Genomic DNA, 71378 nt, shown 5'->3' on the forward strand with positions numbered 1-71378 from the left:
GATCACTGCCCTTTTTTGTTTTTCATCCCTGAAACTTATTTTTAGGCTGGGTTTTTTGATGTCCTCTTTGTGGAGACTGAAACCCCAGACCTGGCCTATGCCTCACACAGCAGCGATGGTGGTGATGCACATCTCCGTGGACACCCAGCACGGCCCCGCTGTGGGCCGCTCCCATGCAGAGGGCTGGTGTGTACCTGCACACGCACAGCGGGGAAACGGGGCTGGTTGTGCCGTGAGGAGGCAGGATCACGGTGTCCCGCTTGGAGGGGACCCACGGGGATCTTTCAGCCCGGCTCCGGGCTCCACAGGCCCACGCCGAATCAGGCCGTGTGTCCGAGAGCGTTGTCCAAGCGCTCCTTCAACTCCGCTGGCTACTTGCAGAGGGCGGTAGGAACTGGGTAGGTTCGCTAACGAGGAGGAGGTAGGTAGGAGACTGCTTCCCCAGACCTTACTGACGCAAGGTCTGAGGCGTTTTAAGCGGACGCCCCGCGGGAGCTGCAGGGGGGCTGTGGCACCCAGCCCGCGGCACCTCCCGCACCGCCGCCCCAGCGACGAGCAGGGCGGGCGCCGACCCCGGCCCCGCGGCTCCCTCGCCCCGGGCCCGGCCCCGCCGCCCCGGACTACAGCTCCCGGCAGCCGCCGCCGGCGGAAGCGCGGCCCCGTGGCAGCGCGGGGGATTCGGACGCGGCGCCGGGGACGGAGTCGGGCCCGGCCGGGCCGTGCCGCCATGGCGCTGTCGCTGCCCGAGGCGCCGTGGCCGGCGAGCCTGTCCCCGCTGAAGGTGCGTGAGGCAGCGGCGGGGGAAGGACGGGCGGAAGGGGGGAGATGGCGGCCGAGATGGCGGCGGGCGGGCCTCGGGCGGGCCCTGCGCGGCGGGGGGCCCGGCCCGGCCCTGCCCCGTGCTCGGTAGGACCCCCCCGGTCCCCCAGTGCCGCCCGGCCCGGGGCTGGCGGTGACCTCCGCGTCTCGTTGCAGGCGGTGGACGACTTGCTGCGCTGCGGGATTTGCTTCGACTACTTCAGCATCGCGATGATCATCCCGCAGTGCTCGCACAACTGTAAGTGTGGTATGGCCTGACAGTGCTCGCACGGCTGTAAGTGTGGTGTGGCCTGACAGTGCTCGCACGGCTGTAAGTGTGGTATGGCCTGACAGTGCTCGCATGGCTGTAAGTGTGGTGTGGCCTGACAGTGCTCGCACAACTGTAAGTGTGGTGTGGCCTGACAGTGCTCGCACGGCTGTAAGTGTGGTGTAGCCTGACAGTGCTCGCACGGCTGTAAGTGTGGTGTGGCCTGACAGTGCTCGCACGGCTGTAAGTGTGGTGTAGCCTGACAGTGCTCGCACAACTGTAAGTGTGGTGTGGCCTGACAGTGCTCGCACGGCTGTAAGTGTGGTGTAGCCTGACAGTGCTCGCACGGCTGTAAGTGTGGTGTGGCCTGACAGTGCTCGCACAACTGTAAGTGTGGTGTAGCCTGACAGTGCTCGCACGGCTGTAAGTGTGGTGTGGCCTGACAGTGCTCGCACGGCTGTAAGTGTGGTGTGGCCTGACAGTGCTCGCACGGCTGTAAGTGTGGTATGGCCTGACAGTGCTCGCACGGCTGTAAGTGTGGTGTGGCCTGACAGTGCTCGCACGGCTGTAAGTGTGGTGTGGCCTGACAGTGCTCGCACGGCTGTAAGTGTGGTGTGGCCTGACAGTGCTCGCACGGCTGTAAGTGTGGTATGGCCTGACAGTGCTCGCACGGCTGTAAGTGTGGTATGGCCTGACAGTGCTCGCACGGCTGTAAGCACGGCCCGAGCTCCGCGAGCCCTTCGGGCAGCTACTGGCTGTGGCGGCGTGCCCTCCACGGGGCTCGTCCCCTCCTTGTCGCCGTGCTGCTGCCTCCTGCCCCGCGGCGTGCCTTGTCCTGTGGAGGATCACTGCATACATCTGTGCTGGCTGAGCGGTGGCAGTTTGAATTTACCGGAGTTTTAATAAAAACCATCTATTGGCATGGCTTAGGAGTAGGAGACAAGCGAATGGGTCATTTGTGGCATGTCAGCGGATGGGCTGAGAGGTTGTCCTTCCTTCTGTCCTCTGCTCTGTGGAGTTCACAGTGAGTGTGTCTCGCTTAATGTGTGCCTTGCCGCCCCTTACGCGCAGAGCAGGGGTGGCTGTGACGGGCGTGTGTCCTCCTGGCGTTCTGACTCCGCTTAAGCCTGACTTGGTGCTCAGCTAGCAGCTTCGGTCAAACAGGTAGGGCCAGATAGGCATACGGAAACGTTGGGTGGTTTGTCCTTCATCTCTCCCAGGAGATACAGGACTGGAGAATGATCCTGTGGGCCTTATGGGCTGGCAAAATCCTCTTGCGCCTTATCCGGATGACAAAAAACTGTTGAAAAATATCCTCATTGAATTTTCTCTCCTTTAGCATTAAACAGACCAGTCATCATAGGGCTGTTTATTATTTATGGGCATGCAGTGCAGATGTTACTGATCCCGTACGTTCTTTACAAAACGTGTAGCTCTCCTACTTGCGGTTTGGCCAGCAAGGATGTTTCCCAGTGCGGTATTGTAGAGGGGCAATTTGGGACAAAAGCTGTGAAGAGGCCACCAACTTTTCTACATTGGTTATTGCTGCAGCCTTCTTCTGACAATACAAGCACTTCTTGTCTGCATTGATGCACTTAAACGCCACCTTTTCCTAAAGTCCTTCATATAAATAACTTTAATAAGATTGTGAGGGCAGAGCAGAACACAGAGCTGTGTGGCAGAGAGCATTAAGTGTTACGTGATAAAATTTCCCGTGCTGCTCTGCCTGCCTCAGGCTGATATCTGCTGGAACATGCTAGCAATGTGGTGTGCTGCAAGTCAGCTTAGGGAAAAGTACACTGCCTTTTCTCTCATTAAAATAAATACTTATAATTGATTTATTTGGAACAGTAGCACTTTCTCCTCCTTATATCAAGGAGGACAAGGTGGTCAGGCAGTGAAATTTACTTTAGCTTGACAAAGCCATAGTTGTTGGAAATGGGAAATTTAAGGTGGGGAGCAGTGGAAGTGCTCTACAGCAACTGGCGTTACATCCTGCCTGTGACACGGCTTGGTTCAAAGGCCTGTAATTCAAAAGAATGATGGAAGTGATTCCTCACTAGTCATTTGGGGGAGCAGTGCAACATGCTGCTGGGGACTGGCAAATGTGCCTCGTTATCCCGTAGCGGTGGCACCAGGCTAAGGTTGTCCTGTCCTGCTTTAATGAAACAAAAATGCACTTCTGCTCTTGACAGTGGGACTGAGAGTACATGTTGAAAGATGCTTGCATAAAGATCGCCATCTAGCAAACCTATCCATATTTTATTCTATGGAAAATGGTGCATTTTCAGTAGTGGTGTGTTGTGGAATATTCTGCATACACTGCATAAAAAATAAAATATACTAACAAGCATGTGTTGAATGGCACTTGAAAGAAGGTCTGTTTAAAAATGATGTGTTTCCTTTTTCTAGATTGTTCCCTTTGTATACGCAAGTTTTTGTCCTACAAAACTCAGTGTCCAACATGCTGTGTGGTAAGTGGTTTTTTTCCTTTTTTGTTGTTGTTTCTTTTTTGACCAATCTTGGGATCTTTTCCCTTTGGACTATGGTAAATAATTAATTGTGGTCATATATTACCACCTTTCCTTTGCGTGAGCAGCTATTTTGGCAAATTGTGGTGCTCTTATACCTGAAACTCTTCTATTTCAGAGATACTTTTCTGTCAGCATAGGCAGAAATACATGTAGCATCAAAACTCAGTTTTGGCTCAGAACTGAGTATAAAATCTGTCATGAAACATTTAGTATTGTCTCCTGATTTGTTAAAATAAGCTGGCATTTAAAATGTGAGTGCTGAAATTTAAGCACTTGCATTTTCCACGTTTGAGTGTCCTCACTTCCAGTTCCAAGGCACACTTAGAAGTGCCCACAGACGACCTAGTGATAGAATGCACTGACAGGACGGTGTGGCCTTTTGGGGAGGAGAGGACTATGTTTCACAGCCAGGAGAGGAGGCTGTGAAATGAAAAATATGAAAATTAGGTTAAATGTGAGAGGCACTAGTGACAGGTTTGGCCTGCTCTGCGGGTAGGTTATTACTACCAGCTGACTTGAAGGCCTTTTCTGATTAAGGAGCACAGAATACAATTTATTCTAGGCTTTAATCTAGCTTTTCATCTTAAGACAACTGGGTTTTATTGAATTCCTAAAAATGATAGGCTGCCTGAAAACAATGAATGGTGCTTCAAGAGTACTGGCAAAATAGAAGTAATTTTCTTCTGTGTTTCTAAAGCATGAAAAAGACTGGACTAGGCTGGAAAACAGATCTATCTGTAACTTTGTCAGTTCTTAAAACAAGTGCAGACTGATGTATTTTTCTGAGAGTACATTTTACCAACGCCTTCTTAAAAATCACAGGGATTGATGTGAGCAAGACTCATAAAATTTTTTTATGACAAAAGAAGAGATAAAACCAGAGAGATAAAAATCAGAAATCTTTTTAAAAGAATGAATCAAATGCATAAAGCCATCTTGTAATTCATATTTTTATTCCATTTTCACTACCAAGATTAGCGTTTTCCTTCATCCGGTTTCATTCCTTGTTGCTTAAGGTTCCTTTCACGTTCACGGGATCCTTGTTTTGTTTTCCAAAATGATTAGAACAGTACTACGATAAAGCACTGATGGAGGCTGGGCACACTGGATTTTGTTCTTTAACTTCATGCTTTATTTTTGTATATTGGCAATCATGTTCCAGACTTACAGTGCTCTGGCAGTTATTTTAGAAGTTTTTCAGGAAAAAATGCTTATGCTTTATGCATCTTTATTCACACAGCAATTTCGGTGGTTGGTGATTGAAGCATTGATCCACAAAACAAATTATTGGTCACTTGAACACTTTGTGGGTATTGCTGTTTTCACTGTATTTGATTGTTTTTTTCCCTTTTCTTTCATTCCTTTTTTTTTTTCTTAATAGGCAGTCTCGGAATCTGACCTGAAAAATAACCGGACGTTAGATGAACTAGTAAAGAGCTTTAATTCTGCAAGGTATTGTGTAATTTTATGAATGCTTTCACTGGTTTGGCAGTTTGAAGGGCAGATGTGGCTGAATTTGTTTGTATTAATTCATATTTTGTGCAATATTCAGTGTCTGCATTTGTACTAGAAACTCAAATTGTGTTAGCAAAGAACAGAAAAGATTCTAACATCTATATTCTAACAATAAAGGATTTGATGAAGACGGTTTATCTTCCAAGACTTGAATGCTACAAGACTGTGTTACTTGTATGAGACACAAAAGATCTGACCATATAATGTGTTTTGAAAACATGTATAATTAAATTGTATAGCGAAAAATCAAGCGAAGTGGTATAAAGTTATTATTTTAAGATTTGTTGTTAGATTTTTTTTTTGGTAGATCATCTTTACAATTTAGATTTAAGGGAGGTGACTGTATTTGGCAACTTTATTTATTTATTTAAAGTGTCATACAAAATGATTTAAAGATCTGTGTGATAATCTTTGTGACATACTAACTACTGAAATCCATTCATCCTGATAACCAGCTATACGCTTAAATTTTACTTCTGGCTTCCTTAGTTCCTTTGCTTAAGGCCAATGCCTTGTGAAATCTGTGGGAACTTTTTGTGGTGTTCTTTCTTTATTTTTTTTTTTAAATTAGGGTTGTAGCATTTGCCAGTAACACCCTTAAGATACATGCCTGAAAGTACTTGGTAGAAGAGTTGCAGCCTTGTAATGATGGTTCAGATACTTGTAGTGACCTGCCACTTGCCAGTGGAGGAAGTTTCCTGCCTCTCGTCACCAAGGCCGGAGTCCACGTGGATGAGCAGAATGAGGAGAAGTGTGAGGAGTGAGCAAAAAAAATTCCAGTGTGGGAGAAATGTCAGATGAGTGGTTGCATGTCTGGAAAATTCCTACGGTTTTTCAGCTGAAGGTTACGGTCCTCTCAGGTGATGTGTGGAGTCTGTGTAAGCTCATTTCACTTTTGTTTCAGGTTAGTTGCTTTGTTAGTTACAGTCTCTTCTGGCTTGTAGGAAGACAAGCAGAGGCTGGGAGTTACCTTATGTGGTGAAAATGATGGTAATAAAGATTTTCTTGTAAGATCCTTCCTAAATGTGCATGGGAAATTCTGAACAGAATGACTTTGTCCCGTGATAGTGGTCAGCTTGCGAGGGAATTCCCTTGGTGAAATCACTGGATAAGAAAAATGTACGTGTTGAGGGACAACACACGGGAATCTTCCTGGATTAGAGAAGTAGTGGAGTTTTGTGCTTTCACCTACTTTTCTGTTCGTTTAATTTACTTTTGATCTCCTCATCCCTTTAAAAGACATTGACAACAAAATAAGCATGACTTGGTAAATGCTTACCATGGTAGATACGATATTTCTTGTATGATCTCTGTTTCCTTTTGGTTAGGAGCAGCTCTGTGATTTGCTAAGCATTTTGCAGCTATCCCTATGGATATGGGAGACAAATACACTATCATCTATTTCTCTGAAATGAACCTGGAGCTTGAAATCAGTGGGATTCTTGGCTTCATAAGTGATATGAAGCATAATTCATGCCATGGCTTTGTTTCTTAGGAGAGTTGCTATGTGGTGAAGAACTAATCTTCTGTATGACCACTATTAGATTTAATAGATTTTATCTGAAGAATTGAAATTCTGCAGTTCCAGTATTTTAGCTTAAACTCTGTCTGTGGTGTTTGCTAATGATAAATGGATTACTATTTTTTTGGTAACATCTAATTTTGCAGGGAACGAGTAGTGCTGACTTGGATCCATTATGATAATGAATCTTAAACATTACATTTTTTTGACTGCTTTAATGGATCAGTATAAATCTTACCGGAGTAGTTTAATACCTGTTCCTTTTGTGACTTGGAGTTCAGTCAATTTCACAACATAATATCGGATCAATAAACCTAAAGCTGTGACGTCCTGTTCCTTATTGGAGTGTGAGGTGAGAGAGCTGGGGCTGGGTTCTTCTGGATCTCGCTAAGAAATGCCTAATGGCAAATGGCTTACTAAGGTAACTTCAAAAAGTTAAAAGAAAACTTAAAAGAAAAGAAGAGGAATATAGACAGTGAATAAATCTTACATCACTTCAGATGCTGGATGCCCTGTGTTTTTTCTTCCCTCAGCCTGATACTGCATTTACTCTGCGGGTGGTCCTGAGTTAGGAGAATACTCGACCAGACAGTGTTAAATGATGAGTATTGTTAAATCGCAGGGGCGTTGCTGGTTTCTGCCCTAGAGATGTTGGTACAAGATGAGTCTTCTGTCTCCCACCCTCTTCTTCCCCATCTTCCTCTTTGTTTCTCTTCAGCCCTCCCCAAAACAAATCCAGACTCCAGGGTCTGATTTTGAAGCGTGCGAAGCCCTCCAAGTCCACCCTGCCTTGACTTTGAGCCTCAGGCAATTTAGCATTTATGAAAATCAGGCTTTAAATCTTTTCAGCATTTCAGAAAATGCAAATGCATTTCTTAAGTCAAGCCTGTAGGGAAAGAAAATGTTAATGTTGCTAGTACTTAGCAAAGTAAAAGCTATGCTCCAAGGTCAGTGCGTGTGTGGGAATGGTAATCATTCTAAATAGACCTGAATGCTGATCCCATTTGTACTTATGCTCAACGTTTAGCTTGTGCACGAGTGTTTGCAGAATGAGAGCCCTCACGGTAATTTGTGCTCAGCTGTGCTCGGTGCGTGTTGTCTTAGGAGCCCTTCCCGTGCAAGCTCTGATACTTCCAAGTGCCAGGGAAGGTGTCTGTGGCGTTCCTGGTGGCCCGTTGGTGTTGTGTTCTGTGCGAGGGTAGAGGAGCTGTTCCGAACTGGCTTTAATAGGTCAGAACTGCCCGTGTTGTGTTCAGGAGCACATGGAGATACTGAGCAATGAATGTGTTAAGGGAGTGCATCGCTCTGATCAGTATAACCCGTAGGGTATTCTAGTGGGTGCAGAGCAACCTTTGCTTGGTTTTCTCTCTGCTTGTGCTGTGGTTTGTGGGCAGAATCTGTCTTTGGTCAGGATGGTGCTACTGGTGCAATCTTCCTTTAGGAACAGTGCTTTTGTGAGTCGCGATGAGACCAGTCGCTTCCCAAATACTAGGTGTAAAGATTGGGGGTTATTTTGAAATTAATTCCATTGTCCTTTATTAAAGAGATTATTCTGATAGAAATTGTCAGTTTCTATATCACATAATTAGAAAATTTAGAAATTAGAATTATACTTGCATGAGTAGAACGCTAGTCATTGCTGAAAGAACAATCTGTGCTTTTTTCCTACGTGGGGAAGAAAAATATGTTTTTACTTTCAAAGTTATAACTTAGTTTTTTTGTCAGGGTTACTTGCAGCTAGTGAGTCAGAGGAATAAACACATCTACTCTGAATGCTCTTAGAGTGCAGGTACTGTCGTTTCTGAAACACTGATGAATGTCCAGGAGTAATGCAGAAGGAATTTCAAGGGGAGGACAGCCCTAATGCTACTAAAGGACAATTTCTATGTGGGTTTTTCCTAGGCAGATTTGCAACCCGATCTCTTCCTCTAAATTTATTTGTCTGGAAGCATTGGATGCCCATCTACTTTCTCCGCTTTATAGCTTCTTTGGCAAGGGAGGAGTAAACTGCCCATAAAATGGGAACTGGGATCTTGATGGAAGAGGACACTGAAAAATTCTTTGTGGGTCTTGCAGACTTGCAGAATAAAATTTAGCAAGACTTTTGTATTGTTACTCTCTGCTAGGCATGCTTTAGTACGCATGCTAAAATGAGTATCCATTTACAGTTATGCCTAAATAACAGTAATTCCCTGCTCTAACCCACACCGTCCGTTAAAGAGGGTGGATGACAGAGAGGGATTTGTGTCGTGGTTACAACAGTGAATAGAAGGACACACTAACATCTCGTTGGTTTGTATTTCAGTCTTCAAAAGGTACTCATGCTCTTAACTGAGGCTTGTCAGTTGTGACACATTTAGTGATTTTTTTTGCCAGTAAAGTAAAATTGTATCTGCTAAAACCTTCCCGAGCTGATTGTCTGTGTTAAATTCATAAGGGCGTATAATGGATAATCTAGGTAGAAGTAATCAGTAAAAACTGCATGCAAAATGCAAAGCTTTCTAAAAACGGTGTTGTGTTGTCCTGACGTTTGCCAGCCCAATTGGTTTCTGGGTGAGCTGTATGATCTGGGGATGGCGGACAGTGGGCTTCTCTGTTAATCTCATGCATTCTCCTGAGTCTCCTGTGTTTTTCTCTGTAATGACAAATGAATCTCCAAACGTAGCTGTGCTGGCCAAAGTTATGTGAACAGCACCTGTCAGAATTCGTGTGAATAACAAGAAATTTGAGCAGTTCTGCTTTGGCGTTCAGGAAGGGGAGCGGTGGCTGGCGGGGTAAGGCCAGGCAGCCACCTGGGTGCTGGGTGTGCAGAGCCACTAGGTGTCATCCCGCGCCGAGGGACCGCCTCACAGCCAGCCCGCCTGCGACTTTTCCCTACCATTTTCAATTTAATGCTAGCATGGTCTGTGTTTTCCCACCAAAAAAGGCATAGAGAGACTTGGTGTGTTTCGGCAAATGAGTTATCATGTTCTTTTCTTAGCGTTCTTTCCATTGATGCTGTACCAAAATCGGATCCCTTCAGAAAATTTCGTTAGGTCTTTATCCTTCACGTCAAGGAATAATTCCGTAAGATTATTTATACAGCAGTGGTGTAATTAAAGCAACCTTTATTACCAACTTATTGCTAGGATAGGTTTTGGTTTTTGTGTTGTTTTTCTGTTTCCTCTCTCTGTTTTGTACCAGGCCATGTTGCATTGAGAGGGCTGTTACAGACACTGACGTTTGGTCAGAAGGTTTCTCAGTTCTGGCTGCCTCCATGCAAGCATTAACTAGCTGCACATGAAGCAAGACGGTCTTTTACTTGGGTAGCCCGTCCCGCAGCTTCAGAGCCGCTCTCCCCGAGTTCGGCAGCCTGTCCTCTCGCACAGGGCGAATCACCCAAACGCCGAGCCTTGCACGCTGGCTAACAGCGAGGGCCCCGTGGCCTTGCCTGCGGCTGCTGCCCGCTCCTGGTGGCAGGCAGCCCTCGCGCTTCCTCCAGCTCTGCCCTCAGGTGATCGTTCAGCCTGTGTTGGAATTGCTCAGCTACTCTGATTTCTTCAGCCTGACCCTGGTTTTCACCCAGGCAGCCTACCATTAAGGCAGCTAGTCAAACCCAACACGCAGTCTTCTGGGGCTGCAGTTTGTTACCTCCGAGTCGAAGAACACCGTGCTTCTACCTGCAGCGCGTGAGGTGCTTCATATGCCACTCGCTGCTGCCGATGGCCCCAGACAGCGATGCTCTGTCTGAACTTTCTGGCACTTTTGGAAGAAGTATGCCCCTGGTAAGCAGCAAGCATGACGCAGGAATGGGACGTGGCTGCGCCAAGGCTCGCTGTTCGTGTTCTCACTCAGCTAGCTCCCGAGTTTCCCGTGAAGCTAGCTGATCCTATGACAACAGTAGCTAGACCACTCTGTATTTGTGTCAGTTGGGGAATTAACCTCCCTAAAAGCTTCCAGTCCATATCTAGGCATGAGCAGACAGAACAACATAGTTTCGCTGCCATGCTTAATTGGGCTTGTTTGTACTGCAGAAAGTCAGCGTCTTGGGATGGCTGCGAATTGCTGCTGACAGATGTGGTCATTACATGCAGTAATCCAGGAAACTTCAACCCTAAGTCAGGCTTCTGAGTCCAGCTTGAATATAACCCCTGCAAAACATTGTGTGCTGAGCTGATTATTCTGTTCGTTTATCAAAAAACTATCTTAAACTGGTATAATTGGAGGGACATCCAGTGACTTAGTATCTTCTCAAAACATTCATGTATACAGAAAATTATTCATTAGGTATTTTCAGGCATGATAAATCTTTACCTTAAAAGACTTAAAAGTTTTCTAAGTAGTTACCTGAGGCTCAAACATCTTCAGCTATAAAATCTGAAAGCACAGCTGTACTTCAGACTTAGTATGGGTTTTGTGTCATCGCAAAAGTGCAGTGAAAAATAATTTTATGGTAGTGTACATTCTGTAGGTGCATCACTCACAGTCTTACTTTTTTTTTCTTTTTTAACAGAAATTGAATAGTAAGCTGAATTAGGTCAACTCTTATTTATTCTTTTTGAGTTAAGAAGTTTGCAGGCTGAGAATGTAGACTTGTGTGCCTTAGGGGCAATCCCTTCTGTTCTGCAAACATTGTGGGAACAGTGTGTTCTCAGTGGGCTGCAGTGCGCGGTTTGAGCTCCTTTCTCTTTAGCTCATTGCACTGGGTAAGCGTGGGGATGTCCTGAAATAGCTGATACCCGATCAGGTATCTCATGCCATATGTATGGTAGAACAGGAAGGTCATATATATGGGAAAGTCATATGGTTTGGGGACTTGAGGGGGGCACAGAAATGAAGCTCAGCTCCAACAGCTGTTGTCTTTCCAGAGGCTTTGACACCTCAGATGGAGTGAATTGTCAAAATCAAAGCTGTAAAGTCACGGCATTTCATCAGAGAGCATGTACAATTGCCTCTTTTTTTTTATTGTAGGACTTCTGCTGGTGCAGTGGGCTGGGGCTCGGCAGGTGGTGGTCGTGAGAATGGCAGCAAGGCAGGAAGGAAGCTAGTAATGACCTGGGCAGCTGTGCTTGTGCACAGCTTCGTGCTTTGTGTGCTTGGAGGGCTTGGCAAGTGCCTTGTGTGCAGGTTGCTGAGGGAGGATTGAGCAGCAAGTTAAAAGGGATTGGGTTAATGATTGCACATGTACTTTTGCTGGATCTTTTTGGGTGGATGACATGAACTTCTTTGTGACCCTCAGGATGTGGAGGACTTGTCAAAGTGTCGGTGGGTAAGCATGGTACACGTGGTTTGTCTACTGTTGCTGTGGGTTGGGAAAGCCTTCCCTTCACCTGTGATGATTCAGGAGTGAAAGTGAACCCTGAGGTATGTGGGCAGTCTAGACAGCTGCAGTGCTATGCAGTCTGCGTGCCAAGAATGCGGGCTCTGGCTTCATTTGGCTTAGATTGATCCGTGTGAAATGCGTGGCAAAATAAACACAACTCTGCAAAAAAAACCTGGGGGAAGTAGGAGTAAAACATGTCTTTGAGATTTTTTTTTCAATTGTTTGAGTAGGACAACAGACTTTGTAATTCTTTGCATTAGCTCAAAGCTAGGAGCACTGACGAGACAGGCAGAACAAGCCTTCTGCTCCTACCGTGTTCCTACCGATAAAACACGAGCGTATTTATTTGAAAAGAGTCTTCTGTTTAACTGGCATCTTTATGTTTGCTGGCCCTGAGGAAGGCAGGGAGTGAGGTGGAGGAAAGCCACACATACAAGAGCGGTCCGTGTGATGCTGGGGATGGAAGCAGGCTGCCTCTGAGGATGGTGGTGTTTTCCCTGTACTTTGAATGAGAAAAGAGTGGAGACTTTGTGCCCTTTGGCTGTTCAGCACTGAATGTGTAACATGGACTAGCTGAGGTTACCTGACGCTCAGTCTCAAGAGCTGACAAGCGTGTGGTTATCTTAGTGGGATTCTGTTGGGCTGAGTAGCTGTGCTGCTCGTAGAGAGCATGGAAATACTTCCTGGTAGGCCCTGTGGTTTCAGGAGCCACAGTTATCTGTGATCTTCAAGAAGGGGGAAAACTTAGTTCTTTATTGTAGTCCGTGTGATGTGTTGACACTCATTTTGTTACTTTTGCAAAATGTAATTTATTTTCTTTGAAAACAGGGAAAATATTTTTATATTCTGCTGAGCATGGCAATGCTGAACTATGATGCTCCTGGTTTGCGTGGGCGAGATGATTCCCAAGTGCTGCATGTTAGCAACTGGACAGTGAGGAAGGAATGGAGGAAAAACTCCAGCTGTTTTCCTTCTGTTTTCTTCTCAAAGAAAAAGCTAGCAATGCTGTTAGATGTAGCTAACTGCATGCTGTCTTTTGGATACTTCTAGGCAACAGCTGGTCCAGTTGGTCTTGGATACTCCACTGATTTCGTCTCCATTGGCCTGTAGCAGGCCTTCAGCTGGCAAAAGCCACGTTAGGACTCCTGCGTCTTGGCCAGTTTTAAAAGAAGAGGTGCCAGTGATTGACAGTTTCTTGAGAAAGGAAAATGTTTGCACCCTGACAAAGACAGATGGTCTGGCAGAAACAGATCGGAAGGTTTGCAAAACTGAGAAACATCATAACCTCTGTGGCAGCTCTGCAGAGGCTGGTGGCAAAGACAACAAAGTGGGATCACAAGAGAGTTCTGAATGCACCAAAAATCGTGAAAAACCTTCTACGTCAGTGGTAAAAGCAGTCAACAAAGGTGAGATGATTAATTTTTTGTTGTTGTTCTGCTCACTTCCCCAAGTCCGTAGCTGCAGCTGGCTGCGTGCATTGAAGTGCCATCAGTCTGTGGCATGCATCTCTTTTCTGCATTGCCCTGATTTGCACTTAAAGCACAGGCGTGCTCAGACGCTTCCTGCTTAGCTGGACTGATTCGTTCAGACTACTGCTACAAGCGTATTCTTGATGAGGAAGTTTGGGCTGATGTCAAGTAATTAAATTGAGTTTGACTCTTATAGATTCCTTTGTATTGTGTAACAACTCTTTTAAAGACAAACAGAAAAGTTGCACAACAGATTTATTGAGTAAAAAGTGAAGTCATTTTCTCTTTTCCTTCGATTTGATGAGCAGACAGACAACATTGATACTTGTTAATTCTCCTATATCCTCAGTAACCATAAGCAAGGTATTTTACATTTTGTTTGTTATTTGAGGGGTACACCCCCAATCAAAATGATCATGGTTTCAGTTTTGTTAATGTTCCTATTCATACATTCTTCAGAAGAAAGTAATCTAGTTTATTCTCCTGTAATTGTAGATTAATTTATTGAAGCATGTAAACGGCCATTTATACTAATCAACTGCAGTGAAATGACAGTATCTTCTTAATTTTGACGTCACAGCAGGCATCTTATTTAACTAAAAGTCTAAGAAAATCATAGGATATCCTGAGTTGGAAAGGACCAACTTGGAGTTGGTTGGAGTAAAATTTTGATACTCAATAGTTCATGTTTATATATTCTTCTGTTTAACAATTTATTTGACTGAAACTTGGGAGTTCATATTTATTCATTAGCTGGGTAGAATGTAATACCACCAGAAAAGGAGCCATATGAAAATGGTATCAGCCTAGCCAGAAGGTATGTTTTCTAGTTTTATGAATCAGACTTGCTCACATTAGTAATTTTAAACTAATATGAAATTTTCGCTCTCATTTATTCTTGAGCAACTGAGATTTTCACTTGCTGACCATTTTATGACCTTATTAAATGCTCAGGTATGCATTACATTGAAATTACTTCAACAAGTGCAAAGTAGTTGGTCATAGAATATAAATGAGTGATTCAAAATGAGGCAGTGCTGAAGTTCTTCTAGTAACTATTAATTGTTGTGTTAAGAATTGAAGTGTAAAATTCAAATACAATAGTTACGAGTAGTCTGTTATTTTGTTGTTTTGCTAACTGTCCCAGTTAATTGTTGTAAGTCAGGAATTGTAAAGCAGTGTTACCAGATAGCTCTGAATTCACACATTTCAGTGTTTTTGCTAGGTTGTATTTCGCTTCTTTTTAAAAATCCAGATTGATTTTCTTCATACTAATACAGAGGATAATGGTTAGAGAATCTGTCTCATGCTGTTCATTTAACGTTACCCTTTTGTTTTTTTACAGAATGTGCAGAATGCAATTGCAAAAGCCAAATATTTTAACTCTGTGTTTTGACTGTCATTACAGGTGGCCTTCACAAGTACTTCTTGCAAATCTGATGCAAGAAGAATTCTGACATGGGTGGGGTCAGTTACAGGGCAGTTGTGAGTGAGTGAAAGTCACAAAATTGAGTTATAGGCACTTTAAAAAGAAAGGCGGGGTGGACTAAGAAGCGTATTCAGATCACAGAATTCCTGTGAGGTTAACTAACTCATGTATTGATGTGAGTTTTGAGACCCACGGATTTGAAATATGGAAACATGATGTTAATAAGAATAAATTTTGGGCTATACTGCCTATCAAAATACAACAACCTCTTAAATATAGGAGTGAAATACTGCAAAAATGAAGGGGATTATCACAGAAATAAGCATATGCTTATATTGTCAGTGCTAGGTTAATGATTGGACTTGATGATCTTAGTGGTCTTTTCCAACCTAGATGATTCTGTGATTCTGTATTAGTCCTTAGGGTTCCTTGTAGTATGCATGTTGTTCTAGATTTTTACTACAGTTTTCATTCCCTTTGATTGTAGGGAGGAAGATGAGATGCATTCTGATATTACACAGAAAGGGGAATAAGTGCTCAGGAGTGAAAATGAGTGCTAAAAATGAAGGTTCTGGACAAATGTGCCAAAACTTTTTTTTTTTTTTAATACCATAACAGCAGAAACTTGGAATTCTGTGTTTGCATTTTATTCAATCAACAGTTTTTCTTATGAAAATACTTGATTTGTGTTGTAATATACATGCTAGTAAAACCATTCTCCCTTGCTTTCAGTGGAGTGTCCTGTTTGTGGGGTTGCTATTCCAGAGGAATATATAAACAAACATCTAGATAGCTGCTTGACCAGAGAAGAGAAGAAGGACCGCCTTAGAAGGTAAGAAACATCTCAGAACTTTTTGTGTGCGTGTAGCTATTGTTCTGCACTGCTGAAATAGGAAACATTAGTTGGTGGGTTGTAATAATATAGTGGATTGTGCTTGTTTCTTGATTACCTGTAACATATGCCAATCTAAAATCACTCTATGAAGATTATAGTGGTGATTTTGCTCTTTCAAGGAAGTACTGTGAATTAGCAACTGTGTTACTTTTTTAGTGGCAGGAAAATGCTCGGTAATGTTTTTAAGAATTTAACATGGGAAGTAAACCTAGTCTGTACATGATTGTCATCAAATTTCTGCTCACTAGCATTACAATTCTATTCAGGTAACCCTTGTTCCCATTTTTCACTTGGTAAGTAAATTAATTCCTGATTCAAATGGGCCAAACAAAAATTGCTTCACTAGCTGTCAAGTTAAAAAGTAAAAATTGTGCCTTACTCTGCTCACTGTGGTTCTCTTCCAATGACTCCAGTTAAGGTTGCTTCCTTTAAGATACTAATTTTCATAAGGTTTATGCATGCCTGTGACTTTATGCTTCCATCCTAGAATTTGTTATAGTCTCCATGTTCATGTCAGAAGTGTAGACTTCAGTCTTTCTTACTTAGTAGCATAAATTCAGGCCATTATGACTTCTAACTGATCAGACTTGACAACTGTGAGGGACTTTTACTCTGTGCAGTTTTACTGCTTGGTAGTGTTACCAAGTCCTCTGAACCTTAAATTAGGAAGTAATTTTATGTAGGCCCTAAACTTGCTCAGTGATGCTTAGATTGCAATCTATAAGCTGAAGGATTTTTAAGATGAACAAATGGTAAACTAACATGGAAATCTGATGTTACATTTTAATTTTCATTTGGGATTTTTAAATTTTTTTTTTTACCGTTTTCACTGTTCTTAAAGAATGAAAATAAAAGCCAGCTCTTTGGTGTCAATCCCATGTTCCTAACAGAATTTTAAATTTTGCTTGTTTTGTCTAGACCTCTTGCAATTTAGGAAAGTATCATGCAAGCTACTGATACTGAGGGATTGGATCTTGTGTATTGAGTGTGGCTTTGGCAATGTATTTATTTTATGGCAGTGTTGTTCAGGTTTCAGTAACAACACACCTCTAGTTCTTCTCTGAGGAATTACGGCTCTGTTTATTCTCAAATTAGGAGTACATGGCATACCATGTTAGCAGTTGAGCAGTATTTCATCAGAACTGAAAATTTAGTCCCCCAAACCTGGACAGGCATAATTATAACAGGTAAACGTGTGTTCAGAGCACACTGCATTTTTTTTTTTTCAAGAATGAAAAAAAGTTGTTAAGATTCAAAACTGTTATGAGCTGTTTTCACTTAGCTGTCTGCTTGCAAAGCTGTCAGCTGTATTCTGGGTCATGCTGCTGGTGAACCGCAGTACATACAGAACTTTTTAGGAGGTTTCAGAATCTTTAATGAAAAGATTATTTTTTTTTCTGTTTCCCAAAAGAATCTGCAGCTGTGCTGCAGATTCTGAGACTAAATGATATAAAATAATGACAATTTTTGCTTAGGACATTTTTTTAAACTTGAGATTTATTTGCAGAATGATGAGCTAAAAGTGCTGAATAAAGTTTTAACATCTCTTGCTTTCACAATAGAAAGCTGTTAACTTCTCTGTGATTCAGAGCTGTGCAGCTAAATTTTATTTTGCTTCAGGAAGAAAAATGTCTATAATGAAATGCTGTTCTTCTGTAATTAGAAATAAATTGGAATAAAGTATGATTTAAGTTGAAAGTGAGTGAGGTAGTAGATGGATTTCAGTGCCTTTGTTGGCTATTTTCACTGGGAGATGTGGAGAAGACTGAGATATTTTGTGCAGAAAAACTATTCTGCTCATTTTGGATAATAAAAGTTGTGGTAAGATGTGAATTTTTTGTGGCAGTTTCCTGTAATGAAGATGTTTCCCAGAGCTGTTCTAGGAACGTTGAGTTCTTCTAACATATGGCAGTGTGAAGGAGTAAATCTTTTTTTTAGACATTGTTCATCTGAGAGCACTGTTTATGTTTAATGTCATTTTCTATATTACTGACCTATCCTTCTGTTAGATGGGAACTACAAATTTGCATTCAGTTGCATGATTGTGTCTTTATTGAAGTCATTTTCATAGAAAGATGAAAAAATCTCATAATTCAAGTTTGGGGTTGCGGTTTTAATGCTTTTAAAACTTCCCCAACTAATTTGGGTAGGACATGGCCAGTGTTTGTCTGGAAACTCTTTATGTTTCAGCAGTCTGAATTCAGCACAGTTCCTTTGCAAACCAGACTGAACATCAGCTTGATCCTAATGAAGACGAGCAATACTGAGTTTGCTGGTGTGATTTGAAGCCCTTGCTGTCAATATTAAAAATGGAGCTGCAGTACTTGTTACTTGGGAAGTGGCGTTTGCACAGTTCCCTAAAGGCAATCAGACGAGACCTCTTGCTTTTTGTATGTTTGAAGTGTTCTTTTTGGTAGATGGAAAAGTGTTCTGTCTTCCTAGAGCTATTGCTGTTGCGTTAGTCATACGTTGTGTGGTGTGCCGTACGTCAGTCATGGCTGAAATCATTCCTTCAGATATTCCTTACCCAAAGTGGGTGAAATGCCCTGTAAAAATGCAAGTCAATATTTGTGTTCTTACTAGAAGTATCAATTAAAAAATGTTTGTTTCCTCTTCCTTTTGCAGTTCTACTCAGAAAAGGAAACCTATGCCTAAAGTTGTTTACAACTTGCTCTCTGATCGTGAGTTGAAGAAGAAACTAAAGGAACACGGACTGTCTGCCCATGGGACCCGGCAACAGCTCATTAAAAGACACCAGGAATTTGTGCACATGTATAATGCTCAATGTGATTCTCTAAATCCCAAATCTGGTAAGTTAGAAATTGTAGGAATGTTTTTATCATCACAAACTCTTTGTATGCATTTCTCTTTCTTTTAGTTCACGCGGTAGGAATAGGCTGGTTTAGGTATTTGGAATGATTATAAGATCCTGATTTTTTGAAATCGTGAATTTATTTGCCAGCTCTGGGCTTGGCATGCAGGAGTAAGCTTATGAGAAAGGCAACCTTGCAACCAACACTACTTGCTTTTTCATTTTGCTCCTCTAAACATTTTAAGAACTTGAATAAGAACTAACGAAAGATTAAATCTGTAAGTGACTTAGGTGCCAAGCACCACCACTTGGTTTGCACCTGAGCACATTTGAAAATAAATATTGGTGCTTTAAAAAATTGTTTTCCAGGACTTTGGGAAATCTCTGTGTTGAGAACCAGCACATACAATTAAGATTGCGTTCGATTTCAGCAAGTTTTAGATTTATATTTCATTTCAGCAAGACTTAGCAGGGATAGAGTCTTAGCAAGTTTATGTCTGCGAGAACAGCACTGATATCAGGATTTCAACGTCAGCGATTTATACGGATCTGGCAATGCAGCTAAATCTCCTCAGAGCCCCTTCCCGAGTGCCCCCAGGGGCAGGAGAAGACGAGCGGCTGCAGTAGGTGCTGGAGGTAGGCAGCCCCCGGCAGGCAGGCCGGCAGGAGCCAAGCAGCTCCGACGCCAGGGAGGAACAGAACGGTCTGCTCCTGCTCGGCGCTGCCGCGCGGCAGGACCCGGCTCGTGCTGCTGCCGCCATGCAGCCGGCGGCCACGGGAGGTGGGCGCTGCCTTGGCGGGAGCCTCCTGCCTCTGCTGGAGCTCAGCTCTGCCGTACGTGCGGCTCTGTCAGCCTCTTGATGTGCTGCGTGTTGCCCTTCAGGGGGTGATTCTTCACTTGATGCTCACGATGAAGCAGCAGGGAGCCCCTGTCTGTGTAGGTCATCCAAGCTAGCTAAATGAAGTTTCACGGTGCGTTACACTGTGCTTTAGCTAGGATCCTCTAAATAAGGCAAAGCTCGCATTGGGTTCTGCCTCCTTACCTATTTATAAAGGGTGAATTATTAAACTAGCATTTAGGATGCGGACATGCATTTTTGATGGTAGCAGTGAACCTAAGGTCACCGTAAAATACAAATACCTGAGCTTCTGAGGAAGCATAGGTGCCAAATTCCTGGATTTTGCTTAAACCAGTTTTGAACAGGTTTTACTCCTTCACAGCATAATAAGCTTCTTGTTCTCTGGCAACTTTACTCTCTAGTGGAAGTGTTTGTTTTAATAATCTGCGTAGCTACCTAGTAGCTATATGAAAATGATTAAGTGTAGAAATATGTTTGTAAAAGTAAATGTCAAAATAAACCATGCAGACAGTGTTGTGTGTGTTTATATGCTTTTGAGGTGTCTGACCTAATGGTTAGGGTAGGTTGTAATTCATGCTTAGACTGTGGGTTTTGGGTATAAGCTTGCAGACAGATTTTTGTTGCCTTGGAAGGTACTCCTCAGAAGTAAAAATAAGATAAGCAGTATATTTCATTATTTTTTGTTTAAGGACACATTATAAAATGGAAGCTTTTTATAAAAGACATGCCTGTATGCCACAGATAGCGTACAGTGTGGTAGAGAAAGATTCAAATATGATTTGAAAAGACTACGCTTTTCTGTCAGTTTGGTGCGGAGGAAACGTGAGCACGAGGGCCGAGGAGCTGCGGGAGGCAGCTGCCAGAAGCGCTGCCCGGCGCTCGGCATTGGCAAATGTCCCCCGAGTGCTGGTGTGAAACCTGTCGGCTTGTATGTGCTTGGGATCCGAGCCCGAGTTTCACTGTTGGAAAGCTAAGGCAGGTTTGTCTCCGTGATTGAAGTTAACAGTAGTTTCATTTAGTGCTGGGAACGCTCTGACATCTCTTGTTTTAACGATCTGTTTGTTGTGTTTTTGAACAGTTGCAGAGATTGCTAAAGAGCTGGAAAAGAATGAGAAGATTCGGGTTCAGCTTGAATTTAATAAAACTGGTGACAGTGTAAGCTAATTGTCCTTGTTCCCAAATGGGGGGATGGATAGGATAAATCGTGGTGTGGGCACTGAGCACGTTTACCTGTCACGTTATTGTGGCAGTTCCCAGATTCCCAGACTGCGTGTGGGTCTTTGCATATACCATCTTCTAATTACGACTTTCTCATATCGGTCTTTTGTCATGGCCAGTTCTTAGTATACTGCTGACGTCTCTATGTCCAAACCACTTAAGTAAGACCTTTTTTTTTTTTTTTTTTGATTACAATAAAGATTCTTGAGAAATGTTCCCCTTGGTCATATTGGAAGATTTTGACCCTCCATGGTAGTGCGGGGAATATTTTGCTTCTTAGAATTCTCTCGATTTATCTAACAAATTCCTCGTTTCCATATTAGCAATAGTGCCTGTTCTTTTCCCATGACATATGATACTTTTGTGACTTTTGGTGCACATTTATTGCACGGTATTAGGAAGTACTTTATGGCCCACACACGCTGGATGTTACACGGGGTAGTTTGGCTTAGGCTTGTTGTCTTTGTGAAAGCAAAGCAAGACAGCATATATATGTACTTTAAATATATATTACTTTCTGCGGATGAGGTAGTAAGAGTTAGTGGGTGGGGGAATGAATGGCTGAGCCTTTGTCCACTTAAGTCTGTAGTTTTAAAGTTTGCAGCTTTATCAGCTTTTTCTCTTTGTAAATAAACATTCATGTGATTTCTGTAGAGCTTGACCTTTACAAAGGATCAGACAGAGGAAGAAATAGACAAGATCCACACTGGATATCGTAAGTAATACGCAAGTTTCACTTCATTTTCCTCATTAAGTCATCTTTTTATTCCATCTGTGCTAAAACACACACACGGACACACACCTGTTTATTCCCCACATCCCTCAGTTTAATAGATGAAGGAAAAAGCTGAAAGCTCTCTTATTTGGGCTGAAATTTCCTCTTTGAAACACAGTCTCTTTTAAGAGAGAAAACTCACTGCCAGGATGGGGTAAAATTGAGGTGGAAGTCTCCCTGACCCACCTCCATTTATGCACTTTCTGCTTACCTTCTGGTCCTCCTACATGTTCGCTGGATATAAAGAACAGCAGAGTTTTCCTGTCTGCCTCCGTGGACGCACAGTGCATAGTTGTGTGGTTTCTCTGGGAACCCGTGGGCAGCTGTAAGGAGCAGAACTCTGGAAGGACTCCCTGAGACCCAAGCAGTGCTGGCCATGTGGGCGGCAGTGTCCTGTTGCTGCCCAGGCTGCTGAGGAGTTCTGTTTCAGTTTCCTGCTCGGTGTAAGAGTCCGTGTGATTCTTAAAACACGGGTTTTGAAATACAGAAAAGCAGTTGTGACTGCAGGGAAAGCTGATTGTGCTTTGCTTGAGAGATTTCACCCTTGTTTGTGCTGGGCTTTGTGTTTTGTCTCTCTGCGGAACCATGTAACCGACTAACCATCTTTATTTGTGGTTATTTCAGAAGCAAAGACTCTTGTGAGATTTAGATTGCAAGACTTGCATCCTGTTTTGGTAATTCATTGCTGAAATTGCTCACATAAACTGATTTTTACAGGTGATTTGTGCGTTTGTACATCAGGTTTTAAATAGCATTAATTCATTCTTAGCTCCCTGATGTTGCCGTATTATTCGCAGTTTCTTTCCTGCTGTTACCCGCTCCTTTCGCTTCACCTGCACTGTGCTTGTACTCTCAAACGTGGTAGTTAGCCATGGAACACTCAAACAATATTCAGTGAACATAAAGCTTCTCATCTTTTGGCCATGGAGGAGCAAAGCAAGGGAAGGACAACTTGTTCTGATTATACTTAAGGGTGTATTTAAATCTGCAATATGGTCACATTTCCTGTGTTTCCTTGTGTTGCTTCAGGCATATAAATTATTCCATAATGCAGCTAGATTTAGTCTTGTTGATTTTAGTTGGGTTTCTGCAAAGGCTAAATAAGGACCTAAATCTTCAGCAAACTTTTCCCTTGCTTTTTGCTGCTCTTCCTGAGAATATTTTCTTTCTAACTGTACAAACTGTTTGTGGTTTTGAATATGAAACATTCTCCACTAATTCCAAGTAACTGGTTAATAATTACTCTCTTGCTGTGCAGAAGTCTCTAGCACTGTAATGCAAAAAAAACAAACTCCAAACAAAAACCCCAACCCAGCCAACAACAAAAAACAGACAACTCCCCCTTCCCACCACAGCAAACAAACAAACAAACAAAACCCTACAAATTGATTAATTCCTCACCTAGGTATTTTTCCCTACGAACCTTTACTAGCTCTCTAAAGACCAAACCTGAAGTTCAGTGACTTGGTCGACCCCCAGAGCAGAGCAAATGCCATGCAACTGACTGTGAGTGCTCTGCTCATTCAGGTCGTATGGAACACGGTTTGGAAATTTATCATCATTAAGTGAATGAATTAGCCTCAGGAAGCTGAATTGAAAATCTAGAATTAAAAATTATAAATTCATAGGAAGATATGTTTTAAAAGTAGTAAAACATGGTGAACAAAGAGGTAAATTTTAGGTCGTGTCAGCAAATTATTTCACGTAAAAGCAATAGGGAAAACATTGGCTTGAAAAAGAAGTTGTGCATTAAAATTAGAGGACAGTTAGAGGTTAAAAGAACCTTCATCAAATGCTTTTTTTGGTGTTGTCTTTTTGTTTTTCCTGGACTTTAAAAAGCTTTATTAGGCAATAAAGGCTGTTTTTTCCCTTTTAATTTGCATCATGTATACCCTAAGTCCCTAATTCACAGCTGAATTGCTGAATTGATTTAACTCTGACATGAGTTCTGTGAATAAAAAAACAACAACAAAAACCTACATCCTTTATTTGTGTGTATTTCCGTACAAAACACACAGCAGAGTGGAACTATGAAACAGCCTTGCTGAAAAGCAAGGTAAAGCAGTTGGGATAAAACCCATTTTTTTTCTTAACTTCATTACAATTTTCCAGGCTATTGGCAAATTGCAAATTACCCCGTGTTGTGTGTGTTTTTTTTCTTTTTTTTCCTTCTTCTTTTCCTGTATATGAAGTGTTTTTGAAAGACCAATTAATATTTTGGCTTGATGAACCTGTGGTTGTTTTATATACTAGATGGAAACTGCTTGAGCAACCGCCAGAGTACGTGCCTGCAAGGTGCAATTAACTGCATTGTCCTGTGCAGCAGCTTCCTTCTGCTCCTTGGGAATTCACTAGCAGGCAATGGGATGTTTTCCCTTCAACCCAGTGTCAACTTCATTCTGCTCTTTTCATGGGCAGGCCTTTATTTAAAGAGATTTTTTTTAATGTATATATATATATATATATATATATACACACACACACACACACATATAAAATACAGATACATTCGTTCAGAAAAATTATTCTGCTGCTCTTTCTGTGTATAAGTCTTAATTTGCAATGTGATTCAGACACTTACTGATTTATGTCTTGTGTTATAAATATTTTTAATTACATCTGCGATGGTTTTGTTACTGAAATACCCATAGTTTTACAAAATGTGCGTGGTGTGTAGTTTCAGCACAGCTGCGATTTATGTTGTATCTGAACAGTGCCTCGGATTGCCAGGACATTTCTTTTTCACTTGAAAATCTTTGTAGTTACAGCATAGAACAAAGCAACAAAAAATAGTAATACTGGAAAAACTGAAGCACCAAAGGAATTACCAATAAATGTCCAGTGCTTCAGCTACAAGCATCCAGGACAAGAGCTTTTTATTAAAAGGAGTTGTTGACCTTATGTGGTGTCTTCAGCTACGCAGAAAGGGAGTAAGTTTGAAACAGTACATGGGAAAATCATTTAATTTTTTTTCTTGTGTGGGGCAGAACTTGATATCATCCTGCCGTAGTGTTTTTCCCCTCCTGTGGGTGCAGCAGGGGACGCTGCAGGTTAGACGCAGCGGTTATCCAGCGCAGCGCTGAGCGGGTGACGTCCTGTCCTCGAGGAGCTGCCCTGCCCCGTCCCTGTCTCCATCCCCATCCCATCACCGCCGGGAAGATGTGCCGGGCTGCAGGAGGCCGGGGGGCCCTCAGGGGAGCCAGGCCCTGCCAGAGGGTCAAGGCGTGCTCTGTCCTCGAGCTGCTTTACGTTGCCCAGCGCAGGGTGGACGGCAGAACAGCAGTCTCCTTGCGGGCTGCGCGTGCACTGTGAGCCCATTGCTGGGGTGCTGGGGGGAGTGGGGGGTGGTTACTCCTTGCCCCCAGAATCCTCAATGCCAATTCAATGAAGAACTGGAAAGTATTCCCTAGTAAGGCTGGGATTTTATAGTCAAAGCAGCTTTGACATCTCCGCGGCTGGTGGCCTGGCCCTACTTTGGAGAGGCAGCAGGGAGCGTGCAGGAGGGGTTGTGGGCAGCTCGCCTTCTCGTGCCTTGGAAGCAGTGGCTCTGCCACAAGGACGTTCACGATGTCCATCAGGCCCTTGTGCCTTTGCACAGGAAACATTTGCAATGCTTTCTCTATAGGCTAAAAGTTAGGCTAAAGGCTTTAGCTGAATTAATCTATTTTTCTCAAAAGGACAAATCTGTTTCTGAGAGTGAATTTTTTTGAAAGTCCTTCCAAATAAATTAATATTTGCTGTCTTCACTGTAATATATCGATATAAAACCGTGTATGGGCTGGTAGACTTTCATGCTACGCTGGCCATGGGTAGCTACAGACAGATACGCTGTTAGAGGAGAAATTGGTGTATTCTGTAAGAAAAATGATGTGTTGTCTTCGTGCCCGGTGAGTATGAGGTAATCACAACATCTGTCTGAGGAGACCACGTATTTTCCCAGCCTCTGAGTAATCTAGATAGGAAACAACACCGCTTTGACTAAACAGCAGAGGATTACTTAAAACATGCTGAATGACTGAAAGGGCAAAGAATATGCCAAAGAGCAATTAGCTGTGATTAGAGGATCTCAGTCAAAAAAAAACAACATAATAAGCATGATACAAAGTCTTCAGAAATTGCCTTACTGCAGAAGCAGGGGAAAAATCCAAAGCTATGTTAAAGCAAGTAACAGAATAGCTGTGGGATTTCACTCATTCTCTGTAGTAGGGAGGATAAGCTCTATTATAATGTGATAAAATATGAGGTGCGACAGGCAGGCTAGCAGTATGGGGGTAGCATCTTTTACTTACATTCGTTAGATGATTTGGAAAAGTGCACTTCTGGGAACATGGGACTTCGCTTGGGCTTATTGGTCAGCGGGGTCAGTCACATACTGAACGGTCTCAAAACGCAAAGAACTGGGATTTTGGATTTCATAAATTACAACTGGAAGGTAAATCAGCATAGAATAAGAAATTTCAAAATACCTACGCGGGCTTCCCTGCATGTTAGGGTTGGGCAGCTCGTTCCTTTTCGTTCACAGGTCGAAGGAATCCATGTAATTAGCCTCTGTAACACTGCAGCGTGCGGCTCCACCCACAGCTCTGTTTGAGCCTGTCGCTTTTGAGAAGTGCTCTGTTGGAGTCCTGGCATACCTCCCATTTCCAGGACCCTAAAAGAGAAATGTGATTAGGTTAAATTGGTAGATTTTTAGGAAGAACGGTCAAACTGGCTCACTGTTGCGGTTAACTGAGGACACCTCTGTCAAGCAGCAAGGCCAGCCTGCCAGATCTGCGGGGTGCTATGGGGAAGAAGACGGCACTAAAATGTTCCTGTGTAGTTGGCATTTGTGTACTTAGTGCACTGCAAACACCGGAAATCCTTTGTCCTTCATTGCTCCTAGCGGTAACCTCGCATCGCAGTACCGCGCAGTTCCCCAGGCGGTGCAGCCTGTGGGCTTGGAGGCGATGAGCAGCCAGTCCCCGTGGCCACGTCCCCCATCCCGGCTGCACCCAGGGACACACGGAGCGCTTGCCATTTTGGAATAGATGCTTGGCGTCTCTTGGCAAAATGCTTTGAAATGGCAAGCATCAGTTACACAGGCCTCCGAGCATCCAAAGCTGATGGGTTTTTGCCCGTTTGGATTTGGTGAGTGACGCAGAAGTGAAAAATATGCTCTTAATTGCAAATGATTCCACTGAGCAGCATAGACCCTTATCCTGATTCAGGAGAGAGATCATGTGTGGATGCAGTCCTAGTGTCCAAAAGGAGCTGAGTTCTTCATTGATATTAGAAGTTATTACAATGGTAATTGAAATAATTTCAGGGAAAAAAGAAACAAACAAAAACAGATATTAAGAAACAAACACAGTTCTGCTGTGTGAAAAATTAAGTTTTCATCTGTGCAAGCGTTCCTGACTACTGGGTAACTAAAAGCGTAAGCACAGATTTGGATTGTTAGTAGAATATGAAACTTTTTTGCTGTAACAAAAATGTTTTTAATTCAGTATTTTGTGATTATTTCTGTTCACAGCCTTTTCACTTCTTATGGTGTATACTTCAGAAGTTCTGTGGCAATGAGCAGTCTGCTTTTTGTATAGTAATGCACTGTTGTCTTTCAGGAAACAAGCACAGAAGTGAATTTCAATTTTTAGTGGATCAAGTAAGTAATCGGTGGAAGAAAAGTGGTAAGAGGAAAATGGAGAGTGCTGAAATCAAAGAAGAACCAACTGTTAAAGAATTGCCAGCAGGCACAGGTTAGTAATGTTGTTTAATGTAATCATGTAATTCCTCTCCACCTCATGCCCCTTGACCCATACTAATAAGTGGGTTTCCTGAAGAAATGTTCTTTCCTCCCTTTGTTCTCCCCAGTCCTTAAGGGAAAAAAGAACAAAACATAAAAATCAAACAGACCTGTTGTGGTTTAACCCGGCCGGCAGCTAAACACCACACAGCCGTTCGCTCACCCTCCCCCCTCCCTCTCTGGGATGGGGGAGAGAAACGGGAAAGTGAAGCCTGTGAGTTGAGATAAAGACAGTTTATTAAGACGGGAAAATAATAATAACAATAATAATAATGATAATAGTATTACTAATAATAATGTGTACGAAGCAAGTGATGCACAATGCAGTTGCTCACCACCCGTTGACCGATGCCCAGCCTATCCCCGAGCAGCCAGCCCCCCACCCCGGCTAGCCCCCCCTATATATTGTTCAGCATGACGTCAGATGGTATGGAATACCCCTTTGGCCAGTTTGGGTCAGCTGTCCTGGGTCTGTCCCCTCCCAGCTCCTGCTGCACCCCCAGCCTGCTCGCTAGCAGGACAGAGCGAGAAGCTGAAAAGTCCTTGGCTTGGTGTAAGCATTGCTCTGCAACAATTAAAACATCAGCATGTTATCAGCGCTCTTCTCATCCTAATCCAAAACATAGCACCCTACCAGCTACTAGGAGGAAAATTAACTCTGTCCTACCTGAAACCAGGACAAGACCTTAAAAAGATTGACTGCCATTGATTCTAATGTGATACTTAAGCACAACCCATAATAAATGTATAATTGGATTTTAATGTGATTGTGCATATGTGTGTTGTATTTTAGATGCATAATTTAAGTAGCAGGTGTAAATGAGGACTTGGGTTCTGATGCAAATCCACTGAAGTTGCTGATAGTGGGCATATGACAATTGGTATCTTTGAACTGAGGGTGATCATGGACATTGCCTGCCCTCCTGTTTCAGTACTGTGATAAGGAGTCAGTAACTGGGAACTGTGAAGGTGTTTGTGTGGTTTGGGACAAGTGTTTTTTTGTCTTCAGGTCGAAGGAGTAAAATATTTCAGAATCTTTTAGGATGTTTAAAGAGTATGTTGCTTCTCTTTTTTTTTTTAAACTTGCTTCATTTTGTATTTATGTCCTTTAATACAGTGAGAAGTGGGAATGCACAGCTGCAGTTACTCACTTCTGCAGATGTGCTTTATGAGTTAGGCGCAGCATCCAGCGCATGTTTGTTATCTTCACTACCAACAGCACCGAAGAAATACCCCTGTGTGCTTTTATCTTGTTCCCTATAGGCTTTTTCAGTCTCATTTGTTTTATGGTAGTGCGTGCTGTGGCAGTGCGCATTTATCTTTGAATGTGTGATTTAGAGCATTCCTCAACCTCGTATTTGTGGAACTAGAAAGTAGTTAGAATACTGAACTTCAAAGAGAATCCACTGGCCAGAGTTGGATGTGTTGTTGTCTGTATCCTTGGGAAAATGCGGCAGTTCAGTCTGCACTGGCCCTCACAAATCCCTGCCCTTCCTGAGTTGAACTGAATTAGTCTTTGGTATGTGTCTGTTTCCTGTGCTGTCACCTCTAGCAGAGCTCTCAAGAATAAAAATAAGTGAAAATACCAATAACATAGTATGAATTTTATCCTTATCGTTTCATGCAGACCTTGATGCAATGCATAATCCTTTCCATAAGAAGGGTAAAAGTTAAGGAACTTCAAGTTTATCTCATTTGACATAATTTACAGTGATGTCCCTCATCTGTAGCAGAGACAGAAGCAATGTGTGATTAGATAATGGGATCACAGACTGAAATACTAATTTCTAGCCATGATCTGTGGAGAGCTTGGCTACTCTGAGTTTCTTGCAGCTTTCATGCAGCCCTTTTCTTGTGCCCTGAACTGTAAACTTTGAGGAGCTAAAGTAAAGCCACACAGCTTTTCCAAAAGAATGCTCAGGTAGAAAATAACTAGATCCGTCCTATCACCCTGTATCGTGTTGGCTTAAGTAGACAATACCACCTCAGATGGTTCTGACAAATCTGCAAAATATTTGTTACACTTTTTGTGCACTGAGCTTTCAATAATCTTTGAAATTGCAGTTTCTAGTTCTATGCCAAACGTCTGCACCCGATTGACTCTTTGTAAACCACTTAAAAAAAAACAAACAAAAAGAATATTTAGGGGTGAAAGAACAAATGGCTACAGCCCTTTTCCTCCATCATCTTTATTAACAGCAAATTCCTTTTTATTAAATTGGAAATGATAACATTGGAAGAAAGAAAACCAGCAGTGAGTTACTGGCTTGCAATTTGAAAGCATTACTACTGAGAAGAACAACTTCATATGCATTCCTTGCCCACTGTATTTCATGTTCTCATAGAAGAACATGGTAGAATTGTACAGAATTAAAACATGTATTTTTTTTTGTTTTAAACCTTTCTATCTCCCCTTGCTCTTTACTGTAGTATTGGTGGATGTAACTTAAACCTCTCACAAAGTCTTGCTCTATTCTGATGATGTATTAATCATCCCTTCCTGATTTACGTGATTTTGATTTGCATCTTTAAACTTAAATAGTTGATTTCCAATCTGTATTTTGTAACTATTAAACATACAGGTTTTGCATTGCCTAAGGGGGGTACTGTAAGAATTTGATAAACATTCCTGGTACACCTCTTTTGGGTTGCATTACTGCACAGGGCCTTTGCTATTTTTAATACGTTAATTTCAGTAATGTTACATCAGTTAGACAACTGACTTGCTGTCATCTGCTGGTTGTTTTCAACAGACAGAAATACGCTCCTGCTAATCAATACTCAGCATAAGGGAAAGGACAAACCCTAGCTGAATTCAAAGCTTGTTTAGCTTTTCCACATTGTAATTATAGTTCTGTTTGGCCTCTTCTATCAAAAACAATTTCTGTAGAGGTAAAAAGGATGAAGTGGTTTGAGCAGCAATGTAAGTTAGTTCACAGAAGTCTTCTGCCCACTCTCATGGACTGCCTTGATAAGGATTATCAATGAGTTGAGTCTCGGTATGGTTTTAATGCTCCTTCCAACTGTCTACTTAAATAACTCATTTGCAAATATCTGTGGGTAGGACATAAGAGCAGTTTATCTTTTTGTATCGTGCTTTCTAGTCCATATTTATTCTCTATGTGGAGAGGTAGAAGGCATCTTTTGAGAGAACTCTTGTTCATCTTTTAATAGATAAAAACATTTGATACAAAAAAATAGAATGGTTTTACAGTTTGTTAGTTGTGTTGTCTAGAAATGCTTTTTCCTGTAGAGATAAATGGAAATGACAATTATATAGATTAACATTTAATCTTTCTTAGATGCGTAAGGAAATAAATCATGTTTCTTTTGTTGAAAACAAGCTTATTAACTTGGTCTGTAAAACTTTCAAGCTATCAAGCTGTCTTATGCAATGGGTGAAGTGAATTGGTAGCAAGAACCAGAGAACCTAGCTGTCTCATTAAGTGTTTGCTAATTTCTGAAACAGTTTCATCTTATGAAATGTGACAAATATCCTTACCCTTTAATTGTCTCTTTGTTTGCATGTGAAACTCATAACAATGGAATGTTTCTGTTTCAGTCTCTGGTTCTTAGAGGTTGCTTTTTGTTGTTGCTTTTTTGTTGCTGTTGGTTTTTTTTTTTTTTTTTTTTTTTTTACTGCAGCAGGAAAAGAAATTAAGACCTTTGAAACAGAGTTTGGGGAAGGAAATAAGTGGGAATGAGGCATTGGTTTTCTAATATTTTTAAAACGTTTGTTTTTCTTAAAATCTATCTCCAGACTGCAAAAAAATTAATAATATTTTACTTTGTCATACTTGCCAATCTCTACTTTTTTTCCTTGGTAGGAGAAGATCTTAAAGAGCATAACTCTACTGCCATCCTTGGAGAAGCCCGGGTACTCAAAGCAGAAGCTCCTGATGGCAAAAGAAGTGACCCCCATTCTTCAGAGGAAGGCCAGAGATCAGTCTCTCCTGCGTTCTCACAGTCATCTGGATCAACAAGCAGGTTAGTGAAGAAGAATTTATTCCTGCTGGTTTGTACTTGATTAGATCAATATGGAAAAACTTTGTTAGTGATGTTGGGCCCTATATATTTATATTCTTCATCAGAGGGGTTCCTCAGCTGTGGTTACTGGTTTACTCTTCTCTGTCTGCTCAGTTGCTTGAGGGCTGCAGCTGAAATAGGAAACTATTAAGTGAATTCGGGGTGATAGAGGGGTGATAGTGCAAATGTTCCTTTTGTAACAGAAACAGTGAGCGAAATGTCTGTTGGATCAGGAGAATGTTTGGTGTTTCTTTTTTACTGCATCATCTTCCCTTCTGTTAGAGGATTTATTTAGAGAGGACCAAAATTTAATATAACGTAAGTCTTTTGATAGCTCTTTGAGCTGAATAGTGCTGTGGGAAGTAGAATTTAAATGACCCCACTACTTGCGGTCACTGGTAGAATGTCACTGAAGTCCTAACATCCATTCACTTTCTTCATGTATTTAATTTTGCTTACTGAAGTTTGCTTTATTCATACAGGAAATGCAGGATCAAGAAATGCTTTATAAGCAATGTAAGGTTTCGTGTTTTTGGTAGCTCAGTGATGATTTTATAGAAAAGACACCCAGCTCTTACTGCTGATAAGGTGTGTCTAGTTTTTAAAGACAGACTTCATATCTATTGAAGATATTTACTTCATAATTTGCTATCTAATACTTTACCAATTGTCAAAGAAGATGATGATCAGTGCTTAAACATCCATTTGCAATACCTGATGCTATGATCCCCGTTTCTGGAGGAAAAGGGAAGAAATCACAGAAAAGAAATATAGGATAACTGGTTTTTTGGTATGTGTCTAAAAGCAAGCGAGCTGTTGCCATTCTCTAAGAAAGTAATCTCGCTGTCTTACTGATAACAGAAAGGAGAGAAGGAGGCACCCTTTGCAGGTCTGCATTATTAGGAAGAGAAAGGTTGTTTATGTTTGGAAGTGGATGATAATGAGAGGAAGTAGCTGAAGGTCAGGTAGCAGATGAACAGTTTAACAGCTGAGCTAGGAGTAACAGTTTCTCAATTTTCCATATATTACATCCATAGTATGCGCCTCTTCCTCCTTGTTCTGCAAATATTAAGAAGCATACAGTGCGTTGCTTCATCAGCGTTTATTAAAATAACAGTTTAGTTGTTGAAAGATTTAAAAGAATCATTTTTTAAAAATTTGTGTTGATTCACGAAGTGTTTTTAAAAGTCAGCAAGGGGACTAACGTTGCCTTTCACCAAGGTAAATGTTAAAGAAACTGTGAATGAAAGCCTAGGAAGATACTGGGGAAAAAATCAACTCAGTGATTACACTAGCTGTGCATGAAGCAGCATGCTGAGCAGCGGGCACCCTTCACTTAGAAGGGAAGAAGCTGGCCATGATGCTTTGTTCCAGTGGCAGCTGAAACCTCAGCTTTCCAATTCACAGCTTGGCCCGTGGCTGTTCTGCTGCTGACAGATGCCTCTGGGGAGGCGTGAGGTGGCCGGAGCCTCACATTTGGTCTGTGTAGTGGTGGTGGCTGGGAACCCAGGCAGAAGCTCTCTTGCAGGGCTTATGCAAGGCCAGCTCCTGCAGGTTTGTACTGGATGTCACATTTGACAAGTGCACAGATGATAGATGGAGCTGTCTCATCTTCACTGTGCCTGCTGGTATAGCTGCCCTGGAGCTCTGATTGCTGTTTCAGTTCCATAAAATAGATGCCCTTAGCTTGTTTTTCATCCAAAATCTGAGTGAGATGTTCCTGTCCTTCACTGCTTTACTCAATTTATTTTTTTTGAATGCAAGCCAACCTTTTGGCGTTAAGGACCTTGGAAAATCTGGAATTTTAATCTGACAGAGTGAGAGAGTTTTTCTTTTATTAGCTCATCCAAGGAATCATTAAATCTGTTTCACTGCCAGTTTGGTGTATAAAGGACATTCTGAATGACCTTCCCTGTGGCCTTTGACATTACAGTTAAATTTTCATTCTTCACCTTTCTCTGTTGGCAAACTTATCCTAAAGTCTGGATGAAAGAGTGTCTAAGGGACAGTAGGAAAGTTTGCTAAAGGATATTAGCATGTAGCACCTACTAATGGTTTGAATGTACTTTCTTGAAACAAGTTGGCAGATTTTGTTGGAAAGCGCATTTGTTTGCGTTATGTCTGGCTCGAGGCAAGGTTGTTTATTCCTTCGTTTTATGTATTCACTCTTTCCGAGTGAAGTATTTCCATAGATTTCTTGAACCAAACACAGAATCTCACAGTTGTAAAGACCAGTGGGTATGCATCACAGATATTTGGACCTTCTTTAAAAAACTAAACCAAACAAAAACCAAACCAAACAAAAAAACAAAACCAAAAACATGCTTAATAGCTCCCTGTGGCTTTCTCTTAAATTCAGCTCCTGTGGAACAGGAACAGAATTACCAGAGTCTGCACAGAATTGTTTTTTCACAATCTCTGTGGGATTTTTTCTTTGCTTTCCTACTTTGTACATATCCCCTAGTTTGTATGAGCGGTGTATTTTTATTTATTTTTATTTAAATTTAGGGCAGTTTGCTTAACCTTAAAAGCTAGCTACTGCACCGCTCAAGAAGTTCACCGAAGAAGTTCAGAAGTTTTCAGAAGTTTTTTTTCTATAATATTCTGTATTTTTTGTAACTCTCTGGCTACCATGGGGTTAATGCTTTAAGTTTAATGAAAATAAATGTAGCACAAAAAATAAAAGAAAAAAAAAAGAATGGTTTAGATTTGGGGGGGTGGGTGTCCAGTACCATTGTGCTATTGTACCAAGAAATGGTTTTCTGAGGCTTACATTTTATTTCTGATAATAAGAGGATATCCTTTGACAAGGGTGAACGTTTTTCACATTGAAATGTCAAAACTTGAAATATATTTGGAAGTCCAAATCTGTGTGCTGCACTTTTATGGAGAGAGCACTTCTAAATGGAGGGCTGATACTATGATGGATTAAAAGAAAATTAGGATTTTGAGCGGTGTACAGAATATAACAGAACAGCCTCAAAGTGAGAGTTGACACGCTTGTTCTGTAAGACATGCGGCAAGTAAATTAATGATTCTTATATTCTGTTGTTCATAAGAACTTCTGCCTCTTTTCAATCTGATATAAATATCTGAATTTCTGCATTGTACAGCTAAGGGAGCAGTTGGTCAATATTACAAATTAATACGTTTTATAGTAATCACTACTGTGCAGGTATTATCCAGAAGTCGTTACTTTAATTGAGAAAATGAAAACTTTACACCTGCTGGAGAAAAGGTACAGGCTATAGCATTGATCCAGACATGTTTGGTCTTTGCATAAATCGACTGCTGGTCACAGCAAAAGATCAAAATGTTCATAACAAATAAGCAGCAAAACAAAGCCTTGACCTCTAAAACATATTTTTTAACAGCTATGAAGTTGTATATAAAGCTTTCATGGAACTTTAGTGCTCCATATAAATAGTCCCACTGCGTTCTTTTACTTTCTGGGACTGAAACCAAGTTTTATGCAACTGTTTAAACAATAGGAGAATTAGAAAGAGGCTAGGTAGGACAATGATAAGCCAGTTAATGAGCTGTATAGAGGAAATGTTCTATTCAGAGGATTTTATAAAATTGGGATAATATTCAGTCATTAAAAAAAAAATACTTCTCTTTAAAACTTTTGTGTTAGAAGAAAACGTCAGTTCTTGATGACTAGAGTGGGAGGACTTGCAACAGTTGACGATCTATGTTGTTGGCCTCGTCCGAACGGTATTGCGTCGTACGATGAAACACAGTGATTTAATTTTGAAGCCCTGGCTGAACAGTGCTATATCTGTAGCTTGTATAAATCTCTCTGCCTTTGGAATATACAGAGCCACTGCAGCTTCTGCCAGGCGAGATTCTTGCCCAAGCAAGGGGCCTCATTTGCAGTAAGTGGGGCTTTCTGGCACTAAGCTGAGAAGCTATCGAGCAGGATCTTAAGACCTGCATTTAACTGGTCACTTACTCCTGGCTTTACATGCTTTGCAGAATTGGAGCTTCAGTTCATCAGCTGGAGTAGACGTACAGGGAGGGAGCTGTGCTTCAGTTGCCGTTAGTCAGGAGGTCCCTGGATGGCAGCATCCTCTGAAAACCTCTCAGCAGCCATCGGTTTGTCAGGGCGCTGACAGACAGGACAGCTGAAAAAGCTTTGTAAGTTCCTGCCCTGGCAGCTGACTCAGTCTGGGTTTAAAGAAGGCATTGTCCTGATCCCTGGGCTGGCCATCACTGGCACGTGAAGGCAGTACATGAAAACTGTTTTCATCGGGGGAAAAGCTGTCTTTCTCAATTCTTAGTACAATTTTGACTTAATAAATCTTGTGCTGCTTTGGCTCAGAGAAGATGAATAGAACAATGTTAGATGGGAGCAGTTATCTTTGATTTTTTTTGGCCTCACATACAAAGCCATTGTGGAAGGATGATGATACTTCTCTGCTATGTTGTTAATTCATACCTTTCTTCCAAAAACTGTGAGCCATAACATATGGGCAAAGAACTGCGAGGCCTGGCAGACAGTCCCGGAGAAGTCATTTCAAACAGTAAGAGCCGATGGCCTCGGATTTGTGCGGGGGAAAGTCACTGCATACGGCATGTGTCCAGGGACATCAGGCCGTAGTCACAAGTCTGTGGCCAGACTCGTAAGGAAAGAGTGATCCGGCAGATCTTTTCCCTTTCTGACGACAAAGCCTCAAAGACATGCTCTCGAGCTGTGGAGGAGGCTGTTGACAGCCAAGAAAGGCTGGAAAAAGTCAAGGAAAACACTGGTACAGCAGAACCCATGGAAGGTTTTGTATGGATGAGGACCCTCTGTGGGGAAGGAGTCCCGGGAAGGTCCAAGGCTGGCAAACCTGCTGTCTTCCGAAGACAGGAAAATGAAGCAGAGCTCAGTGGTGCCTGGGATGTGTGGTTACAAGAGGAGGTACAGGCAAGCCAGGGAAGGCTGTGGTAAGCAGCTGCTCCGGGATGTTACACAAGACTTACGGCCCCTCCAGCAGCAAGCTAATGCTGTTTATCACAGGCAGACTAGACTCTTGGAAGGGGAAGTGGAAGCAGGATAGGAAGGTTGAGAAAAACTATTTTCCTCGCTGCTTGTGGCTGAATATTCATCTTCAAATGACATTGGTAAATGAAAGATCCTGTAGTTCATGCTAGCATCAAAAAAAAAAAAAAAAAGAAAAGAAAAAGAAAGCACCGTGCACGTGCCAGAGCTAAGTACATAATGCACGGCAAGATGGACTGATTAAAGGACACTGGCTGTTCACCATGCAGCCAAGAAGGAACTTAATCTGCCATAAAATAAACAATTCAAAGAGACATTTGCTCCTTTCATTTTTAGAACGAGACATGTTATTCACACTTACGTCAGCTTTCTTCTCTCTATTTTAAGGTGGTGTGCTTATATTAAATTTTTAAAAAAGGGGGGGAGGGGAAGAGTAAAATCCAAATGATGGTCTAGAAAGGAATAGTTTACTCTTAGTTGTCTATAAGTGCCCAGAAGAAACTAATCTGGGGTTGGGGAAATGGAGTCATGATCTGCACTTTTTTTTCAGCCTGTAGACATGAATGAGTCTGAGAAATGAAACCTCTTCACAACCTGTCACCATGTTTTGTCAGCCTTTTGACATCTTGAGCAGTTACATTTCTGAGTGCTAATGGTTTTGCTGTGTAAATTTAATATTGATGGTCAATATTCTTTTGGGTAAATATTAAATATTTCAATAAATAGTTCAAAAATGTCTTTTGATTTTTTTCAACTGTACTGCACATTTAAGATTTTTTTAATTAACAAACAAGTTCCTGTCTGCACGTGGGGAAAAAGTTATATAATAACTTCAACTTAAAATGAAGAGATCGCTTGGTCTTTTTTAAAGAAATTGCTGTTTAGTAGAGACTAGATACAGAGAATTATTTTAGTGAGTGACTGTCTTGATCGATGGAATTGTTTGAAGAAATTCTGAAACAAAGGACATCTTAGCCACAGCTGGGAGGTTCATAACCCTGCAGCGTGTTTTTGTACAGTTATGTGCATATATCCTCAATCTGTCAGTACAAGTACAGTGCAAGAGTTGGTTCACTGCGAGGCTCTGATCGCTCTTGCATCGATAGCCCGTTTTTATATACACGTACATTCTAAGGTGGCAAGTAATTCCAGTACATTTTGTGCTCAGGTTTAAAAGTTTGGTAGGCATGAAGTGTGAAATACACGTGCAAATTATGAACTTGCATTATTGTTCTGAGTGTTAGCCAATCTTTTCACTTTTATTGTTTTGCTTGTGACAAACACAGTGATAAATGATAATAAGAGTATATTTTTCAAGGCAAGAAAGTAGATGATGTTCAGGCATCAAACCTGTTCTTTTTCTATTTTAGGGGACTAAACACACAAAAATATCCCTCTACCTCTATTTTTAATGTAACCAGAGCATGAAGAGAGGATTCAGAAGTATAACTCATTCCTTGGACAGCCAGCTTGTGTACTGAAAATGAGTTTTTGACAGAATTAAAATTTTCAGAGTAAAAAAAAACCCACTAGATTTCAAAACTTTTCCCATCCACCGTTGTTTTTACAATGTGCTTTACCATGATTTTCCTTTGAGTGTCTCATATTAGATTTAGCGATGAAATAAGAAATCCTGCTGCGTCCCAGGGTTCCCTGGCCTTCTCCCCAAGCACTTGTACATGGCGTTGGGATTTGGGCTGCATTTGCTCCTCTTCAGGTATTGTAAGTGGTGGGATTGTTTCATCCGTGCATTAATTATGATTGTTCCCTATATATGCAGTTACTGCTTTTAATTTTAGGTGGCTTTATTTCCAAATTAAAACTGCTCTGTTGAGTAACGCTCGTAATTAGATAGATTTATTCAGCAGTTCATAAAAGCTCCTAGGGAACCACAGATGAGTTTCTAAAATTGCACACACAACTTTAAAATCCATTTTGTTTCAAAATAATGTTCTCCATATGGCACCAGAGCTCTGTGTATATTTTCAGATTTTTTTTTTTTTCTTTTTTATCTTTATGACTAAATGCGTGTGTATTAAGGGTTTCTGCTAGTCTCCACTGGTGATGTTTTTCTCCCTTGCAGTCCCATCAGCGGCTCAGCAGTTATTGCCGCAATAACTGCTTATAGCTCATCTGGTGGACCTGGCTTCGGTGGGGCAATGGGCAGCAGGAGGAGACAAATGGGTAATGGAGGAATAAAACCCTGCCAACATATAGAAGTTACATGCAATTTATCTGTTTCCTGAAAGAAAGCAGCAGGAGCACAGGGATGGTGCGCAGGACCGAGCAGCCGCCCTGCCATGGGCTGTTCCTGCAAGCTGTCGAAATCAGGCCGGGGTCACTCGTAGCACACCCGGAGCTTTGTCAGCACAGTCACGTCACTGCAGTTCTCATTCTTTCTAGTGCTTCAATTCCTATCTTCTCTCTCATGATGCAACGCTATGAATATTAAGTGTTCTGGTTAACCTCCAACCCCTCTTCTCAAAAGTACTGCGTGATGAGCGAAGGCATTAGATAGGCTTCTCGCCTACACTAGGAATACAAGAGTTGAGTACAAAGCAGTTCGTGCTTTTTAATTCATAGTTCTCCAAAAGAGATAGTGTGAAGGCAGGCATCTGTAGCTCGTAAAGAGTGCCGTTTCCCATGTATTTGCACAACATGGCCTTCACCCCACAGAAGTGGTGTCGTGAAGGTGCGGCGGGCCTGCAGGCTGCGGTGCTGGTGGCGGAGGAAGGCCGAAGCGGCCCCGGGGTGCAGGCAGGCACTGAGCGCCTTCGGGTGCCCTCATCCTGGGGCTGGAAGCATGGCTCCCACTGCGGGGAGATCACTGCCGGCGCCTTCCGTCTAGTCCGGGGCTTGCTGTTTGTTGAAAATTTTGGGGGGCAGAAGCATCGTTTGTAAACTCCAACAGTTGTTCTTACTGTCAGGGCTCTGCTTGCTGTGCTGGAATTTGTCCTGTGAGAATGAGGATTTGGGGGCTATTTTTCTTACTCTGTTTTAAACAAACACAAGCACTGTTATCTGTGTATAAAGTTATGACACTGGGGCTGTATCTTCACAATATTTGTCTGCTGGCTTCTAGCAAATGGGATTTTTAAATTATTTTTTAAACTTTTAAAGCAAACCCAAGAAGACTGGTATCCAATTGCTGGCCCATGGTTTACACTAAAATCTCCCAACTGTTTGTGTAGCATAGTTTGTCCTGTAATTTCTGATACAAAGTCTAGACTGTTTGAGTTGCCATGCACCTTCTTGAAAGATTTCCAGAAAACATTTTCTGACTTATTGGCTGATATCCCCAATCCTGTGATTTGACAAATATTTGGAAACTTCACAGCAGTTTATATCGTGTAACCTGAGCACACAGTAAAAGGTATTTATAAATAAACGACCAGAATATTTTGTTCACTTAATTCAGATTTTATTGAAATGCGACAACACTTTCTAGTTTGTGTTTGTATTTTTCAATATTAAGCGTGTGATGTCTGACTTCACTGAACTTGTAGTTAAATATGTACAGATATGTGCATCTGTGTGCGTTTGTGTGCATACACACACGAAGGTAAGAAATGATATCATGCACCATCATTGTTTGGTGCATGGATAGAAGCAACCATGTCATGGTAGTCCTCTGAGGAAATTTGTTAGACCAATTCCTTTAGGAACTGATGTAAAGCTGTAGTCTCTCTTATTGGAGCGGGAAGTAAGCCAGCTACTCTTTATGATTCCAGACTGTTGTTTAGACTCTTCCAGTGAGTGTTGTATAACTCTTCACTACTGGAAAAGCTCTAAAAATGCATTTAAATTTTATATAGGCCTAAGTGTTTATAGCAACAAATTAACCGTAAAGACTTAACGCATTTATATGCTTGGTCTTACACAAGCGGTCCGAGATGACACTTTTGTCTCTCATTACTGCGACAGTTTGAAGGCTTGCCGAGCACTGACAGCAGTTGCTTGGTTTTCTTGTTAACCAGTTTGGTAGAGTTAAGCTTCTTGCCATAATGTTTGTGATTTAGGGTTCTTTCAGTTAGTTAGTTAGTTAGTTAGTTTAGAGTTACCATCTTTAAATCTTTTATATTGAAGCTTCTCACCTCTGGTACCGGTACTGAGTTGATGACCTGATGTGTTCTGTATTCTGTGTATATAAATATTGAATTAGCAAAGAAATAGCTTGCTTTTTGTTAGCATGTAATATTGTGTATGAAGATGAAAAAATATTTAATCTTTTCAAATAGTTAAAAAAAAAAAAAAAACCAAACATGCTGACAGTCTTGACAGTTTGGCTTCTTGTCACTAACAATTTAAATGTTAATTTTTTTTCTTTAGTGTTGATTTTTTTTTAATGGTCAAAATGTAAGTTTTCCCCTAAGTTTCAAGGCTGAAATAGAGGTTGAAAGTGCTTTTCCTCTTTTAAATTCTGTACTTTACCCACCAAAGTCTATTGCAGATCTGATGAGTGTAAATATAAAGACATTGTAGTTACCAGCAAGCAGATATGAACAGAGAGACTTGTCTTGTATGTTAAATAATAAGAATGAGACCCAGTAATAACTCTGAACATTACGTGATGCAGGGACTGAACTTCTTGTGCTGTGCTGTTGGTGGAAATTATGTCCCATTGCCAGTGCTGTGTGGAAGGCCTGTCTCACCTACAACTTCTGCTGCCGTTGCTCCTACAGAATTAATAGTTTTGTCTGGAGACCTTTGGTGTAGGTGCTGCTAAAATACTTTACTTGTTTTATGTTTCCTTTCAGCTCCAGTTCAGATATTTTGAGAGATCTGGAAGAGGCTGAGATTTGTTCTGTGTCATCTGACAGGTAAGTAGAAATACATGGGTGGAAAAGTCCATGAGGCTGATTTCCAGCCTCTTCCAGTTTATGGAATCCTATATGTTTTCAACAGAAGAGGCAAATGCCACTAAAAAGTCAGGTTCATGGAGAATCTCCACAGGTATGTAGTTTGTACAGAGGATTTGAATCGCTGGAAAGTAATGTATGGATGTTCCAAGAAACCCCAGGTCACTAGTTGAAAATCATTGTTCTAAGGTATATTTGAGTATGAGTATGTACTTTTTTTTTTAAGAACTGATTTTTATGGAAAATGGAAAAAAAACAATATTCTATTATATATAAAGTTATATTGTTGTTAGTCTTACCTACATCTCTATGTGAGTTGAACATCCTAGAATTGTAAGATGTATTTTGATTTACTTCTGTTTGAAGAGAGAAGAGCACGTTCTTGTTTTAAAATCTTAATATCTTATTTCTTAAAAACAAAAATCACCTTCTGTTAGTGGTAGTATGTAAAATTTGGGTCTAGCTGTGCAAGTTGCTGTACAAAGAAATACTGAGAAACTACCAAAGATTCCTGAAGTGACCCAATGAAATATATGAAAGTGAAGAGGAAGTATATGGATAGACGGGTGGTAGGGTGAGTGAAGGGATAATTAATTTTGTAGTAGTGTAGTGTTAGATCAGCTGCAAAGTTTGGTAGTTTTTGTACAAAGGAACAGGGATGAAGACTGATGGAGGCTGCAAAAGTAGTACTGACTACCCTTGCAGTTGAAGTTGGCTTGATCTGGAATCTCTCTTTGAATATCACATCCACTTTGGTACTTGATCTTAGGAGAGCAATGAGAACTGTTTCACATTTAATTCTTAGCCTGCTTTTTAAAGAGTATTTATAACACAAATTTCTCTATCCACTACGTACATATGTGGTACATTGTGACGTCTCTTAAAATTCATGGTTAATGACATAAGTAATATTTGAAACTCAAAACGTGTGTTTAGACGTCTGATGGATATTAAGGAGCATCAATGGAAGCACTGACAAAGCCTTGATTACAGTCGTGCCAGAGGTGAATGCTGAAGTGCATCAGTGGGAAAGCAGAAAGTAATCATTAAGGGAAAGTGAGTGGTATTTACTGGAAGGACACTTACAAGCTTACTGTATTTTGTAGTACCTGAAAGTAACTCATTGAAGACGGGCAGTGGAGTATAAAATACTTGGCTGTGTGTAGTGTAGGTGCTAGTCGTAGTTCCCCTGGTGATGGTCATCTTGATGGTGTTGCTATTTATCAAGAAGACAATTGGCAAAACTATTTTCTGCAATACTACATAATGTGGCATTGCTCAAGAGTTTGGCATTTGTTTCTTCTTGCAAGGTTTGGAAGAACGTTTCGTAGTGGAAGACGAAATAGGAATATCAAATATGGAAACAGTTCTTTAATGCGGTGTTTCTACTCAGCAGTATTGGATGTTAACATTAGTTACAATATGCATACACAGCAAAAATCATTTGTCACTTTGATAATTTTCTTCACCCCAAAAACTTCTCAATCATTTGTTGTTTTTATTTAATTGAGTGATAATGAAGTTTGGCCAAGCTGGTAAGTGCAGATGAATGTTAAGTAAAGCAGACCTACAAATTTCATTAAAAGCTGTTGTTTTTTTCTCTTCACTGCAGAATGGGATCTTGCAGGTAGCAGACTGGTACAGTAGGCGCATGGTCAAATGAGAGCTTTGCTCTGGCAAGCTTAATATGTGAAGGCATAGGCCAGCATACCAAAGAACATGCAGATGGTATATTTCATAAGCAGCACAGATTTTTATTTGTTTTGAAGTTGAGTTGTGCCAGAAAAATAATCTCTCTTTATTTTTGTAAGAGTAAATAATTGGATATTTGCAAAACAAATGATACGGAAATTTCAGCTTCTGGCATTGTATTTTAATGTACGCTTGAACATAAGATAATTAACATTCTGCTTTGGAAAAATGTAGGCACCAAAGCTAGAAATGGGCTGAAATTAAAACAGTAAACCTAGCCTTTCGCTAAATGAGATTTCTGCTTCATTCTCTGTCCTAAATAAATTGTTCTTGCAAGGGTAGCTGTACTTTGCAAATTTACAAAAAAAAAACCAAAAAAAACAAAAAAACCATCAAACCAACCAAACAAAAAAACACACAAAACCCACACAACCAAAAAAAACACAATCCTCCCACCTCCTCCCCCAAACAAACAAATGAACCAAAAAAAAATCAAGAGGGTGTTCTTTGTAAAGTGGCAGAATTGGTAGTCTGAGTGTTGTTTATCTTGGCTGTGTGTTACGTTATAGTGTAGCCTTCCAAACACTTGGACTAATGGCTTTGAGTTGCATTACATGTCTTGCACCTGGAGAATATTGAACATTTGCCAAAGGATGAATATTATCAGAACTAAGATTTTTTTTCATGCAGAATAAAAGCCAGTGGCTAACGGCCAACTTGAATTTCTATATGGGAATGCCTTTTCATTAACCATTTGAAATTTCTTGCTGGATTTGAAAGGTATAGTGCTTTTGGTCTAGGTCTGTATTTGGCTTAGGATCACGTGCAAATTTCGTACTGAGGAGAATACATTTGAATAGTCCTGTATTCTCAGACTTTTGCATCCTTTAATATCTGTAAATCCCAAATGACATTTGATATTGATGACAACTGAAAATCAGAAAATGTTACTGTGTGCAGCCCTGGAGAATCTCACTTTTGAGGTAAGCACCATGCTGATGACAGGTCTGGCTGTGAAGCTTGCTGAGGCTTCTGTCATAGCAAGACCAAGGAGAGGAGCCTCTGTTTAGGTATGGATGGGATCAGGGAGAATACGTTCCTCTATACTTTATCGCTATTTAAAATACAAATCCTTATTATTGCTCTTAGTTTAGCATACAAAAGGACAAGCTAATATTGCTCCACAGTGTGATCTTAAGAGCAGGATTGCTTTGTTAACTGAAATAGAGGAAATTGTTTTCCTCATGTAGATGATTTGTTTTTATCAAACACGATTTTTCAGTACTCTTAAAACAGTATCTGCTAGTTCCTGTTTTCCACACGTGGGATTTGGGGTTTCTTGTGTCTCTGGAAGGGTTAAATTCAAGTTAAAGCTCCAGGGGAAGCAATCTGAATGGCTGCGCTTTGCTCAGCCTTTACAGCATGGCTCGGTAGTTTTACTTCGGCTGGGGAGTGCGTTCCTGGGAGCCGGAGCCGTCCCACTCGCCGCTGAGCCGGTGTCCTCCGGCTGCCCGAGGGCTGTGCTGGTGCCAGTCACAGGGTGGGGAATTTGGGGGGAAAAACCTCCCTTCAGCAGTCCTGTCTGGAACCACTGGTGGTCTCTGTGGTGTCGTGCTGATGGAGCTTGCTTGTCTTCCCTTTTCTCCCGCTTGACTGAGCCAGAAGTTTATCAGGTCGGGGCAACACGAGCAGGGCTGGGTCGTTCCCCCGGCCGGGTTTTGGCGCGTTCCTTCGCAGTGTTTGCCTGTGGTCCTAGACATGTAACGGGTTTCTTAGGATTTTGGAGTGAAGGTCTCTAAAAGAGAATTGGACACTGGAGGAAAACAAGCTTCAAACTCGTGCTAATACTTTATTCTCCCTCAGCAGAAGAGAAAATGGCGTAAGTCACGGCACGTTTGGATCTCAGTTATGTCTGTAGCTTCAGTTTCTGAAAGAAACCTCATCTGCAAAAGTTGGTCGGGCTGTAACAGCTTCTCTAGCTGTAGTACGTCTTCTCAGGTGGGGAGAAATGTGTTCAGACGGGAAGTTCTGAACCTCTGGGTGTTGTGCGTTTTTCAGTGGATACAGTGATTTCCTGAGCATCTTAATTTACATGATAGATCTAATAAAGAAGCAATAAACATTCAATATTCTGCATTTAAAATAAATTGTGTATTTTATGAAGCGCTTAATGAAAATTGAGACATTACATAAATTCCCTAGAGACTTCTTTGATTTCTACTAATTGTCTCATTTTGACACAAAGGGATTAGAAGGTAATACTCAAAAAATAAACCCTAGTATTATTGTATGATGTACTTGCTATTTATTTGTGAAAGTGCACAGATGGAGCAGATTAGGGATATTTTAGTGGCAATTTGGAGCATATTTTTAGCAAAACTTCATCCCATTCCTGAAACTTACTTATCCACAATTTCAGTGTTCTCAGTGCTTTCAAAACTTTTTTTCCCCTTTCTTTTTCTCATTCTCTGTTAAGAAACAAATCCACTTGCTATGGAATAATGCTATAGGGACTACATAAATTCATATCACTCTATCTGATGAAATTGAGGCAGTGTTTTAGGTTCCAGTAACCTCTTGGTGACCACTTAATGAAAATCTTACGGTTCTGTGATGTGCATGTCAAATAAGTAGTGCATGACTGCCGGCTGAACTGCAGGTTTTGGTGGGCTCTGCAGGCAGTATCAAACCTGAATGCCTAAAAATTGAAAGGTTTTATAGTGACTTTGCCATTCACAGCTCACCTACAGCTTTTCTCGAGAGCTTTTAATGAAATTCCAGAGATGAAGCCTAGTGGATATATTTCCTATATGACTGTGTTGCGTGGAGAAATAAAAGTAAACAAATACATAAAAGGACAACCAGTCATTACTTGTTCTTTGTGCTTTGTTACAATGAAAGATCCCTGTCTACCTCAAAAATGTACCATGGTGTTCTGAGAAACAAGTTTACTTCATCCCTAAGGTACGGATGGCAGCTTTTTTTTTTCTTTTTCCTCCTCCCTCTCAAGTGTGGGATGCTAGAAATGTCAGAGTTGGGGATAAATGACTGGGTAGTATGTTGTCAGGGTAGTTTTGTCCCTGACCAAGCCAACAACATTATTACAAAATGAACCAAAAAACACGGGAAGGGATCTAACTTTCCAAAGGATTAAAATCTGCACATTTCTGCAGAAGGCCAAGCACATTTGTTTTGTCTTTTTAATATTGGTGGCACTGTGCCATGGGACAAGCAGATCAAAGCCTCAGAGTACAAAAATGTTCTTATCCTAATTAAAATGAATGTAAACCAAAGCTGAAGCTATTTTAAAACCCCTTAAGAAAACAATCTTTTGTCCTTGTTGTACAAGGAAATGTGCTTGGTACCTGCCTCCCATTCCCCAAGTTGAATAGATGTACCCGAATCAGAATCAGTGCCTATTTCTCCCATGAACCACAGTTTTTACTAGTCTGTGCTGCTGGTGACAATGTTTTTGCAGAAATATTGGTAGACAAGTGGCTTTAAATTCAAGCTTAGAAACAGTGGAAGGTTTTAATCCTTCAGATATAAATTAAGTTCCTGATCCTAAGCAAGCATCTTTGTTCAGGTAAGTGTTAATAGCTGAGGCGTAGAAAACTGAATCACATGTGACCTACTCCTGGAAACAGTTAGGTGTATGAATACTCTGTTGGCTTCAGTGTTTTGCTGGCATCTAGGATTATACAAATGCCGAAGACTTTGCAGGTTCATGGCTTGATAAGCATTTCATTTCTATGTAAGTTAATTCCTCATCTAGACAGATGCTGGTTTTTTTTCTGATGTTTGCATTGTATCTCAAATTCAAAGAAAAGTATGAAATAGGAGATTTTCTTATAAAACAAGATCTGGTTTTAAGTGATGTGTGTAAGGTCGTCTGTAAAGTGGTTGAAACACTTCTAAACACAGGCATAAGCACTACTGTAAAAAAAAAAAAGTGTGTAAATGAAAATAAAAATCAGTTGTCTTCAAGCACTTTCAGCTCAAATGTAATTATTTTGTCACCAGGATATTTGGTGACGAGAGAGCTTATCAGAAGCCATGGGGACATTTGGAAGTACTCTGAGATAATGTTCTCTAGATTTAAGTAGGTAAATCAAGTTTAGGTTTTCATTTGGTGGAAGAGGGAGAAAGCTGATTTAAGGCAGAGAGTGGTGCTGTGCCAAAGCAAACGTAAAGCAGTACGGATGAGTGCAACTTCGGGTTTTCGTTCTGCAGCTGGGCTCACTGCAGCTCCAGGTGCTCGGCTGCTGCCGCCTCCGCCGCGCTGCCGGGGGTGCGCGGTGCTGCGTTCTCCTTCACGCACGTCGGGGAAGAGATCAGGGCGTTACTGACCATCGTGATACAGCTATTGGGCTCTGAAGACCGTTATTTAGTATGGTTTGTGTGTGTGTGTGTGTGTCTGGCACAACTGAGACCGTGTGAGGGCTGCGTTGTGTAGTGTTGTGGAAGGCAGCAGGAAACGGCATGCCTTGTTGTAGGGCTGTGATCTCAAGTGCACACACAATCAGTGAAGAAAATGGAAAACAATACCGAGAGGCTTGGAGGGTAATAGTGAAGAGCAAATCAGATGAGCAATCATATTAGAAAATAAAATTGGTTGGCTGTCTGTGCTGCCTTGTTGCTTGTCAGGAATGCTCCATGATAGAGCAGGGAGGGAATTAGCTAATCAGCTCGTTTGTGATCTGGAATAGTGCGTTTATTTCTGGCCAGGCAGCGAGAAATCTTGGGAAACTGCTAGAATCTGCAGAAGGAGCAGCAAACATAGGAGCTTGTGGAGTTTAGAAGCAAGTATAAAAATCTTTAATCTGGAAAAAAAAATTTGCCAGATAACTAAAAAGAACTGAAGTTGTTTAAAAAAAATCATAGCATTTACATTTAGTCCTGCTCCTAAATGTTCTTTTGCTGTATTAATCATATATTTATATTTTAAATAAGTTATTGAATGTCAGGAATTACTTAACAGTTTTCTGTCAAACTGTACAGAGGGTGTTTCAAAGTAGAGCTCAACAGTTCATTAGTAAATCAGCAATACTGTTCTTTCCAAACTTCTCCAATGTGCCAATGGTATCTGTTAACATGATCTCAGATTAAAAAAAAAATGGTAAGAATCTTTCCTTTTTCCCTGCCTTGTATGTGTGCATCATCTCTGCTCATATATAGCCAAAAAATGTCTCTGGGCAGCTGCAGCAACTACCGTCAGTGAAAGAAACGTTGTTTAGTATGCTTTTAGCTTTGTTTAATGCAGTTAGGTTTTGGAAGAAAGTTCCTTGGGCTGTTCTGTCGGGCTGGTCTCCCCGTCAGCAGGCGCTCTGCAGACGCTGGAGCTACCTGTCCGCCACCAGCTGTGTGGCTGGGAGCAGTGCCCGCCGGCCGCGGGGGCAGGGGCTCGCTCTCGCTTGGGGGAAGCTCTGTGCCCGGGCTGAGGCTGTCGGGTACCAAATGTGTGGCTGCAGTGCTCCGGCTGGCTCGGAGCGCTGCGGCTGTCCTAGCGAAGTGCCCCGGGATGGGAAAAGCAAATGTGGTTACTAGGTGGTGGATGGACAACTTGCCTGACTCAGTACGACTCTGCATCCTTCATCCGTTAATGGCCAAAGCCGTGCGCTCTGCAGGGTGGCTGGCGTGTCACTTCCACGTGTTTACTTTCCCTGCAGAAGGTGCTTCTGCGGTGTCGTTCATCAGGGGCTCAGCGATGACCTAAACCACAAAGGTTAGTTCTCCTTTGCTCTGTCCTGCGTCTGCAGGGTTGGCAGGAGAGGCCAGTTCTCCCTGACTTAGTACTGATGGCACGGCCCACGTAGCACACACCGGTTGGGTGTGAGCGATACAAAGAGCACCGGCTCCCTTGGCTTTGATTGCAAATAGCTACTTTAGAGCTTGGTTTAAAGGAAGAAAACAACGTTTGGATGATGGCACTCTTAAAACATCTGTGCATCAATTTCTGAATACTTCCATCAGCCTGTGTGTTTTAGTTTGGCATGGGGCTGCCGCTGGCAGCGCACCGCTGTAATGAGATGTTTCAGAGAACTCGGTCCTTGCATTTGCATTGAATTTAATTAATGGAAAACTGAACTGTGGCAGAGAAAAAGGTGGCACGTAACGAGTTTTAGCTGATACCTGATTTCACTAACTTTTAAAACCTTAGCTGCTTCTGGGTTAAAATGAGTGATCCTTTCCTCTAAATGGGTGCAGGGGATCAAAATTGGGGAACGGAGGGGAAAGCTGAGAGGGGAAGGCTGTCGGCTTCTGTCTTGATGCGTTACAGAAATCACACGTGTAAGATTTGCAGTTTGGAGGACTGGCTGGGGCCGCGCAGGGTGATACGTGTGTGCAGTCTGTGTAAGCTTCCTGAGCGCTGCGGAGCTGTGGGTCTTGTTGCACTCCTGGCTGCAGAGGTACAGGCTGCACCTCGGTGCCGGGATGCCGGCTGATCCTCCTGGACGTGGTTAATGATCTCAGAGAGGCAAGAGCTTGTTTCCATCTTGATGCTGAACTGAGCTGTGAAATGCAAGTTGTTCCTGCTAAGCTGTGCTAGCATATATCTTGCTGCAGTCAACAGCGACACAGACATTGGCATTTGACTGTTTTCCATTGTTATTTTCAGTTGTGAATTTCCAGTTTAAGCCAAATGAATAGTCCCCATAGGATGTACTCATCCTAGCAAATGGTTTAAAAAATAAATAAGATTGTGTTTATAAGGAATGTTTAATTAGTAATAGCTATTGATGGATGAGAAATCTTTCGTGTCAACACTACGTGGAGTTTCAAGCTCTGAGGCCGGCTGATGGAAATGAGCTGCTTAATTTAAATATGGCTAGTTTTTATTATTTAAATTAGCTCTGTGACTAAAAAGAAAACACTTCTTTGAGTTTCCAGTGGAAAATTCTTTGTCCATAATGAGAAGAACCTCTGGCGAGGGAAGCCTGTTTAAAGATGGGAGTCCCACACGCTTTCCTTGTCGGGGAGCCATCACCATCCCACTCGTCCTTTTGCCTGGTGGCTGTGCTGCTGCAGATGACTGTGTTTGAAGTAGATCTTTTTGATACGACGTACTCATGGCTTCACGAGCGCCTCTTCTCTTTTATGGATAAAGAACGTGCAAGGTTGCTGCTGCTCCGTCCTGCTCCAGTGCGGTCTGGTGACGGAGGAGAGGCGAGGAGCGCTCTGTGCGCCCTGTCCTGCCGGCGGCGGGGCGTGCGTCGCTGCCCCCCAGCACCTGTGGGCACGGGGCAAACCAGTGCCAGGAGTGTGTTCGGGGGACAGGAGAGCACGTGGGTGCTGTCATCCTCAAACAGAGTGGTATTTGTGTTCATCACACCCAGTAACACACCTGGGTTGTGTGTGTGCCTACATGCTGCTTGCAGTGCTTTAATACAGCCTTCAGTACCTGCCACGCTTAGAGCATCTCAACACCAAACCCTTCTTTTTTCTTTTTTCTTTCAGCAGCCGTCTTCTGGATTTGAGAGTTAACAAAAGGAAGTCGTGTCAGTCCAGGCTGCCAGGAAGAGATCAGCCGCTTCCCAAGAGTAAGCGGAAGAAGAGCTAGTGTTGCAGGCCTGCGGAGCTCAACAGTGCAGAAGGATTAAGACTGAGAAATAAATCTTAGTTTTTTCCTGTTTCCAGTGTATTTAGGTACTTAATATTAAGTGCTGAGTTTTTGCATAACTGTCATTCAAACTGCCTTAAAATAACCAGATGAGTGCGCTGACATTTTTTTGTTAGCAGCACTGCATGCAATTTAACTTCAGCCCTGGGATAGCATACTGGGCTCCTGCTCAAGACGCTCGGTGAGCTCTCCTGCGCACTGTGCCGCAGCCAGAGGAGAGGATCTGTGCTTGGCCCTGTTCCTGCTCGCGTTGAGCAACGGCTTGCTCTGCCCTGCTGCAAGTAACTGTGGGACAGCGCTTCGCTCGGGGTCGGCACGTGCTTGTGCTTCTGTTTTCCAGCTTGGCTGGGAGGGATGCACGAGGGCACAGTCCCCAGCTCTGCCCCAGAGTGGGATACTTTGAGGCTCTGGCTGCACATGACTATATGAAAATCCTTGCTCTCTTAAAATAAGAGGGCACGTCAGAGGAGTAATAGATTTTTTTGATTCGGTATAATTTGATTTTTGTAAGTGGAATAAACTGTTAACTCAAACCATTTCTGTTCTACAGGAATACGCTGGTTTTGAATATGCCCTTGTAAATATGTTCATTACTAAATGCCATTATTTCAGTTCAGTGCCCTTATATTTGATACCTGTCAATTTCTTTCAAGTATTCTAGCTTTAGAATAAATATCAGCCTTAAAAGGTCTTTTTTTTTTCTTAGAAGATGATAGAACTTTGTAATGAAATAAAGCAATACGAATTAAAGTCAACCTGAACAGCGGAGTAGGTTCTTGATTACTTTGCATGGTTTGTATTTTGCTTACAAGCTATAGTTTTAAAAATGGTGGTACTGAACCCTAAAGCTTCGGTTGTAGCCTTTCACCATGAACTTTGTAGAGAAAGCACAAAATCTATGAAAGATTGAGGATTGTGTGTCTTTTGACTTTAGACTATGGCTGTAATTGGGACTACGCATTTTGCTTTCAAAAATATTCTTCCACAAGCTGCGGAAGCAGGCAGTATTGTTGTTTATACCTTTTGTTTTTTTTCTTTGGTGCTGTAATTCACTGTCATACACAAAATAGCCTCAAAAAACTCAGTAATACTAGAACATAAAACATGAGATTGGCTGTAAGGAGGGATGTGAATATACCTCTAATATGATTTGAAGCTATGCTTTTTGGCCTTATGTTTGCTCAGTTTACACCAGTTGTGCCTGTGTGTAGCTCTGAATCTGATGCGATATAAGTGCATTGTAGTTTGGGACGAGTCAAAAATACCTTTTGTGTGTTAACACAGGTGCAGTAGCAGGTGTTTGAAATGCAGAATCTCCATCTTCGTTTTAAAGCCCAATTACGAATTCAGACAGCGTGGGCTGTAAGGCTGAGAGCCCTTAATGCAGCTTATTCATTATGGGATGACCATCTTGCTGAGGTCAGCTTGAAAATTGTAGTCTTGCTGCTGCGTACTGCATGAGGTCTTTATCTGTGCTGAATCAGCAGGGAAAACGAAGGTCCTGCAATCCTTAGCTAAGGGGAGCTCTCCTTTTCAATAATTGTATCAATAGCAGATACTTCTCGTTTTGCTTTGAAACCAGATGCCACTTGCAGAGTTAAATTTGAAGTTTAATGGCAATAAATACCGATGTGAGATGAAAACGTATTTCCATATCCAGTAAGGATAAATACTCTAATTCATTAAGTGCTAGAAAGTACTTACAAAAATCGATACAGAAAGTGGATAAACCATGTAAGTACACGCACTTGTCTTTTCATCGCTGATAGGGAGCAGTGTGAGGCCTTGGGAACTTTCCCCTGGGGTGGCTGGGGGCTGGCAAGAGATGGCCAAACTGGTTGTAACTGGGACAGAAAAAGACGAGAAGCTGTTTGGATAGGCCAGGAGCGAGCTGTGTCAACCCAATCAAAAGAAATTTGAAAGGAAAAGAAAAGGGAACTGCCATACCAGGTTGAGTTAAAACCTATGGAGCAATGCACAAGCTGCTCCGTACAGGTGAGTTAAAACCTATTCAGCGATGCACAAGCTGCTCCGTACAGGTGAGACGTTGCTGCCGGCGTGCAGTGGCCCCTGCAAGGCGCGAGGCCTGCGTCTGGTCCCCAGCCCTTCACTTCTGCCACTGGGGCCAAGCAGGTGGCGTTCGGGTCTCTGGGGGTTGGTTCCTTCAGCTCATTCAGCCAAATTTCCTCTGAGCAGGGAGCCGGAGTTTGATCCTCCTTTGGTGCGTTTCTGAGGGTTCTCTTCCTGCAAGCCCCGGCTGGATGTGAGGAGACCTTAACCTTCACAGCAAGTTTTTAATCTCCCACAAATGTTTTGGATTGAAACCCTTGTGTTGTCATTTGCAGTGAACCACGAAGTGACCTGGTATCCTCACTCTGCAGTGGGATTTCCCCAAAGTGCTGGTTTTAGTTACAACAAAAACCCAAATGTTTATTTCCTATGTGCATCTCTTTCACTCTCTGCAAATATAAGCCTCAGATGTTTATTTTTTTATATCGATTGTGGCATTTAATGCTGACGCTGCTCGCATCATCCATGTGGCCGTTCAGCTGGTGCCTGCAGCGTGCTGCATGATGCTGGATGCCACGTCTGAAAACTGCCTCTGCGATTGCACACCAGGCAACTGTCAGCCACCTGCTGATCATCGGGTGAGACAAATCCCTTCTGCTTTGATCCATCCTGGCCGGTTCATGAAGCGCCTTCAGGTAACGAAGATCTGGGTTGCAGTGCAGGGAAATGCCGGTTTCCTAACACTGAAAGTGGGATGAGATGTGCTGCCACTGCTTCCCCTGGGAGGAGAGCTGCTGTCATTTGGGCGGGTTTCGGATCAGCCCAGAGGACAATTGAAGCAGGTGCGGGTCCGTTTCAACAACCCTTTGCCTGAACTGTTTCTGAAAATAACTCCCTGAAGGTTTTGGAGCTTAAGGGCAAGCCCCGATACGGGCAGTAGAGGCATAAGCACCCTGAAATACCTACTCAGCTGAGTGAGCCTCTTGTTTGGAAAGTACTTGCAAGTGGGTGCTTAAATGCACAGAGAGAAATATTTAGCCATTGCTTGGTGAATCCGAGAGGGCAAACGCTGTGTCAGTACAGCGCCGTGCCACAGTTCGCTGTGTGCATTCAAGATTTTCTGCTGATCTTGTAATTTCTCTAAGGAAAGTGCAAATGTACACAAGAATGGCAGAGGTGAGCTGAAAACGGTGCCATCCTTAAAGGGAGAAGGTTCAAGTGAGAGGGTTCTGACCGACTTATCACTGGGGGATTTTTCCCCCCCTCGCATTACTGTTCTGTCTGGTCCCTCAGAGGCAGAGCTGGGTTGGCATCCTGGGCCAGCCCTGCAAACAGGGCTGCTGCTGCCGCAGCCTTCCAGCTCCCGGGCACTTGGTCACGTTCATTAAATCATCGCAATGATACGTTTAGGTGAATATTCAGATAACTCCTCATCTCTGCTGCCAATTGGTTGGAAGTGTTTACTCTTCATTTCCCTTTATTCCCCCGCCATCAGACATACTTTATGTAAAGCGTAATTTTGGAAGATTGCATTGTTTGCTAAGCTCAGCCCGGTTTGGGGCATAGCAGGACGAGTTGCTGATGAGTACATCGTGTTCCAAGCAGAAGCTCTCGGGAGCTCCCTCGCCCGTCCATCGCAAACGCCTCTGACTCATGTGAACCCCACGAGGTCTCAGCCGACAGCTCGTAATGCTCGGAGCTGGCATTTCTTCTTAGCAACGTGGCTGGGCTCTTCCAACAGAAAACTCCACCTTGGATGGGTGCTGCACCTCGGTGGCAAGGGCTGGGGTGGGCGAGGTCCCCGGAGTGAGGTCCCCGCAGCGAGATCCCTGCGGGTGGGGTCTTGGCCACAGCTCTGCACTGCACCGGGGCATCGGGGCTGCTCTCTGCACGTGCTTCAAAGGATCCCACCCGAAATCTCTTTTTTAGGGTGTCTCCAGGTGCAGGATGTGGGCTTGAGTCGTCATGGAAAATCTCTGTGTCCTTCACTGTATCACGGTTTGATCACTGATCCTTTAAAAGTTGAAGCTCCCAACAATTAGTAGTTTATCAGTGGCAAAGCTGCTAACAAGAAAACTTCTTTGCACAAAATTGTGTGAAGGCAGATACATGGAGGAAGCTAAGCTGCAAGGCAAAGCATCTTCAGGAAGGTTTTAAGAAGGGAAATCAAATTGATAGTTCAGGCAAGTTTGCTGTTGCGTAACTACGAAGGCCTCTGCCTACAGCACAGAGCGCTTGATTCACTGTAAGCAAAATAAAGCTATCATTTCTACCCGAGTAATACTATGTGTGCGCACATATGAGCATGCATACCCAAAAAGGCCCCAAGGAGCCTTCTCTTTCAAGCTGGAGTGTGAGATTAAATGAGCTCCTAACTGACAATTGTTTTCCTAATTTTACCTTATGATTTCTATTTGCTGCCAACTGTGTTTGCGTGCATGCTGGCTTTGGATGAACATCTGTGCAAAGCTCTTGTTTGCTCCATAATTGTAAATCATTTATGCAGCTCTTCACTAAACCAGATGCAGAATTTCAGGCTTTTGCCTGGATTTTTGGGTTGAACTGGAATTTTGTGTTTGCGCACACACAGAATATGGCTGTGACAAGCTGAGCTCCTGACAGCGTCTGGTGTCTTACTCAGGAGGCGTTCGTTTCTTCAGGCAGCAAAGAGAATTTTTACTTTGAGATGCAAGTTAATAAAATATCATGGGAGTCAATACTTACCCTCTTTTAATGATATAAGGTCAAATATATATCCTCAGTAAACAAAATGCACTTGTTTAAACTAGCAATTTAAAAAGGAATTTAGAAATTCAAAACGAAGCAAGAAAATGGCAATTTAAAATAACTTCTGTGATTGTAATCTGGAGTGGCTGGAAACCTTTTTGCATAGTCCTCGCTGCAGGAAAGTCCTCCTGCAGCAGGAAATCCTGCGTGCCCGTGTGCGTGCAGGGGCTGGGGCAGAAGGCGGAGGACCATCACGCGCTTGGCTGCCAGCAGCCACCCCAGCACCGGGCTGCGTCCACTGGCTGCTGCAGCGTTTGCCACCGGGGGAAGAGGCTGCGTGAGCCAGAAGGAAATGCATGAGGCAGTGCGTGTTTTCCTCGGGATATATTTAAGCTTGAAGATGGAAACCGTCTTCAGAAGCCTACTGGGAGAAGCTGCGGTGCCTTAACATTTAGTGTTGGAAGGGTCCAGCATGAAAGTCATGGGGAAGAGGCTTCATAACTTCAAAAGTCCCTACTGAGCGCGTGCTCAGCTATTGCTTTTTCCTTGGGAGTGCTGGTGTTGTGCTGGAGGGAGAGGAGCCTCCCCGACAGGCTTCTGAAGGGGAGCCACTGTCAGCAAATGAGCCATTTGCAAACGTGTTTTAAATCATCGTTTTGATATTTTCTGCAGGCAGCTGGAGACCACTTCTACAATGCAAATAGTCAGATTGTGCATCTTAAAGCAAACTGGTAGCGTTGCCATTTTCACCAAATCTTGAGTGCTGCTTCCTTTTTGCATCCACTCTGCCCTGTCATTTGTTTGAAGGATGAAGGTTTAATAGCCCCTACCCCGAGCCTTAATTACTGTGCTGCGTTAAAAGCCAAAAGGGAGGGAAGGAATCACAGGACTGGGACACGTAATTGTTTTGTTCTCTCTAGCTGTTGTTGATCCGCTGCGCACAGATCTTCTCTGGATGTGTTCTGCCAATTTCTCCGTAGCAAGTCCCCTCTGAAGCATCAGCCTTATGCAACGCCATCTCGGCATCCCACGGGAGCTGCGCTGCACGCACGGCGCGGCGCCTCTCCCCGTTTGGCTGCAGGCTCGGGGCCGCGGGACGCTCCGGCCCTTCCTGCGCCCTCGTGCCGCTCCGTGCGCTGGGCAGCCCCGCGTGGCCCCGCGTCCGCTCGGCACGGTCCAACCTTTATCAGCCCTGCTCCTGCAGCATGCCCCCACGGGATCTCAGTGTGAAGATATTTACCTTCTTGAGCAGCCGGGTGTTGGGAAGGTGTCAGCTTTTGATGGGAAGCAAATACGTCCTGCCAGCATCCCCGAGGCCTTCTCCTACCGGCAGGTGCTGGGCAAGGCACGGAACTTCTCCGTGCCACAGCTCACGCAGCCGGGAAGCCGGTTTAACCCCGCCTGTGTGTTGGAGCTGAGGTGTTAAGCTTCGCACGATGGCGGCTTGGAGGGTCTGTGTGAGCAGAGGATTTCAGAACATTTGGCAAACTCCCCTGCAGCCAGGGAACCGTGCGCTGCGGGAGCGCTCTCGGAAGCGGAGCCCCAGTGGGGTGGGAGCGGGGCACAGCGGGGACGCGGGGCCTGCAGGGCTGCGGGGAGCACTGTAAGAGGGAGGGAGAGAGGGAGCCCTGGTGTGCCCGCGGGCGGCAGCAGGGGCGAGCACCTCGCTTCCTGGCGGCAGGGCAGCATGGGGCCACAGGGAGGTGCGGGGGGCCCCTGCCTCCCCCCGGCCACCGCAGCGCTTCGTGTGACGGGGCCGTGCTCCGAAGGGCCGTGCCGCACGCTGCGGAGTTCAGATCCCGTTTCTCCTGCTCTGCCGAGACACGCCCATGCCAGACAGATTTGGCGTGACCCAAGTGTAATGACAGGATGTGCTATTCCTGTTCCTTTTGGAGTTCTTCAGGAAAAAAAGCCAACTTTCCCACAGATTTGTGCGGAAAGCATTCGAACGGCTTCCAATATGTCTGGTGGGTCAAACTATGCTGAAACAATCTGCCGGTGTAATTCAGTGTATCTACAACTGGGAGTAATTTACCCTGGTGGTTTTATTTCTTTAGCTCATTTTTTGTTGTTGAAAGCATCATTATGCAAAGGCATTAGTTTTGATCTTGACTTGTTTCTGAAACGGCAGCAGATGCTGTGATTGAGCTAACCAGCAAAGAATTCTCTCGCCTTATTCAGCTGAGAGCAGGCACCGCTATGATTCATGTGCTACGGGAGCTGTTATTCCTTTCTCCAAGTTAAATAGATATTTGTTATTTTGCTGATCTTTGGACCAATGGAGGTGCTCAGAAAGATGGTAATTCATTAGTTTAAAAAGGAGTTTTCATCTTAATAGCGGAATCTAGGGAAAGGGGGCTCTAGAAAGTCCCACTGTTTTATTTTTACTAGATTATTGCAATATTTAGGAACTGATCTTTTAGCCTTGATGTTTTAATGCTGTCTTTTTTCACCTCCCAGCAGCAGGAGCCCGGTAAGGGGGCGATGCTGGCTGCGCGGGGCTGCCGTAGCCTCGTTGCTCATCCCTCGGCTCCCCTGCCAGAGCCCGCAGCCGGCTGGGCACACACAAGCGGCCGGTGTCGTGCAGAAGCGCAGCCCCCGTGACTAATGGAAGTACTGGTATTTAGACACCGGCATGACTTTCCTGGCTCGCTTACAGGAACAAATAAGTTCGTTTCTGTGCTGCCTACTCCAGCAGTTAGCGCCCCAGGAGCAGACGGATCTGAGCGCAGAGCAGGGCAGAGCACCGCCTGTACCTATATAAATGTGCCCAACAAGAGCGCTGGCCCTGGCTGACGGCCCCTGCGGTGCTCCACGTCAGAGGCACAGGAAAGGTCCCGCGGCTGGCAGGCCACAAGGAGCCGTGGGACATCTGTCCGTCCAGCTGGGGAGACTTTGCATGTCCTGACGCAGTCCTGACAGCGCCGCGCCGCGCGCCCTGTGGCCACAAACAGGGAATTCCTCATCTGCTGCTGCAAACTGCGCTGGTGCTGCAGAGGGAGGTGGTTTGGGCCGACCCAAAGTGCCAGCTTGGGTTAGACAACTTCCCACCAGGTACTTTTACCTCAGGCTCATCTTCAGCGATGGCAAAGCTGAAACGTTTTCCAGGTGCATTGTTTTACCCTGGCTGAGCAGCTGGCTCTGTGGAGAGAGGCGGCTGTGGCCTGACAGCACGTAAAGCCAGGAGCCTCTCCTGTGGTCAGAGGGAAACTGGGGAATGGGAGAAGTTTTGGGTAGGAAACAGCCAGCTGAGCTGTCCGTGACCAGCAGTCTGAAATCCCACGCTTGTCTGACAAATGCTGAGCTCTTAGGTGACTCTGTGTGTTAGGATCTCATTACCAAAAATAAAGAAAAGATAAATTATCAGAATTTACTAAAACCATTTGGTTAGAGAACGCACACCTGTGACTAGGCACTGAGCAGTATTTTAAGGCTGTTAAGTCAGACCTCAGCAGTACAAATGATTGAACACTCCAATTTTCCTTCTCATTTTAAAGCAAGATTTCCAATTAATGCTTTCAGCCTTTATCACAAGGCCATAAGCAGTTGGCCATCAGTGATTTGTTGGTTAGCACAGGTTCAAATCATCAGAATAGTCTTTTGCTGATGCATAGGCGTTGCTTTCCTTAAACCTTGCTTTAAAACCTGGTCTCTCCATGCCGCGCACCCGAGCGCCACACTGCTGAAGCTGGGGGTGGTGGCATGCAACCCCCGGCCAGTCCCGCTGCCGTTGGTTGCCAGCTGTTAACAGCTTGCTAAGACATACGAGTGTGCGTGCGTGCTTCTATGGAGAACGTGAGCGATGGGAGGAATAAATGCGGCCACAGGGAGGTCAGTACAAGTCAGGTTTATCTGGTGTAAAGGCGCGCTTTACACCTCTGCTCTGAGTTTGCAGCCCAGAGGCACTGGAACAAGGGCATCATGCAGCCTCTGCGAGCTTCTTCTCCCCAGGCAAGATCCACATGGGTGCAAGAAGAGGCAGGTATCTGTGGCCGTTTGCTTGCAGGGAGTTGTGTCGCTGCCTGCCCCCTGTATCTGCGGGCCAGGCGGTGGCACAAAGCTGGGTGCCTGCCCAGAGGGCCACAGCAGCACCCAGCACGTGAGAGAGCCCACAGTGTCTCCATGGGCTGGTAGGTGCTTTGCAAGACATTTCACAGCCCAAACATGTTAGGAATAGAATATTTTGTTTTGTTTTGTTTTGTTTCTGGGGGTTTCAATTGCTGGCGTAAGCTGCGTAGGAAGCCCTTCTTTATAATGTGACGGAGAGCACTGCAGTAATAAAATAACTTCCTTAAAAATAACATTTCCCCCGCACGGCAGCAGAACTGTGCGGCCACCCCCTCCGCAGCTGCTGGCATCCCTAGCTGAGTGCTAAATCTTTACAAAAGCCTTTTAAAATCTTTTTCAAATAATTGCCTTATTAAATACTCATACCTCCTGATTACAGCTGAGCAAATAATTCACAATGACTATTTTCTGGAGGGAGGTTTAACCATGCTTTTTCTCACAGAACTTCCACTACCACCTCATAAGTGACTAGCAATTATTTATTGTTCATGTTGGTTCACTGGATTTTTAAATGCTGTATTAGCTTTTGCTCTGACAATCAGTCCTTAGATGGGCCCTTGAAACCAATTCATTGCGATATCGAAATCTGAGCTCTGAGAGAGGCACTTCTGGAAGTACTATCCACAGCGACTTCACTGTTTGTTGTCTGCAAGTACTTGTTTGCTCTCCATTAATGGTATCCGCTCTTATCCCGCCTCTGCTCTCTGAAACAAGAGTGCAAGACCCTGACTTGATCTCAGCAGATGGCGTTTCAATGGAGCCCGAAATGTAGATGGGCTGCTGAAGGGAACCACCTGCAGGTTTTCCCATCTCTGTTGCTGCAGGTGCGCGTTGGTGAGGGACGAGCAGGTAGAGCCAGAGGTGCCTCCACTGCGGCTGTGAAATAGCATCTGCTCTGCAGGAGGCAAAGCACACGAAAAAACACATCCTAGCACTTTCAAGGGTCTGTATTTTAGAGGGCCGTGTGACTAACGGTGATAATTGCTGCTTTTAAACACCCGATGACCTCCGAGTCACTGAATAGCTGCAGTGTGGTTTCGCTGTCACGGGCAGGGCCATTTACAGCACAAATTACTGAAAATTACAGAAAAAAAAAAAACCACGTCCAATTCTCAGTAGCTGGACATTGATCAGAGTGGACACCCCAGCGGGCTGTTTCCAGCACAAACGACTGAAGCCCCTCGCAGCTGCTGGGGCTCTCGGCGGTACTCGGCCGCGCACCGTGCCGGGGCCGTGGGGTGGGCGAGCGCCTGGCGGGGGCTCGGTGCTGCCCGGGGCCAGACCCCGGCCACGGCCCCTGCGGGAGCCAGGTGCTGCCACCCGCACCCCTGCTGCTGGCTCGGGGTGGTGACGGGCAACACGGAGCCGGGGCAACATCCCTGGTGCGTGTTCTGGCTCTGTCCCTGGCCCTCTGGTAGTATCATGCAAATTGCTTCACCGACCTACAAAAATTGGGTGGGTTTGTGATCCATTCTGTTAAAACACTGAGATCCCCTCGTGTAGGCTGCGGGCTGGTGGCAGTAGGAATCCAAAATCCCACCTGGGGTTGTGCGTGGGTTTATTTTATCCTCAGTACAGCAAACATCAGTGCTATAAAGTTGCATAGAATTTTTTCCCCATCCAGCTGGGTATAATCTTGTTTTCACAGCTCAGTCTGTTCCCTGCAAGTGAACGGATCGAAGTGTGGGGATTCTGGATTTCATTTGTCGTGTGCTTGGGCACATGGACACTTTCCCAGCTGCTCTTCATTGCAGAGGGATGAATCGCAGGCCGGCAGGTTCCTGTGCACAGGCACTTTCTATTTATTTATTTTTTCCAGCAGGTTCCTCCAATTCCCAGCCCAGTGTCCCCAGACAGCAGATGTGGTGTTGCCATGCTCAGGTGGCTTTCACTGCCCTGTGCTGAGCTGTGCCTGGGAGGCTGCGGAGCAGAGACCGCAGCTACGTGAACGGGACTGAAACAGGGTGGGAACAGCGTAATTCCCTTGGGGACACTGCGGGCCAGGGCTGCCCAGCTTCTGGAGGCTTTTTGGGGCTGTAGCTGGGTCCAGAGAAGCTGCCCATTAACCCACAATCCCACCCCTGGGACAGGTCGCAGCCCTGCTGCTCGCCCAGGGACACGGATGGTCCAGGTGTGACGGCGGAAGGTGAGCCCAGCCCTGCTCCTGGCAGCTTCCTGGACCTACAGGTGGGCTGAAAAGTGGGTCCATCACTTTCGTCACCACCTTCGGAAGGCTCCAGTGTGATATGTTGTCACCTACACAGCGCACGGCGGCTTGTCTTCTGGCTGCCCTCTGTTAAACAGCAGCAGAACAGCTGTTAGCAACCAAAGCAGGGAAGGGAGCAGCAGGGCGGCTGTGTGAGCACCTGCATCACGTCACGATTCACGAGCTGGGGGGCTCGTTTTCGCAATCAACTTCCACAGAGGGAGCAGCAAGCCACCAAAATCCCACGGACACCTAATTTTGACAACACAGCTGGGACAGGTTGCATAGATAAGCTGTTATTGAGGATCCCTGTGGGGAGATCCCCATCTTCCAGGAGGAGAGCACACACATCAGCATGAAGAGGGGATGGTGGAGCGAGAAACCAAATGCAGACATCAAGCCGAGCCCTGTAAAAACCTGAGGCCACAATGAAGAGGCATAAATAAAAGCAGCAAGACCCAAAGCCCGATGATGGCAGCAGCAGTGTCACTGCTGTGCTGCACTGGCGGACTGCTGGGATTCGTACACCTGCTGCTCACAAAACTGCTGCTCTCACCAGCGTCTGAGCAATGGAATCACCATACCCAGCATGGTGTTTAGAGTATTTTGGGGTGACTTTTATTCTGTTTAGTGCTGCTAGAAAAATGATTGACTGCTTTTTTTTTTTTTTTGGTGCCATTCATACCAACAGCTGAAAGAGGGGTATTTATTTCAGTGAAGCTCTTAATGACTGGAAAGGAAGTGAGTCGCAAGTAATTATAAATAGCTGCAGAGCTAAATGCATGTACAGATTCACTCACTGCTGAGACATAGTAGTTTTTCTCATGAAAATGCCTTCTTGCTCCTCAGACAGATTCCTAAAGACACCTTGCTGGCCGGGCAACGCGGTGCCCAGGTACGGTGTCAGCTCGGGGTGCGATGACCCCAGAGACTCAGGCGGCCTTGCAGGGCCCTCGGGGGACCCACGAGCGCAGCCACGGCTCTGCCTTTATGCAAGACACTTGGGCCTGGCCGTGTTTTGGCTTCAGGGAAAACCCAAGGGTAAAGCTGATGCTGGCTGGAGCAGCGCTGGGGCCTGGGTGTTTGTGGGGATGGCTGCCACAAAGGAAATACTTTATTAGTAAAAGCGCTCGTAAACCAGCCCCATTTACAAAGCAACAGGCTTTGTTTTCGGTGGAGGAGCAGCAGCGTGGCAGTGACTCATTGATGCTTGGTGGCAGAAGCGAGCCTTCGAGAGCTCATAAAATCATCACCAAGGGGTTTAGTGGTGTTGTGGTGCTGCGTGCTGCGTGTCGCGGTGCTGGTGCTGTGTGCCGCAGTGCTGCATGCCATGGTGCTGGGTGCCACGGTGCTGGGTGCCATGCTGCAGCTTCCTGGCGTGTCCTGGAGCCACCAGCCCCGTGGCCTGGCTGCCGATTGCTGCCCTGGTGGCCCGCGGGCGCGCTGCTCCTGGGAGCTGGTACAGACCCCGCTGCCCGGGGGGTAACACTGCAGGAATTAGGGGAAATGAGGAGCCTTTTTTTGCTTGTACTGCCTCAGTTTTTCTGTAGGAAACTGGAGCTCTCAAGGAGTGACTCTGACCTTGCAAATTGAACTAAATCAAACCCATCTTCATTTGGCGTAGCGTTTTGGGTTGCTGCAGCAGAACAGCAAGAGCTGCACCCTGAGATGCCCGGAGGCTCGGCCGAGCCCGTCCCGTCCTCACTGCTCTCCGGGGAAGAGAGCAGGAAACGCGCGTCTCGGGCTGGAGCAGCAAGCCATGAATGGTCTTTCTGGGAAGTCATGGTTCCTGTTACCAAACCCCAGCCCTCTGTAGCCTGGGATAATGTAAGGCATCTGTGCAGGCGAATGCGAGAAGCCCGTCCCTCCCCCTGCAGTCTAATCCCGCTCCTCCATAACCTGTAGTTTCTGTTTTGTGATGATAAACAGAGGATCTGCCTGAGAACTGAGAAAGACTTTTTTTTCCAAAATATTTTTTAGAAAATCTAATTTATAGAAACTTAAACAAGGCTGTCTGAATAGTTTTCACAGACTTACACTAAGCTTTAGCATGACGATGAAATTAGAAAAATACTTCTGAACATATTCATAGAGCCAGCCTAGCTTTGGGGTGATCTTTGGGTCTATGAAATAAAAACAGATAATAAGAAATAGTCTCCTTTTTGAAAAGGATAATATTAAATTATATTTAGCTTAATATTTAAATTAACTAACATTCATAAACATCAAGATTCCTTGCTTTTAATTCATAGGATCGTAAAATAAATACTTGAGCAAAGGAATTCTGGTTGAGAAACTTGGAATGTGGGAACTGTCTTTTCCTGAATTTGTGCAATCTGAGCACTCAGCATATGAAGGTACAAAGTACGTTTGATTATTAAGATTACTTTGCATGCCATGATGTAAAGCATTGCTGCCTTACCTACAATAAACTCACCTCAGCAGCTGTGTGTTTGGAAGGGAGATGTTTTGCCAATGCTGCTGTTTCTCCCTCATTGCTAAATGTGTGCCAGTGCTGGGGAACATTTTTTTGTTTCAGGGGTTACTAAAACCCATTTTATTAACTCAAGAATGACTTGGTGAGTAAATAAACACACCCACAAACTAGGCTGAAAGTACCCAGAAACCTGGTTTCCAAGAGAGAGACCAAAGTTATTTTGAAGACTAGACAACTTGCAAAGTTGTCTGAATGTCCAAAATTGTGTCATCTTCAAAATTTGGATTTTTATATATATGTATATTTTAGCAGCCACATCTTGCATTTGATTCAGTGTTTTCCCTTTCACCATACAGCTTCTTTCCCCCAGCTTTGCCAAAACAGCTTGCTGGCTGTTTTTTTAAGGGCCAAGCTGGTATCCTACTTGTACAGTAAGGTCCAGAGAGGAACAAACTCGCCGAGCAGCCATCCATTGTGGTAGGGTGATTAGAAGGGTGGTGCTTGGCTCCTCCTGAGAAATCTGGAGTGTTTTCCCAAAACTTCCCAGACTGGAATGGTGGCTGTTGTGACGAGCATGGGAAGCATGGATGCCAGCAGTGATCGCTACTGTCGTTATCAGGAGATGGTCTGAAATGCCCCCACTGAGATCTGGCCACGTCCCACGCCATGCGAGCTCAAGGCACTGCTGGCACCTCAGGTGCCGTGTCCCAGCCCCAGCTGGCGGTGCCGGTGGCAGGCAGCATCGCTGCATGGACACACCACGGTGTGCACGCTGCCCAGTCTGGCAGCAGGCAGCTACCCTGGCTGGAATTTGGCACACATGGCCGGGTTCACGGCTGCAAGAAGGGCCGTGGGAACCGCAGAGATAGCCGCAGCAGGTCAGGACCTTCCTCTGCTCCTCTCCAAAAGAACAAGGAACTGAGAAAATTAAAGGCAGCCACAGGGAGTGCGATGTAAGCAGCTGCTCACTTTATTGCAAGGACAAGTGTCTTACGTGACACATGAGAACAAATGTAGGAGTGAAACGAATGAAGGGAAGCAAAATGAAACAGATGAAAACCCAGCTAAATGGAAGAGCGTGCAATGAAAAGAAACTGAAAAGGGTGAAAGAGGAGCGAGATGGCTGCGAGGAGCAGGAGAGGACCAAGAAGAGCAGAGACCCTGTAAGCAGGCTTGAACCAGGCTGTAAGTACCGAATGGGGTGAGCAAGGCTATGGCAGTCTCCAGGGGCTGACTGCCTAAATTATTATCGTGGTTTCAGTAATTTTTGCATGTATCTGTTTGATGTGGTGTCAGTGCAGTGCTGGAGGTATGGGGTTAGGAAGCATTTGGGATATTTTGTAGTATGGGTGCACACCTGTACAGATACGTTTCATATGGGTTACATCCCAAATGGGGCACACTTCTTAATTCTTTGTTTTGTGGAAGCATCTAAGAGAATGGCTTCTAGTTAGAAACAGTCAGTCATGTGAACCCAGCATGGAAATAAAGCTCCAGAAAACATAATTTATAGCAATTAGAAAGGATGGAGTCAGGTGGTTTCTCTTTACATGGCAAGACATTATTTTTTTCCTTCTGTTTGCTCCCAGAGGAGGGGAAATGCACAGGCTCACCTTCCTTTCAAATGTACTCTGCTATGGTTGGGCCTAATGGAAGCTCCAGAAAATTTGGCTTTCAGCCATACTCCTCATCCTGAGCTACACTGCAGATAGAATAACAAGCAGCATTTAATGTGAGCGCATAGAGCAGAGATTCACCAGGCCTGTGGTTTGCTATTCTGGGCATATCTTGGTATTTTGGCTCCAAAGGGACAAAACGGAGGACTACCGTGGGAATTGGTCATAAAACTGGCGGAGTATTTGCGATCTCAGACCCCAGATATTGCACCTTGAGGATTCCAGTCACGGGGCTTGGGCAGCACGGGCTCTGCAGGAGCTGCTCAGAGGGCGACGGCTCCTCCTTGCTCTCTGCCCACGGCCAGGCCACGGCGCCGCTGCCAAAGCCCCGGCCAGCGGCACTGCCCCGTGCCGTGTGGTGGGCACAGGCACAGCTTCACCCCGTGCTGGCACCAGGGTTGGAGCAGACTGCAGAAAACCGGGTCCCCGCTTGCAGCCCCCCAGCAGGCATCCAGCTGCAGCAGCAGAGGAAGACTCGCCTCAGTTCCCTGCCCGGCGCCTGCGGCCTGGGCCCGGCAGCTGTGAGCAGGCTCCGCAGCCCGGCAGGGCCTGGCACCTCGGCGCCCCGCTGCCCTCTCGGGGCTGTCTCCGCTCTCCTGGTGCTTCTCATCAGGTTCTGCAGCTCTTACCCCGGGTATTTACGTGCTGCCCTTCTGCCTGGGGCACAGCTAGGGACGCATCCTTCCAGTGCTAAAATAAATAACTCTGAGCTTGTAAATAGGAGAGTCCTCTGTGGGTTGTTTTTCCATTGCTGGATAACCCAGTCCCTGACGGAGGGAATTGCCTGGGCGAGGGGCGAATCTTCCCATGCAGACACACCAGAGACTCGTTAAGTGTGCAGTGACTTCCAGCTCTTTTTTCACGCCCCCCCCCCAGGGAAATGCTGAATGGCAATGATGTGGTGACCTTTAAATCTCCCTGCAAGCCTAGCATTAAGACAAAGATGTGAACGCAGGCTTCAGCACTCAGGGTTAAGAAGAAAGCACGTTCAGCCTTGCAATTAGTGGTGTGTGTCTGTCTGTTGACCACCAGCCTTCTGTCCCATAAACAGAAACTGTCAGTTATTCTGGGAGGTGTCGAGACACTTACGGTCTCTCACCATTAGTTATGTTCTTTCCTTGCAGTTTCATATGTGGTTGCCTGGTAGTTGATGTCTTTCGAATGATTTTTCGGTCTTTGTGGCAGCTGAAGTAACTCGGAGGCTCAGCGGGATGCCAGGAGGATGAACTCAGGAAGCACGGTCACTGGCAATGCCACTTCCCTGTGTGAAGCTGAAGGGATAAAGCCCAGATACATCTCAAAGGAGCAGTGGATTCTGCATCTCCAACAGTGTTGGATCCTGGCTTATAAATGCCGATGATTTATCTGAAGCACAGCTTCTGAACGGTGCTACTCTAAATAAACACAGAAGTCCCACTGCAGCGTGTTTGATAGGAGCACAGAGCTACCCAAACCAAAACCATTCTGCATTCCAGGAACGTTTCCCAGAAGAACAAACTATTTCTCTGTGGTGTGGGTACGTTGGGTAGGTGACTCATATATTGCCTCTGCTTTGAACAAAACTGTGGGTTTATATATCCAACTAATAAATTCCACTATCTCCAGTCTGTAAACTGCTGCATCAAAACACCCATGCACCAGAACTGTAACGTTTCCATCGGTTCAGTTTTTGCAGACTGGGACGGGAGCCATTTAATCTTTTTCTCTGCAGGCCTGTACATCCAGCCCCTGAAGCCTCTAGAGGGGTGTGATCCCCACAGCATCATCTTTTCATTCATAAAATTAGTGTTTTGCGACTACTCGAATCATCATTTTCAACCGTGGCAATAACAATCCTGCTTGCTGCTGGATCACAGACTGCGCTTTTGTCCCTCTCTAACCTTCTCGTTCTCCTTGTGCTCAGGATGCTGTTTTGCCTCCAGTGGTGGCCGTGGCTGGCTGCTCTGTCCCCCTGGGGCCCGGGGCAGCAGCTGCCGTGGTGCCCTGCAGCGCATGTGCCTGGCTCAGGCGTTTCGGCAGGCACAGGACCCGGAGCTGCTGGAGCAGCTCTGGTGGGACTTTGGGCTCTGCGGTCCCTGCTCATGGTGCCAGGCACTGCCGCCAGGATGGGCCCAGCGGTGTCCCGGGAGGAGGCACAAGATGGGAATGCAGCCAACAGTCGATGGAGGAGAGAAAAGCGGGCAGTCGAAAAGGCAAGTGGTGAGCTCCAGGCACCATCCCTGCACACCTCGATGTTACTTTGGTTTCCTTGGGGTGGGGAAACCTCGAGCACACGGTGAGAAATCTGTGCTTGTTGGGAAAAGGTGGTCCCTGTAACCCGCCCCAGTGCTACTAGGGCATATGCATGTGTGAAAACCGCAGTCATTATCAAAATGTTTAATTTCCCATGAAACTTTTCATGGCACGTTTAATGGGCTGTACGAAGCCCGTGGGACCCCTGAAAGCTTGTTGGATGCTGGTGACTCAGGTCCCCAGAAGCGTCTTGTCCGAGCTTGAACCAAGTCTCATATAAACCTTGCAAAAGGGTTTTATAAAGGGCAAAATTCACTTCTAGTGCTGAAAGACATAGTTAGGAGCACAAAGAGGAATTTTTCAATTACGTGAGTCAGATTCTCCCTCTCGAATGTCTGCTCAATTAAAGAACTTGGTGACGAATAACGTGTACATGCTGTGGAAATGGGAGCTTTTATAGCATCCTGAGCCATTCAGCAGGAGAAATGATCTCCCTTGCCGTTTTCAAACCATGTTGCTGTTGTTTTATGGCCTTTTTGTAGAAGCAAGTTTGGGCTTAGACTCCCATTTTCAAATTTTCATTTTGCTTCTTTGTGTTAGGTCTGGACACTGTTCTGAACAGGCATCTAATTGGTACTCTCAGGGTTATGTGTATGCAGAGCGGCATGCCATGAAATCTTGTACACCCCTTGTTATTTTCCATCTAAAAAGACGCTCCCATTATTTTCCCGCTCTTTTGCTGTTTGAGGCCCTGTTGGTCCAGAGCCACAGAGCCCCCGCTGCTGTCCTGCCTGAGCAGAGCCTTCCCAGGCAGGGGCTGTGGGCGCTGTGGGATGCCACAAGGCTGCCGTGCTGTCTGTGGCAGCTTGCTCAGGGAACGCCGGGGTCCCAAAGAGACTGGAGGCAGTGGGTGAAGGAAGATGGAAGCACAAGTCCTTGTGAGGTTGGCGGAAGTGTGGAGACAGATCGCGATTTCAGGTGCATGCAGGTAATGTTTTATTGTCATGTGGCAAAAGATAGTAAAGGAATAGTGAAGGTAGTGCCAGCTGAACACAGAAAATAAGGAGCCATTTTAATTCTGCAAAGCCTTCAGATGCTTCCTTTGGAGGTAAAAGACGAATGCTGCACTGGCAGAGGGGCTGCGGGGGCACTGCCTTCCCGGGGACAGTGAGCGCACCGAGCCGTCACAGGGCAGGGGGCTCCGTGTATGTGAAAATAAGACCAAAGCATTTTGAAGTTTGTGGGGTTTTTGTTTGTTTCTTTCTTTGTTTTTAAGTAGAGTAAACTCAAGTAATTCCATTAAGGCAGAATTGAGTTACTCTGACTTCTGCCAGCAGAGATCTGGCTGATTGTGTTCCCTGGTGAAATGAGGGAAAATGAAACTAATCTGACCATTAGAAATAATTACTCAAAAAGAAAAATGACCTGGGTGATAATTACTGCAAAATGGATGGGGTTTGTGCACATGCATCCTGTACCTTTTGAACTTCTGAGGCACGGTGCTCCAGACCCAGCAAAACCTGAGACTATTTCCAAGCGTTGTGCTGGAATAAAGCAGCCCTTTTCCCCTTTTTGTTTCCGGGGCCGGACGGGGCTGTGCTCTCCCCATCCTGCCTCCACGGTATCGTGTCAGCACAGGCAGCAGCTCTGCGCATGTTGTCCCCACTTTGTGCTTTTGTTCTTTGTTGCTAACCCCATGGGCTGGTTACCCTAGTGTGCTTGGGCAGGTATTATATCTAATATATCACTTCATGCACGGAAGAACCTGGCACTCGGTTCAGGCCCTGCAGGAAGAGGGGCCAGGTTCTCACCGTGCTTGGTGACGTGTCCCCTGCGTGGCCTTCGGGATGCTGCTTCTGGCCACAGGAAGGGGTCCCGGCATGCTTCCTCGGCATGCCGGACACTTGTTGAAATAACACAGTCAGATTCTGGACTGAAAGTGCTGCATTCATTCGGGACGGTCATTATCGATAACTGGCATCGGTTCATTGGCCTGGCGTTCTGCATGTCTGCCAACCACATTCCCAGCAAACCAGTGTGTGATTAAAATGTTCTTTGTCTTTTTGAAGGTCACAGATCCTGTCCTGTCCCAAACAAGCCCTGCCCTTCTTGGTACATGGATTTATAAGTAGCTGAACAATGAACTCTGGAACAGCCTTGGGAAGTCTCCTCTTGACCTGGTTCCTCCTGTTTCAGCCAGGAGGAGTGATACCAGGAATGTGCAGTGTGAGAATTTCTCAGCAGGGCAGTGACGTTTGTCGGTGCTGGGGTTTGGGGCCTTCTGGCTGGTGGTAAGAAGCCGAAGGCTCCCAGTCGAGTTCATGCGGTTGAGCGAGATCCTGTGGGCATTCCTCGCACGTGCCTCACTCAGTGCCCGTGTCAGGCACTAAGCTGAGAGGACGACGCACCTCGGATGCGTGCATTTTAGGACAAGGCCACGTGCCTGGACTGCAGCTCATTTGGGGTTCAGTGGCCTGTCGGGGAGCCTGAGCGTTCAGAAGACATCCCTCTGGCCAGAACCCTCTGGGACATTCACGCACCTCTGCAGAGCACCGCTGCTGCCTCCTGTGCACAGCACCGCGCCAGCCCCGCAGTGGAGCAAGGTTCTCCGCGTTGGTCCGTCAGCAACCCGCAGGAGAGTCAGCAACCTCCGCACCAAGTTCTCCTGTACTGCCGAGGCTCCTCATGAAACCTGGGCCTGCAGGCTTCAGATGCTGGCACAACATCTGTGAACCTGCAATGTGCTCAGACGGTATCGATGCCTAGCCATGCACCAGTTGGTAAACTCTTAAACCTTTTGCGTTGGAGAACAAAAACTTTGCACAGGGTTTTCTCCAGGCGGTGGCAGACAAGCCAGGTTGCTGATGCGTGGTGGACCTTGGAAGACATTGGTATGCAAGGATGAGGCAAGTCATCAATCCCACAACATCTTTGATCAGTGAACTGGTGTGGCTGCAGATAATTACAGTTTCATTGAAAACAAGCTAAAGAGCCCTGCTACCACAATAATTGGAGTGTTAAGATAATGAAGCAATTACTCGGTGTAATAGAATAGAGACAGAAAAGCTATGGCACGTTAAATACAGACATAAATCTAACTCTTTTTCTGACAGTCTATTGAGATTCATTTGTTGCATCACTTATTGTTGAAGTCACAATTTATAGTATAAAATAGTTATCTTTGCTGAAGGGAGAGGGTTTGTGTGATGAATATGTATGATATGTTTTATATAAAACATACCTGTTGTAAGCGTGTTCACTAACATTCTTAGAGATCTCTGAGTTTCAGAAACAGCTTTGGGATCTCTCCAGGCTGCATGTGGGTCCCAGGCTCCGCAGTTGTTACTCAGCCCAGCTGCTGGGTGGATTTTGGAATGGGGGTGTGCCTGTCTCACACGTTGCCCCATGTGCAGCCCTGGCTGGTGATGGAGAGACACTGCGTGGGACCGCGGGCAGCCGCCGAGGGGTCGGTGCCTGCTGGAGGCATGTGGCACGTGGCACAGGGACAGGCACGTTGCAGAGACCCGCCGAGCTGTGTGACAAGCGAGCAGGACATGTGGAGATAAGTGGAAAATTGGCGAGCGTCCTGAAGCAGGCTTTTTTCCTCCCCTTTAGGAGTTGTGAGTCAGCACCAAAGGCAGGTGGTTTTGTTTGCACA

The 71378-nt window shown here is 44.3% G+C and overlaps 1 protein-coding gene across 1 annotated transcript; it reads left to right on the plus strand.

Moving 5' to 3' along the window:
* Window positions 1–647: 647 nt before the first annotated feature.
* RAD18 (RAD18 E3 ubiquitin protein ligase) lies at window positions 648–51126 on the plus strand. The gene is made up of 13 exons (XM_035546938.2): window positions 648–781; window positions 976–1057; window positions 3479–3540; window positions 4982–5052; window positions 12990–13345; window positions 15570–15669; window positions 18358–18542; window positions 20483–20559; window positions 21277–21337; window positions 26998–27132; window positions 31007–31166; window positions 40950–41012; window positions 50202–51126. The coding sequence occupies exons 1-13, from the start codon at window positions 728–730 to the stop codon at window positions 50302–50304; spliced, it is 1509 nt and encodes a 502-aa protein (XP_035402831.1). The 5' UTR covers window positions 648–727; the 3' UTR covers window positions 50305–51126.
* The last annotated feature ends 20252 nt before the right edge of the window (window positions 51127–71378 follow it).

This window comes from Cygnus atratus, chromosome 10 (assembly GCF_013377495.2).
Source record: "Cygnus atratus isolate AKBS03 ecotype Queensland, Australia chromosome 10, CAtr_DNAZoo_HiC_assembly, whole genome shotgun sequence".
NCBI lineage: Eukaryota > Metazoa > Chordata > Aves > Anseriformes > Anatidae > Cygnus > Cygnus atratus.

Bases quoted from the DNA above. Each gene is read 5' to 3' on its own strand.
- RAD18 (XM_035546938.2), top strand. From the start codon at position 728: ATGGCGCTGTCGCTGCCCGAGGCGCCGTGGCCGGCGAGCCTGTCCCCG. The intron at 5,053-12,989 runs GTATTGTGTAAT...GGATACTTCTAG, and splicing joins AAGAGCTTTAATTCTGCAAG to GCAACAGCTGGTCCAGTTGG. The intron at 13,346-15,569 runs GTGAGATGATTA...CCTTGCTTTCAG, and splicing joins GGTAAAAGCAGTCAACAAAG to TGGAGTGTCCTGTTTGTGGG.